We start from the raw sequence: 70,372 nt of genomic DNA, 5'->3' as shown, positions 1-70,372 counted from the left end.
TCTCTGCCCTTGGGGACTGCAGCTTTTGCTCTCCGTGGGGGAACCTCATCCATCATTATGGCACCACCTGCCACCCACTCCAGCATGCCTCTGCTGGGACGCCAAGCCTTGCCACACACGGGCTCCCACCTCTGGGGACCAGGTTTCCATGTGACAAGTCTGCCCTTGGCCCTGGTGCCACATCTGAGGTGCTGCAGCCCAAATGGGCACCAAAGCCCAGAGCGTGGGGCACAGAGAGCAGGAGCCCCGTGTGCCATCACGGAGCTGTGACATCAGTGGAATAAGAGCTGAGGTGGGGAAGGACAGCTCCCATGGCTTTTGTGGTTGCTGGAGATACAGCGTCTTGAGGAGAGACTGAGAGGGGAGATGAGAAGTGGGGGATGCCTTGTGTGATGTGAGGGCAGCTCAGATATATGGAGGGTCTCTATGGGACATGTTACAGGTTAGATGGTGCCTTGTGTGTTGGTCAGCTTCTAAATGGGCCACCCACTCTTCTGCTGTCCTGGGTCTGGTACTCCCAAAAGAGGAAGAGCTGGTCAGGCATGTGAAGACCTGAAGGCTGCAGTGGCCATGAAATTGTGGTCTCCAGGTCCCCAGGGACATGGGGAAGGAGAGGAGCAGAGAGCAGACCCTCCACATCAGGGAATGAGAATTTAGCCTCCTGTGGGCACTGGCAGGTGGGATCCCATGGGGGCGTTGTCAGGGCCCTGAGAGCATCCATAGACCTTCACAGCCCTGACCAGCATTACCTGCGGCTTCCACCCCCACCTCTGTCCAGGGGCCCTGGAGACCATTTATGCCCAGTTTCACCCAGCTGGATCTATGCTGGAGGTGTACGGGTCTCCAGACACAGCCATAGACACAGCCTTGCCTGTCCATGGACTTTGTTGAGTCAGACTTGCAGACTCACTTCCCAGCTTGATTCTTTATGGGGCGTACAAGGGGATGACACCATGGCCCTCCAAGTGCCAGACCCCAGCTGATTCACAGAGGCCTACACTCTTTTGGCTGCCTTTCCTCCCATCACTTGGTCAGGCTTTGGGAGGAGAGGAAGGCAAAGCAGGTGAGGTTTCTGGGTGCCAGTGACTGAAATGGGGGAGCAGATCCCTCACACGTGAAATGATCTAAAGGCTATGCTAGTTGAAAACTGTTATCTTCAGCTCCTTTCTTGGAGGCCTGAAATCTTCTACAGGAACCTGGAAGCTCTGAGATCCCTCCATCTCCCTCTCTTTTAGCAATGAAGTTGATAGTAGCCAAGTCTCCTGTTCTCAGCTGGAATAGAGTTAATTTTCTTCCTAGTAGCTGGCAGAGTGCTGTGTTTTGGATTTACGATGAGAATAATGCTGAGAACACACTGAGGGTTTACTTAAGTAGTATTTCTAATAGTCAAGGAGTTTTCAGCTTCCCATGCTCTGCCAGGTGCACAAGAAGCTGGGAGGGAGCACAGCCAGGACAGCTGAGCCAACCTGGCCAAAAGCCTGTTCCATACCATATGACGTCATGCTCAGTAAAGAAACTGGAGGGAGTCTGCTGGGGGGCGAAGATCGTTGCTGAGGGATGGGATGGGCATCGGTCAGCGGGTGGTGAGCAATTGCATTGTCCATCACTTGTTTTGTATATTCTTTTATTGTTGTTATTGTTGTTGTTATTATTATTATCACCATTATTTTATCTTCCTCTGCTGTCCTATTAAACTGTCTTTGTCTCAACCCACGGTTTTGGTATTTTTTTTCCAAGTTTCTCCTCTGTCCCACTGCAGGGAGGAAAGTGAGCAAACAACTGCATGGTGTTTAGCTGCCTGCCCAGTTAAACCACAACAGCCTTTATTCTGAACCGCTTTAGGTATGTACTTTTGGATTGGGCATCATGCCCTATATTGCAAATACTGATTCAATTGGCATTGCCCAAAGTGGCTACCATGGATGCAGACTGCTCCACTGCAGGTATTTATATTTAGGCAGATCAGTGCTTTTGTTGTTGTTATTGTTGTTATTGTTGTTGTTGTTGTTGCAGATACTGGTATTGTTGGGGAAATCACACAAACACTTGAAGGGTAATGGAAGGATTGCCATCTTAGTGGCCCTCCAGTGAAGTGGCTCCTCTTTGCCCATGTCTCACTGTCATTGCACAGGCTCTAAACCTGGGCAAGGATTCTGGATGTGGTGTAAAAAGTGCCAAGCGGAGGGGGAGAATCACTTCTCCTGGCTGTAGCCCTGCTCATACAGCCCAGGATCCTCTGCTGGCTCATGTTTTGCCTAAGGAAACTCAAGGACCACCAGCGCCTTCTCCACAGAGCTGCTGCCCAGCCACGCAGCCCCTGGCCTCTGTCACTGCAGCCTGTAACTCCCCTGCTCAGCCCTTGGGCCTTTTTAGAAGATGTATGCAAGATTTGCCTTTGGCTTTCTCCGGTCATGATGACCTTCCAAAATGTAGCAGAGCAGCCCTGCTGTGACATCGGCCTGGTCTCTCAGCAGCCTTGGATTCATCCGATCTGGTCCAAGGGACTATGAAGGGCTGACCTTCCTAAGTAAGCCCTGACTTGATCTCCATCCACTGCTGGATTTTGCCTGTGGTTCTGCCTCTTAGGCACACGGAACTGGGAGACCTTGCTGGTGAAGACAAAGGCCAAGAGTGCCTCACACCTATCTAACCTACCTAACTCAATTCAGCAGTGGCCACATGTTGACTTCATTTCTTCTTTAACTGTTCCTGAAGTGGTAACATTGTGCCCTTGAACTCCCTTGCAAGTGTCAACTCTACGGGAGCTCTGGCTTTCCTAAAACCAACCATATTTCTGAATTCCCCCTTTGTTTCAATCCTTGCATCCACCTCTCGTATGCTGCCTTTTTCCTATGCAGCTTCCCCCATGAGTCTGCTGGTTCCCCACGTTTCTCTCTTGAGATCTCTGCTTGTTTTCCTGACTCTTGGTCTGCACACTCTCAGACTTGAAAGACACTGTCCTTGCAGACCAGCTGTACTGAGCTCTGCTGCTCTTCTGTGCCGCTCATAGGGGATCCCCCACTTAAAGTCACAAGACCAGGCCAAAGTCTGCTGCTCTGAGGGCTAGCATCTGCACTCTTCTGTTCTCCTTCCCCCTGGGAGGTGACACCCCACTCTTGCATGGTCACGACAGCCAAGGCTGACACTGGTTTTCACATCCATGGCCAGCTCTGCCTTCTGTGAGACTAACAGATGCAGGTGAGTGTCACCATTTTTGGCCAATCTGGCAGCTGTGCTACAAAGTCCTGTGTCCCAAGCTGTGTCCCAAGCCCCTCCAGAAACCTCCGGGACTGTTTGCATGCTGTTGTGGTCTCCTTCCAGTGAATGCCAGGGTAATGAAAGTCCACAGGGGGACTTCCATGGGTTCTTTGTCTCCCACCACAATGTCACCCTTACCACTCTCTCCTCTGACCCTCACCCACAAGGGCTCACCCAGTTTGTTCATCCCATAGAGGAGCTTCACACATCTAAGCAGCTCCTTCACACTGGGGACACCTCCCTCCTCATCCTTCTGGCCTGTCTCTCCTGATGATCCTCTACCCACCCATCACAGCACCCCAATCATGTCAGCTGTCCCAACACACCTCAGCTGTTATTCCCTCCAAGTGGGATGAAGAGATTGCATGCAGAGCTCCAGCTCCTCCTGCCTGTGCCCCAGGCTGAGGGCATGGGTGCATGGCTGGGCTGCAGCACCTCAGCTGTGGCACCTTTGGGCTGAGAGCAGACTTGCAAGAGGGAAACCTGCTACCAAGTGCCCAAGACCTCAAGTGTGCGAAGGCTTTGCTTCAGAGCAGACACATGCTGGAGTGGAGAGCAGATGGCAGTGTGAAGAAGAAATGAAGGGCCCACAAAGGTGGCAAACCCTGCTCTCTCCAAGGCCAAAGAGAAACAGAGCTGGGCTGTGCAGTCCGAGCAGGAGAGGAGTTTGCTGTCTGTGGTGTCTCTGCAGCCTCTGTGGTGGAGGTGAATCACAGGAAGGAAGAGATGATGTTGAGAGTGCCCTTGGCTGTGGACATGCTGTGATAGAGGCAGAATGAAAATCACCAGCCTGATGCATGTCTGTGACATCAAGGGCATGGTTAAACGATGGGGGGAGAGAAGAACAGCAGAGTTTGAGAGGGAATGCACACGAGTGGGGACCCTGGTGTGATGTGCTTGGTATTCATGCACTGCCCAGCATCTGCTGGAGAGAGAAGGGACAGACCTCACGTCAGTGCAGTGGTGGGATTCAGACATGGGCCCAAAGGCACCGAATCTGTCTGAGATGCCCTGGGTGGTGCCTGTCACACAATGAGTCTGAATGGGGAGGGGGTTCCTGTACAGGCCCTGTGCTGTCCCTGTCAGCTTCATGCAGTTGGGCTGGAGCATCCTGGCATCTCACAGAGCTCTACAGGCCTGTATTTGGCTATTAAATTAAGATTCAGCTGGCCTGAATTAGGTCAGACAATTAGAGTGCAAGGGATGCACTTGACAAAACTGCCCCTATACTTGAAGGACATGTAGAAAATACAGCTGATGGAGAACAGAAAGAGAGAGACTTAGCTCTCCCTATGGCACATGTCTCCATTCAGTCTGCTGAAGACCTCTATAGGCTGCCCAGGACGTAAGGAATATCTACAGGTTCAGTTGTCCTACATGTGGGCATCTGCTGTCATTTCATCTGGCCAATGGAATTTCCCGTCAGCCTCCAAGGTGCTGCCCCCAGATGCTCCATTAGAGCTCACAGTGACGAGCATGCATCTTGGTCACCTCTGGCACCTCAGATGTCACCAGGTGTGTCTGAGCAGCTCACTCATGGCCTTCATCTTCACTAATTACCATGGGAGCTGAGAGAGGCAGCTCACAGGCAGGTGCCTGTTTTGTGCACACCTGAACCGAGGCAAGAGGAATCCCCATCCTGGGGGGTTGTGGCAGGGAGCTGAGTCCCCTTCCAGCCCCAGGTCTACAGAGCCAGGATGAGATGCCTCCATTGACTCAGATGAATGCCTTCCCTCAGGAGGGGTAAAGGAGATCCCTCCTGGTCACTGTCTTGGTTTCCTGTCTAATGACGGGACCTGAAAACTCAGTCTCTGTTGGGAGAAATGACACTACTGGAAAGAAGTGTCTCTCCCCAGCTGAGGGAGGGAACATGAGTGATGACTTCAGCCTGTTGCACAGCAGGTTCCCCTGGAGCCCCAGGAGCACCTCAAGGGAGCCCAGAGGGGCAGAGAAAGTGCTGCCTTGAGCTGGTCCTGGTGTGGGAAGGAGTAAAGAGGTGTTGGTGGAGCTGGCCAGTGTCAACACGAGAACACTCTCAAACATCTCAGAAATGCCAGAGCCATCAGGGAGGTTCCGAGGTCCTCAGAAAAGGCAAATATCAAACCCATCTTCAAGAAGGGCAAGAAGGAGGTCTGGGAGAATTACAGGCTGGTCAGCTTTACCTCAGTCCCTTGGAAGGTGATGGGGCAAGTCCTCCTGCAGCCATCTCCAGGTACTTGAAGGCAAAGAAAAACATTGCTGAACCTATATGGGAGGGGAAATTAGGCAATGATGTTGTGTCCCTGGACTTTGACAAGGCCTTAGACATGGTCTCCCATGATCTCCTTATAGCCAGACTGGTCATACCTGGACTGAAGAAGTAGATGATGATGTGAGTGGGAGTTATGCTGGACGATTAGGCCCCGATGTCATCAGTGGTACGGAGTCCTCCTGGCAGCCCATCACTTTTGGCATTGCTCTGTGACCAGCACGTGGGCCAACACTGCTGAGTTATCTTTGTTATCTCCCTGTATGGTGGGATGGAGCTCACCTTCAGCTCCTTTGTAGATGAGGGCAAGCTGAGGGGAGCCTTTGAGATATCTCATCTAGGTCGCCCCGTCTTGAGCAGAAGAGTCAGACAAGACAATGTTCAGGTCTCTTCCAACATGAGTTATTCGGTCATTCAACGAGTCTTTCCCTTGAAGAGCCCATTGAAGACAGAATAGGCAGAGGAAGGAGAAAAGACAGAGGGGCAGAATTAGAGAGAGAAAATGTGCCAGTATAAACACAGTAGTTCCTCTGAGCAATGTTTCTCCATTTGAACCATCGGGAAGAACATTTATTTTGATAAGTGGCTGCAGAAAACTATTCACATAGTGAAAGAGAGCATAATCAGCTTGCTAGTACATGCCCTTGGTGCTGTTTAAAAAGAAAACCTTTGAAACAAATAATGAAAATTCATTAAAAAACCTAGCAATGCTGGAAAGGAAGACTTTTTCAGCTCTTCCAAAGAGTTCTTTTCTGCGGAGGTTTCAAGTTTGTCCTAAAATCTATGTTCAGCCCTTGCTGCAGTTATCCACACAGAGGTGGTCACTGCCTCCAGGATGCCCTGGGGTAGCTGAAGCACCCGTGTGGGAAATGCGTCCCAGGAGATATGGGAGCCCTTCTGGAGCATGAGCTGGGATGCAGGCAGAGTACCTCAGGGGTGGGGGAGGGCATCACCTGCCGCCAGCACTGCTGGGGTGGCTGAGCAGGGACCTCTCCAGCACAGCAGCACATTGTGTCCCCTTGGCTGCTGGCTCTGAGGGCACTTCTGGCTGGCCAGCAGTGGGCAGACAGATACTTGGAGGTCTTGAAAGCCCTTACATTACTGTCCCCATACAAGATGAAAGCTTTGGGGAGGTCAAGGTAGCTGGGACTGGAAGATGGTAGATTTGGGGGAGGGAAGAGGGGCTTGGCCAAAAGAAATGAAAGATTTTGGAGAGCTAAGATCCATCCAGGTAATTTTGATGCCACTGTGACAGTGACCGCGAAAACATTAATGCTAGGCCTTTACCCTATTTCTAACCAGCAACCTTAAGTCCTAAGCCTGCCCCTAAATGCTACCCCTCACCCTGCAAGGAATCCACTACTCTAATCCCTCATTTCAAAGTTTACCTCGAAACCAAAGTCCAAACACAGAACCCCTTACCCGTACTCTTACCCTATTGATCACCCTAATCCCTTGCCCACACCTCTAGCATTAAAATGTTGGCCTTAACCCTAGCCCTCACCCCAGCCCTAAAGAAAACCTAAACAGGGTAGCCCCTACTCAAAACACTAACCAGACACCCTCAGCAGAACACCAAACCTACCCTATAAACCTTTGCCTAATCCCTAACCATGAAAGGCGAGCTGTAGTCCCTAAACCCTAACGTGAACACTTAACCCCTGAAGCTGTTATTTCCCGTGCTCTAATCCCCTCACCTTCAAGCCTTTCCTAACCCTAACTTAAGCTGTTTGGTCCCTTGGGGCAGGAGGGGGATCGTGAGGTCCCAGAACAGCCGCATGGCACTGGAAGAGGAATCTCAGGTGACCTGTGTCTGATCAGCTCATAGGCCACAAGGAGGAGGTGGGTGGGAATGCTATGGTGAGGTCAGCTGTGCCTCAGGATCTCCTGGGCCAGCAGGAGGCACAAGGCCCTGAAGGTGGCTGTGAGGTCACTTCTGTCTCTGGAGTTGGTAGGGCAGCAGCAGGAACATGGCTGGGAACGGGACTGTGAGGTCACTTCTTTCTGCAGTAGCTGATAGGTCAGCCCTTGACTCATGGCTGGGATACGTGCTTTTAGGCTCACATCTGCCAGGGTCTCTGCCAGACCAGCAGAAGGCACGTGGTTGGCAAGCTGATTGTGGGAATCCCTAAGTACCTGGTAGGCCCATGCAGGAAAAGGGCTTGGATAGGGGCTGTCATGTCCTTTCCACCTGAGTACCCGATGGGACAGCAGTGCCCACATGATTTGGTTGTGCCTACTGGAGAAGCTGAAAGGCCAGCAGCAGGCACGTGGCTTGGAAGATCCCGGTGAGGTTCCTTCTGTCCAGTCAGCTGGTGCAGCAAGTCTTGCAGACCCCATCTGTAGAAGGGTTATCCCATTTTGCTCCTGTGATCTCTTTCAGTGTTTTCTTATAAAGGAAAAATTCAAGTCATCATTTCTAATGCCCCCAAAAGAGGGGCTTCACATGTGAATTTGTTGTTGCAGTTTCAGATAAAAGGAAGGACAAGCAGTTGGCCTAATCACCGGCACCAGGTGGGAGCTTCCTGCAGACTTCTCATTACAATCAAGTTTATCCTGCAACCCAGCAATATGCTCAGCACAACATGGCCTGAAGGCCAAGCTGTACGTGGAGCACAGCACAGGCCTGGGTCTCCTCAGATTTACCATTACATGGATTGCTAACTCCTTGATGTACAGTGGTCTTCTGGTCAGGATCCCTGAACTGCCTGAGGAAGGTCAGGAAGAGGATGAGGTGTCCTCTAGGCAGCTGGAGGAAGGGACACAATTTTAGGCGCTAGTAATCACTGGGGACTTTGAAGACCATGGACCTCTGCTGGAAGGCCTTGCTTAGAGGGAAGGTGGAAGGTGATCCCTGACCCAACATGGGGGGATGCTCTCCTGGACTTGTTTTTCACAAGAAGACGAGGCAGGACTGGTGGAAGATGTGGAGGGCAGCTTTGGCTGCAGTGTGAGTGAGTGGTAGGGTAGAAAACCCTAAAACTCCTAATGCAGCCCAGGATGCCTTTGCTGCAAAGGTGCAAAGCCAGGAGGGGAGGGGAGGGGAGGGGAGGGGAGGGGAGAGGAGGGGAGAGGAGGGGAGAGGAGGGGAGAGGAGAGGAGAGGAAGCTTTGGGGAGACCTAATAACAGCCTTCCCACATTTTCTTGGGTACCAGCAAGAAAATGGAGCCAGGCTCTTCACTGTTGTGCATGATGGGAGGATGAGGGCCACTGGGCATCAGCTGAAACAAGGGAGGAAAATCCTTCTCCCCATCAGGACACTCAAGCACTGAAGCAGATTTCCCAGAGAGCTTGTGTCATCTCCATCCTTGCAGCTTTTCAAGCCCAAAATGAATAAGCTCCTGAGCAACCTGCTCTGAGCCCGTCGCTGACCCTGCTGAGAGCAGGAGGTTGGCCTAGAGATCTCTTGAGGTCCCTTCCAGCAGGAATGATTCTGTGCTTCCATCCACAACAGCTCTTTCCTTTATGGTGGGAGGGAAAGCACTCAGGTTCCCAGTGACCACTGAAGTCAGCTAGAAAGAGGCTTGGTCAGATGATCTGTGCCTTTCTTGTCCCACTCCAGGCACTATTGCTCAGATGCGGGGCTGCTTGGCAGGTACCCCTCAAAGGCCCTGATTATTTCCTTTACTTCAACTTTTCTTTCTTTTTCCCCTCTTTTCCCACTCACAATTTCTTCCCCTTGACCACCCCAGTACCCTCCCATGCAAACAGCACATCTCTGTTTTCCCTTTCCTCCCTGGCCCTACTTTGGCTTCCTGTGTACCCTCATTTGGTGATTCTGAGCTTGTCATCATGGGAATTCCTGCCTTGGTCAGCAATTCCATTAAACCAGTACCTCCTTCTATTAGCTGTAGTGTCCTGCAATTCCTCATGCTGTTATCTTGTCAGAGGCACCACTAAGCTGGTGGGCCATCTGTCCGTACACAGTAACAGCTGTGCCAACAGAGCTTCACTCCAGAGGCACCTTGAGAAACTCTGGGATTTGGCAACAGAAACCTCAGGAAGTTTTACAAGGAGAAGTTGCAAGTGCTCTTTTTTTGGGGCAGAATAAGCCCCAACATGAGGGCAGGCTGGGACCTGAACAGCTGTGGAGTGACCCTGAGAAGAAGGGCCTGGGCACTAAGAGGAATGCCATAGGAGGCAGTGGTACCTGCTCGCCATGAAGAAAGCCAGCTGCATAGAGGGCTGCATTAGTTGGAGCATGGGCACCCAGAGAAGGGAGTTATCATCCCCCTTGTCTCAGCACTGGTGTGGCCACATCTGGACTAGTGTGTCTGGGTGTGGGGCTCCCTGGTCTGGAGGAATGGGGAGGACCTGGAGGGGTTCTAGAGGAGATCTGGCAGGATCAAGGAAAGGTTGAGGATCTGGCAGGTTTCAAGGAAAAGCCAGGGATAGGTGGAGAGGTATCAGCAAAGGTATAGTAATGCCAGGGTGAGAGGTAGGTGGGAAAGCAAGAAGGATGTCAGCAGCCTGAAGGGAAAGAGGTGCAGGCATGGGACAGTGTAGGACAGCCTGCAGCAGAGATGGCCAAGGGCTCTAGCAAGGCTGAAAGGCCGAACAGGACTGGGGTCTTTGTCGTCTTGCTTATAGCAGTTGCCTCTGCCACCAAGGCTGGTGAGATGGAACTTTAATTGGAGGGTCTTGGGATCTGCCTTCCCAGGGCCTGGGGGTCAGGGTTTGGCCTTTCTGCTTCATAAAACAAACCAAAGGGTTTGCTCAGTGTTACAGGCACCTGCACAGAGCCTTTGCCTGCCTGCAATCATGGCCTCCAATTACCTGCTCTAAGGAGTCCCTGGGGAGGCTTTGTCAGTAATGGTCCTCAGTGGGGCCCATTAATACTTCAAGGTACTTTGGGGTTTGCTTCTGACTTTGACTTCTTGAGCAGTTTGGTCAGTCTCCTCTCAGTATCTGAGGTTCATGGAATGAGCCCCAAATGCCCTAACGAGCTATTTATCTTTCTGTAACTTTCTTCAAGTCTTCAAGACTTGTATCTCTAATTGGAGCTGTTTCATAGTGTAGTAAAGGAGGAAGATTTCAAAGTGCACCGAATAATTTTTTTTTTCTTTTAAAGGGAATACTCTATTACTTTTTTTTAGTGTAGAGAGGAGGTTATAGCAGCATTCTCCAGGTGATAATGATCCTGAGTGTCTCCTCAGGAGGTACAGACTAGTAGGAGAATCAGTTCCTTGAGGTCTGACACTGTATGGACAACCTTGCTCCTTCCCTCCCAAACCTCACCATTTCTGACATTGGCCCCCTGGGATTTACATCACTTTTCCTTACATCAGACTTCTGCCCTGAAGTCTGCAGCTGGATGCTACAGGTCCTTTGCACCATCTCCCACCTGCTCTCCTTCGAGAACTGGCTGCACACAGGCACAGAAGAATTTTTCCTATTTGCAAGCAAAGCAAAGAAAAGCATCATTGGGTTTCATAAACAATAAATCACACTCTGCAACCCTATGCTCAATTCAAGTTACCTCTAATGAGGTTGCCTTTCTACAAGGGATAATCTTATGGGAAATGTTTTAGATAGGTAGATACAAAAAGAGAGATATAACTAAAAAGTTGGCTAAAGAGACAATTAGACTACTGAAAGACAGGCCAAATTTACTCCCTGAAGCTCAAAGCAGCAGCATAGGGTAGGTAGGTGGATACAAAAAGATAGACATAAAGACAATTAAAGAGCTGGCTAAGGAGACAATTAGAGTGTTGAAAGAGCAGTAAGCTTTTACTCCCTGAAGCTCAAAGCAGCTGCATAGGTGAGAGGTATCAGAATGAACAAAGAACAAGGTGCAAATATATGAAAGATTAGAGAAACTGAACAGACTGTGTCACAGGCAAAATGGTGGTAATGGAGTTACAGGGGAAGATCAATATTCCTTTTGAATCTCCCTTTTGACTTGGGATGGGCAGAGGTCTCTTGTGAGTGAGCACAAGGCAATGTTGTACCCATCTTTGAAAGGGGCCCAAGGGGCGACCCTGGGAACCCCAGGCTGTACATGCTCACTGTGGTGAGGAGTCTGCCATCAATTAGAGTCCTCTTGGGTGACTTCTCTGGGCACCTAAAAGAGATGAGGGTGCCCAAAAGCAGTCAGCATGGACTTACCAAGGGTAAATCCTACTTCAGCAAGGCAGTGGTGACGGTAAGGAAAGCTCTCAGGTTTCCTGTGACCCTGGAAGAAAGTCACATGTCAGTACAGTCAGAGCAGCTGCAGCTTTCTTGTCCTGCTCCAGGCTGTGTGGCTCAGATGCAGGGCTACTTGACAGGTATCCCCAAACAGCCCTGGTCACTTCCTTTGCTTCACCATTCATTTCCTTTTCATTAATTTCCCACCTCTCAAGTGCTACTCTTGAACCAGCCTTAGCCCCGCCCCTGCAAAAAGCCAGCCCTTTTTCACCATTTCCCCACTGGCGCTGCCTTTCCTCACTTTGTACCCACCTTTGCTGTTTCTGAGATGGTTATCACAGTGCTTTCTACCTTGATTAGCAACTCCATTACACTAGTACTCTTTTCTTATCATCGTTAGTGTCCTGCAGCTGCTTAAGTTATGGTCTTGTTAAAGGCACCGTGCCTCAGGATGGGCATCAGCACATGTACTTTCAGTGCTTGACTGCTGGAGGTTCAGTCCAGAGGGACCTCGACACCTCTGGGGATTTGGCCGACAGAAACCTGAAGGTTTAGAAGGAAAAGCTGGAGAACAACTGCATGCAGCAGCATGGGCAGTGACCATACCAGCTAAGGAGTGCCCTGAGGAGAAGGGCCTGCGAGTCATGATGGCTGCCATAGGAGCCCGTGGGCTTTGCATTTCAAAAGGAAAATGGAGAGACTGGAGAGGGCCCAGAGGAGGTCTGCCAAGATGGAGTGAGGAGCCTAAAGCAGGAGGTGTGAGGAGAGTCTGAGGGAACTGGGACTCTCTAGCCTGCTGAAGTGGAGGCATGGGGCAACCTAACAAGAGCTTACACCCACCTGAAGAGGTGACAGATCCAAGCTCTCTTCTGCAGTGGCCTATGAAAGAGGCAACAGCCACAAAGTGCCTCTTGGCAGGAAAATAGGAAAGATAAAATGGACTAGGAGGAGTGTTGCTGTGATCTCCACCTTTGGAACTCTCCTTTGCTCCACAAAGTCACAGCCAGCCTGGAGGCTGGACTACAGTCCCCCTGCAGGCTCTTTCCCACCAACCCTTCCAGGAGCCTGAGCCTTGACCATGTGCCCTAGGAGAAAAGATTAAGGTGGAGGTGAGGGTCTCTACATCATGTGCTCACAGGACAATTTAGGTTGGAAGGGCGCTCAGGTGGTCTGTAGTCCAATGCCCAGCTCCAAGAAGGGCCAGCTCTGAGGTCAGACCAGGTTCTTCAGTAAATGTCAGCATCCAGAGGGAAGGTTTACACATCTAGGCCACCATTACAGAAATGGAGACGAGATCTTTGGCCAGGTCCCTGAACAGCTCCCATCAGGACGCCATGCCTCCTGAGACTCCTGGGAACATCCACCTTCTTGTCCAGAGGAGTGGGTTCCTTAGGCAAGTGTCCTGGCATAGCTCCAGAGCATGGGGTGCTTTAGGCTGGAAACAGAATTGAAAGCAAGCCTCTGACTTGGGTACTATCAACTTCATGGCTAAAGGAGAGGGAGATGGAGGGATCTCAGCATTTCCAGCTTCCTGCAGATTTAAGGCCTCAGAGAAAGGAGGTGAAGACAACAGTTTTGAACTAGCAGGTAGAGGCCCCAGGTGAGGTTGGTCATGGCCATGAAGGCCTATGGATGCTCTCAGGGCCCTGACATGGGATCCCATGGTATCCCACCTGCCCGTGCCCTCAACAGAACAAGTTCTCACTCCCTGATGTGCAGGGTCTGCTCTCTGCTCCTCTCCTTCCCCATTTCCCTGGGAATCTGGGAGACAACCATTTCTTCATCACTACAGCCAAGGCTGATGTTGGTCTTCACATCCCTGACGAGCCCTTCCTCTTTTGGGAATATGAGGTCCAGGTGAGCATCAGACTGGATGGCTCAGTTAGAAGCAGGAAGGGGGTTTGCAAGAAGGACAAAGTGCTGCTGAGAAAGTCGCTGGGGGAGGACAGCCTGTGACCCAGCCACACTGTGGACATCATGCTGGTGGCGGACCAGCAAGGTACCAGCTCTGCAGAGAAGGACTTTGAGATCCTGGAGGACAACAAGCTGAGCATGAGCTTGCATTGCACCCTTGCAACAAAGGCCAACAGCCTCCTGGGCTGCATTAGGAAAAGCCTTGCTGGCAGATGGAGGGAGGTGACCCTTCCCCTCCAGTCAGCCCTGGGGAGGCCCCATCTGGAGTGCTGTGTCCAGTGCTGGGCTCCTCACTACAATAAAGTTGTTGACCTACGAAAGCAAGTCCAGCAAAGGGTAACAAAGCTGTTTTAAGGGACTGCAGCATCTTTCATAGGAGGAAATGCTGAGAGACGTGGGACTGTTCAGTCTGGAGAAGAAAAGGCGCAGAGGGATCTTGTTAATGCATATAAATACCTGATGGGAGGGCATGAAGACCAGGGAGCCCAACTCTTCTCAGTAGTTCCCAGTGACAAGACAAGGGGTGATGGACATTTTCCGTCTGAAATCAAAAAGCACTTTTAGACTGTGAGGGTGGTCAAACACTGGAACAGGCTGTCGAGTCTCCATTCATGGAGATATTCCAAACCCAGCTAGGGACGGTGCTGGCCAACCTGCTCTGGCTCACCCTGCCTCAGCTGAGGGGTTGGACCAGATGATCTCCAGAGATCCCTTCCAACCTCAGCTATTCTGTAAGTATAAAGGAGAAAAGTAAGACAGAAAGGAACAACACCTAGCCTTGACAACAAATACCTTGGAATCCTATGGAGAGGACCCATGCTGAGAAGGGGAAAACTGTCATCAGGAAGGAGCAGCAGAGATGAACCATTAGGTACTGGCTGTAACCCCCATTTCCCATCCCACTTGTGCCTCTCAGTGCTGGAGTGAGTAGAAGAATTGGGAATTAAGCAGTAATTTGAGCCTGGTGTCATGGTTTAACCCCAGCCAGCAACTAAGCACAACACAGCCACTCGCTCACTCCCCCCCGCAGTGGGATGGGGGAGAGAATCAGAAGAGTAAAAGGGAGAAAACTCATGGGTTGAGATAAAGACAGTTTAATAATTGAAATAAAATAAAATAAAATAAAATAAAATAAAATAAAATAAAATAGTAGTACTAGTAGTAGTAGTAGTAGTAGTAATAATAATAATAATAATAATAATAATAATAATAATAATATACAAAGCATGTGTTGCATGATGCAATTGCTCCCCACCCCATCCCTGAGCAGTGGTCCCCCACCCCTGGCCAACTTCCCCCAGCTTCTGTACTGACCATGATGTCAAATGGTATGGAATAGCCCCTTGGCCAGTCTGGGTCAGCTGTCCTGGCTGTGCCCCCTCCCATCTTCTTGTGCACCTGGCAGAGCATGGGAAGTTGAAAACTCCTTGACTGGTGTAAGCGCTACTTAGCAACACCTAAACCATCAGTGTGTTATCAACATTATTCTCATAGTAAATCCAAAACACAGCACTGTACCAGCTACTAGGAAGAAAATTATCTCTATCCCAGCCAAAACGAGGACACTGGGAAAAAAGAAGTTGGGTAGGGAATGGTCTTCAATGTTTTTATCATAGTTTCTCACTATCCAAATTTATTTTGACAATAAATTGGAAATTGGTAAGTGATCTCTCTGTCTTTATCTGGACCCATGACCTTTTTAATCTTATTTTCCCATGTCCCCCCGCCCCATCATTTTGAGGAGGGTGGGTGAGTGAGTAGCTGGGTGGGTGTCTGGATGCTGGCCAAAGCTAACCCACCACAGGACCGCATCAGGAATGCTGTGTCCAGTATGGGGCTCTCCAGCACCAGAAAGAACCTGAGAGACTGGAGGGAGTCCTGCAGGGGCCAGAAGTGTGGTTGGGGCCTGGAGCCCACTCTGGACAAGGAGAGGCTGAGAGAGTTGGGGATTTTTGAGAAATCCCTCCAAGTCAAACACAGGAGCAAGGACCCAGGCCAGTTGGTGGGATCTCAGTCAATGGAGATCTCAACGTTTGCTGAGACAAGGCCATGAGCACCTGAACCAGCTGGAGCTGTTTGAGAAAGGGCTTGGCTGAGAGACCAGCTGTGGCAAGAGCCCTGGGACTTGTGTGTAATAAGTGTCAGTAGGAAACTGCTTCCCTTTTTCTTAATAAAGGTGGTGGAGCTGGGTAACCACAGAGCCCCGGAGGAGGACAGAGGTGACCATGAAGCAAAGGACCCTTCTCAGGATTGAGGTGTATGGCCAGCAATGGAAATGGCCGGTGTGTGGGAGGATTTCCATGAGAGAGCTTCCCTGGGCTGTCCAGGGACCATGGCAGAGACCAAGCCCCTCTTCTGCACCTTCAGTGCCTTGCTTCCTTCACCGTGATGCCTGGCTCTGCACTGAGAGCACCCCGCTGGGTGCCCCCACCCAGCTTAGCTCTACACTGGTGCTTTCCTCTCCCGGGCACTTCCCAGCCCAGCCCAGCCCCTCCCCAGCTCTCCAGAACCTCCCCTGCCCCCTCCCCAGCCCAGCCCAGTCTGGGCTGACCCCACAGTAGCGTCCACCACAGGGTGCTGCAGAGCTCTGGGCACTCACCCCACAGCCACCCCCCTCTGAAGGGCACAGCAGGTCCTAGGGGGCAGAGAGGGTTCTCAGCCTTCCCCATTAGCCCCAGGGCTGAGGTCCAGCCATAGCCTGAGGAGACAGAGGCCAGTGTCTCCTATTGTCTCCAAGAGAACTTTATTGCCAACTGACAGAAGCCCCTCTAAGACAGCCCCTCTCCCCAGCACAAGACTCCTGGCCCAGGGGCTCCTCAGGCTGCTCCTGCTGCCCCATTAACAGTGCAGCTTGCCCAAGTTGGTGCATGCAGAAATCGGTCTCTCTGCCATTTATCCCCCCCTGGAAGCACGGAGTTGCTCCTTTGCTCTTCCATAGGGACGTCCCTGCACCCAGAGTGCCTTATCCCAGGGAACTGTGCCCATGGAGGACCCAAGCACAGCAGCATGAGCTCGTGGGAGTAATCTCTTCAGCCTCTTCCTGACCTCAGGTTTGGAAGAAGAGCCCAACCTCCAGACATCTGCACTGAGGAAATTCCCTTTTATTGCAGAGATGTGACACAGGAGGCCACCTGTACAGTTGTGCCAGATGCATGTACAAAGGCCTCTAGGTCAGACAGACTGGTGTCTTGTCTCCGGAGAAGTGGAGTGGCTGCAGACTTTCTTGGACAAACATGGTTATCACAGATAAAATGCCCAAAGCACAGGAGGATCCTGATATGAACTGGAAATCTCTTGTGAAGAGACATGGGTAGCTATTGCTGCTGCAAGACTACTGATTGAATCATCTTCTTCAGTGCGTCCTTGAGCGCCTGGTTCCTCAGGCTGTAGATGAGGGGGTTCACTGCTGGAGGCACCACTGAGTAGACAACGGCAACCACCACATCTAGGAATGGGGAGGAGGTGGCAGGGTGTGGGATATCTGAAAAGCCAAGGACATGTAGTGAGCAACCCAGACTCAGACTATGTGGACTTAATCTGCATTTAACGCAAGAGGAATTCAAGGATGCTGCGAAGGTCGACTGTGGTTTGGAAGACATGAAACAAGCAGATTAAGAGGAAGAAACTATTGGCTTGCAATGTTGAAAACAAGATATGGGAGAAGCGGGCGGTGCGTGTGAACTATTGTTATGAACGAATCAGAATATTGCTAGTAGCGCATGAACAGCATATTGCCAAACATAGTTAACCAATTAGCGATAAGTTTATGCATGATTCGGAAGGCAAGAAACTATATTAACTAAGCTGTGTATGTAATAAAGGGACATTTTGCTTGATCATATTGATCGTGTGCTGTGTCCGTGACTTCCGCGTCAGCAGGTGGCGCCCGAAAAGTGACCCCGTGCCTTTGAACGTCCCCGTGGTGTTGGAACACAGCAGAACGTCCCCGTGGCAGTGGCCCTATGCCTTAGAACCTCCCCGTGGTAGTAGAACCCATCAGAACGTCTCTGTGCTGGTGGCCCTGTGACTTTGAATGTCCCCGTGGTTGTAGAATCCATCAGAACATCACCGTCGCTGTTCCTCTGCGCCTTGAGAACCTCCCCGTGGTGGTGGAACCCATCAGAACATCGCCATGTTGGTGGACCCCTGCCTTCGAACCTCCCCGTGGTGGTGGAACCCATCAGAATGTCCCCGTGGTCGTGACCCGTTGCCTTCGAACCTCCCTGTGGTGGTGGAACCAATCAGAAGGTCACAATGGCTGTTCCCCTGTGCCTTACAACATCCCGGTGAAGGTGGAACCCAACAGAACGTCCCCATGGTGGTGGCCCAGTGCCTTCGAACCTCCCCGTGGTGGTGGAACACAGCAGAATGTCCGCGTGGCGGTGGCCCCATTTCTTAGACCATCTCCGTGGTGGTGGAACGCATCAGCACATCACCGTGGCGGTTCCCCTGCACCTTGAGAACCTCCCCGTAGTGGAGGAACCAATCAGAACATCGCCATGGTGGTGGACCCCTTCCTTCGAACCTCCCCGTGTGGTGGAACCCAGCAGAACGTTACCGTAGTGGAGGTCCCACGCTTCAGAACCTCTCCGTGAAGGTGAAACCCAGCAGAACATACCCCCGCTGGTGGCCCGTTGCCTTAGAACATCCCTGTGGCTGTGGAACTCATCCGAACATCACCGTGGCGATTCCTCTGCGCCTTAGTACCTCCCCGTGGTTGTGGAAGCAGCATAACGTCCCCATGGTGCTGGCCCTGTGCCTTAGAACCTCCCCATGGTGGTGGCACCCATCAGAACATGTCCACGATTGTAGCCCCACGCCTTAGAAACTCCCCGTGGTGGTGGAACCCATCAGAATGTCCCCGTCGTGGTGGCCCCGTGCCTTTAAAGCTCCCCGTGGTGGTGGAACCCATCAGAACATCGCCATGGTAGTGGATCCCTGCCTTCGAACCTCCCCGTGGTGGTGGAACACAGCAGAACATCCCCGTGCTAGTGGCCCCACACCTTCGAACCTCCCCGTGGCGGTGGAACACATCAGAACATCTCCACGATTGTAGCCCCACGCCTTGGAAATTCCCCGTGGTGGTGGTGGCCCATCAGAACGTCCCCGTCGCGGTGGACCCATGCCTTTGAACCTCCCCATGGTGGTAGAACCAAAAAGAACATCTGCACAATTGTAGCCCACGCCTTAGAACCTCCCCTTGGTGCTGGACCCATCAGAACGTCCCCATGGTGGTTCCCCTGCATCTTACAACCTCTCGGTGGTGGTGAAAGCCATCAGAACGTCCAAATCGTGGTGGCCCCGTGCCTTTGAACATCCCCGTGGTGGCGGAACACAGCAGAACGTCCCCTTGGCGATGGCCCTACGCCTTAGAACCTCCCCGTGGTGGTAGAACCCATCAGAACGTCTCCGTGTTGGTGGCCCTGTGCCTTTGAACGTCCTCGTGGTGGTGGAACCCATCAAAACATCACCATCGTGGTTCCCCCTCGCCTTGAGAACTTCCCCGTGGTGGTAGAACCCATCAGAACATGGCCATGTATGTGAACCCCTGCCTTCGAACCTCCCCGTGGTGGTGGAACCCATCAGAATGTCCCCGTGGTCGTGACCCGTTGCCTTCGAACCTCCCTGTGGTGGTGGAATCTATCAGAAGGTCACAATGGCGGTTCCCCTGTGCCTTACAACGTCCCGGTGAAGGTGGAACCCAACAGAACGTCCCCATGGTGGTGGCCCACTACCTTCGAACCTCCGCATGGTGGTGGAACCAGTCAGAACATCGCCATGGTGGTGGGCCCCTGCCTTCGAACCTCCCCGTGGTGGTGGAACACAGCAGAATGTCCCCGTGGCGGTGGCCCCATGTCTTAGACCCTCCCCTTGGTGGTGGAACCCATCAGAACGTCCCCATGGTGATGGCTCTACGCCTTAGAACCTCCCTATGGTGGTGGAACCCATGAGAACGTAACCGTAGCGGTTCTCCTGCACCCTAGAACCTGCCAGAGACAGTGGAACCCATCAGAAGGTGACCATGGTGGTGTCCCCGTGACTATAGAACCTCCCAGTGGTGGTGGAACCCATCAGAACGTCACTGTGGTGGTGGTCCCATTCCTTCGAACCTCCCCGTGGTGGTGGAACCAAGCAGAACGTCCCCATGGTGGTGGCCCCGTGCCTTTGAACCTCCCCATGGTGGTGGAACCCATCAGAACGTCCCCGTGCTAGTGGCCCCACACCTTCGAACCTCCCCGTGGCGGTGGAACCCATCAGAACATCTCCACGATTGTAGCCCCACGCCTTGGAAACTCCCCGTGGTGGTGGAACCCATCAGAATGTCCCCGTGGTGGTGGCCCCATGCCTTCGAACCTCCCACTGGCGGTGGAACACAGCAGAAGGTCCCCGTGGCGGTGGCCCTATGCCTTAGAACCTCCCCGTGGTGGTAGAACCCATGAGAACGTCTCCGTGATGGTGACCCCGTTCCTTAGAACGTCCCGGTGGTGGTGGAACCCATCAGAACGTCACAATGGCGGTTCTCCTGCGCCTTTAGAACCTCCCCGTGGTGGTGGAACTGATCAGAACATCGCCATGGTGATGGGCCCCGGCCTTCGAACCTCCCCGTGGTGGTGCAACCCATCAGAATGTCCCCGTGGTTGTGACCCGTTGCCTTCGAACCTCCCCGTGGTGGTGAAACTCATCAGAACATCGCCATGGTGGTGGGCCCCTGCCTTCAAACCTCCCCATGGTGGCGGAACAAAGCAGAATGTCCCCGTGGCGGTGGCCCTACGTCTTAAAACCTCCCCGCGGTGGTAGAACCCATCAGAACGACTCCGTGTTGGTGGCCCTGTGCCTTTGAACGTCCTCATGGTGGTGGAACCCATCAAAACATCACCGTCGCAGTTGCCCTGCGCCTTTAGAACCTCCGCGTGGTGGTGGAACCTATCAGAACATCGCTATGTTTGTGGACCCCTGCCTTCGAACCTCCCCGTGGTGGTGGAACCCATCAGAATGTCCCCGTGGTCGTGACCCGTTGCCTTCGAACCTCCCTGTGGTGGTGGAACCAATCAGAAGGTCACAATGGCGGTTCCCCTGTGCCTTACAACGTCCCGGTGAAGGTGGAACCCAACAGAACGTCCCCATGGTGGTGGCCCAGTGCCTTCGAACCTCCGCGTGGAGGTGGAACCCATCAGAACATCGCCATGGTGGTGGGCCCCTGCCTTCGAACCTCCCCGTGGTGGTGGAACACAGCAGAATGTCCCCGTGGCGGTGGCCCCATGTCTTAGACCCTCCCCGTAGTGGTGGAACCCATCAGAACGTCCCCATGGTGATGGCTCTACGCCTTCGAAAATCCATATGGTGGTGGAACCCATGCGAACGTCACCGTAGAGGTTCTCCTGCACCTTAGAACCGGCCGGAGAAGGTGGAACCCATCAGAACATGACAATGGTAGTGGCCCCGTGACTACAGAACCTCCCCGTGGTGGTGGAACCCATCAGAACGTCCCCGTGGTGGTTCCCCTGCATCTTACAACCTCCCGGTGGTGGTGAAAGCCATCAGAACGTCCCAATCGTGGTAGCCCTGTGCCTTTGAACCTCCCCATGGTGGTGGAACACAGCAGAAGGTCCCCGTGGCGGTGGCCCTACGCCTTAGAACCTCCCCGTGGTGGTAGAACCCATCAGAACGTCTCCGTGTTGGTGGCCCTGTGCCTTTGAACGTCCTCGTGGTGGTGGAACCCATCAAAACATCACCGTCGCGGTTCCCCTGCGCATTGAGAACCTCCGCGTGGTGGTGGAACCCATCAGAACATGGCCATGTATGTGAACCCCTGCCTTCGAACCTCCCCGTGGTGGTGGAACCCATCAGAATGTCCCCGTGGTCGTGACCCGTTGCCTTCGAACCTCCCTGTGGTGGTGGAACCTATCAGAAGGTCACAATGGCGGTTTCCCTGTGCCTTACAACGTCCCGGTGAAGGTGGAACCCATCAGAACATCGCCATGGTGGTGGGCCCCTGCCTTCGAACCTCCCCGTAGTGGTGGAACACAGCAGAATGTCCCCGTGGCAGTGGCCCCATGTCTTAGGCCCTCCCCGTGGTGGTGGAACCCATCAGAACGTCCCCATGGTGATGGCTCTACGCCTTAGAACCTCCCTATGGTGTTGGAACCCATGCGAACATCACCGTAGCGGTTCTCCTGCACTTTAGAACCTGCCAGAGAAGGTGGAACCTATCAGAAGGTGACAATGGTAGTGGCCCCGTGACTATAGAACCTCCCAGTGGTGGTGGAACCCATCAGAACGTCCCCGTGGTGGTTCCCCTGCATCTTATAACCTCCCGGTGGTGGTGAAACCCATCAGAACGTCCCAATCGTGGTGGCCCCGTGCCTTTGAACCTCCCCATGGTGGCGGAACTCAGCAGAATGGCCGTGTGGCGGTGGCCCTACGCCTTAGAACCTCCCCGTGGTGGTAGAACCTATCAGAACGTCTCTGTGCTGGTGGCCCTGTGCCTTTGAACGTCCTCATGGTGGTGGAACCCATCAAAACATCACCGTCGCGGTTCCCCTGCACCTTGAGAACCTCCCCGTGTTGGTGGAACCCAGCAGAACGTCACAGTGGCAGTGGTCCCACGCCTTCAAAACTCCCCATGGTGGTGGAACCCGTCAGAAAGTCACCGTGGTGTTGGCTCTGCACCTTGGAACCTTCCTGTGGCGGTGGAAGCCATCAGAACGACCCCGTGGTGGTGGCCCCGAGCCTTCAAACCTCCCTCGGACTGTGGAACCAGTAAGAATGTCGCGGTAGTGGTGGCTCTGCGCCTTATAAGCTCCCGGTTGTAGTGGAGCCCATCAGAACGTCACCGTGGTGGTGGTCCCCCATCTTCAAACCTACCCGTGGTGGTGTAAACAAGCAGAAGGTCACCGTGGCGGTCCCCCGCGCCTTTCGGACCTTCCCATGGTGTTGGAACCCATCAAAACATCACCGTGGTGGATGCCTCGTGGCTTCGAAGCTCCCCGTGGCGGTGGAAGCCATCAGAACGTCCCAATGGCGGGTCCTCCTCACCTTAAGAACCTCAACGTGTCCGTGGAATGCATCAGAATGTCCCTGTGGCTCCGCGACGTAGATCCTCCCCGTGGTGGTGGAACCCATCAGAACATCCCCACACTGGTGGCCCCACGCCTTCGAACTTCCCCGTGGGGCTAGAAGCCATCAGAAAATCCTGTGGCAGTGGCCCCACGCCTTAGAACCTCCCCGTGGTGGTGGAACCCATCAGAACGACACCGTGGCGGTTTCTCTGTGCCTTAGAACCTCCCCGTGCAGGTGGAACCAGCATAACGTCCCCATGGTTGTGTCCCCACGCCTTTGAACTTCCCGTTGGCAGTGGAACCCATGAGAACGTTCCCATGGTGGTGGCTCCGCACCTTGGAACCTCCCGGTGGCAGTGGATCCCCGTGGTGGTGGCCTAAAGCATTAGAAACTCCCTGTGGCGGTTCAACCATTGAAACATAACTGTGGTGGTGATCACATGCCTTTGAACCTTCCTGTGATGGTGGAACCCAGCAGAACGTCCCCGTGGCAGTGGCCCCACGCCTTCGAAAATCTCCGTGGTTGTGGAACCCATCAGAACGTACCCATGGTGGTGGCCCAATGCCTTAGAACCTCTCTGTGGCGGTGGAACCCATCAAAACATCACCGTGGCGGTGGCCCCATGCCTTCAAAACTTCCCACAGTGGTGGAACCCATCAGAAAGTCCCCGTGGAGGTGGCTCCTTGCCTTAGAACCTCCTAGCGGTGGTGGAACACATCGGAACATCACCGTGGCAGTCCCCCTGCACCTTAGAACCTCCCCGTGACGGTAGAACCAGCTTAATGTTCCCATGGCTGTGGCCCGTGCCTTAGAATATCCCTGTGAGGTGGAACCCATCAGAATGTCCCCGTTGTGGTGGCCCAAAACCTTAGAACCTCACCGTGGCGGTGGAACCCATGAAAACATCACCGTGGCGGTGGTCCCACGCCTTCGAACCTCCCCGTGATAGTGGAATCCAGCAGAATTTCCAAGTGGCGGCAGCCCCACACCTTAGAACCGCCCCGTAGCAGTAGAACCCATCAGAACATCACCGTGGAAGTTTCCCCACCCCTTGGAACCTCCCCATGGTGGTGGAACACATTGGAACGTCTCCACGGTTGTGGCACAACGCCTTAGAACTTCCTGGTTGTGGTGGAACCCATGAGAACGTTACCGTGGTGGTGGTCCCACGCCTTCGAACTTCCCCGTGGTGGTGAAAACAAGCAGAACGTCACCGTGGCGGTGGCCTCATTCCTTCGAAACTTCCCGTGGTTCTGGAACCCATATGAACGTCCCCATGGTGGTTCCCCCGTGCCTTAAGAACCTCCCCGTAGTGGTGGAACCCATCAGAACATCCCCATCGTGGTTCCCCCGCCTCTTGGAACCTCCCCGTGGTGGTGGAACCCATCAGAACGTCACCGTGGTGGTGGCTCCGCGCCTTCGAACCTCCCTGTGGTGGTGGAAGCCATCAGAATGTCCCCGTGGTAAATGTCCCACGCCTTCGAACCTCCCTATGGCGGTGAAACCAACCAGAATGTCCCCATGGCGGTGGCCCAATGCTTTAAGAGATTCCCCGTGGTGGTGGAACCCATCAGAACGTCCCCACAGTGGTGGACCCCTGACTTCGAACCTCCCCGTGATGGCAGAACCCATCAGAATGTGACCATGGTGGAGTCCAAACACCTTAGAATCTCCCCGTGGTTGTGGAAACAAGCAGAACGTCATCGTGTTTGTTGTCCCAGGCCATCTTAACTTCCCGTAGTGGTGGAAGACATTAGAATGTCCCCGTCGCCATGGCCACACGCCTTACGACCTCTCCGTGGTGGTGGAACCCATCAGAACGTCTCTGTGGTGGTGGCCCCATGCCTTTAAAGCCTCCCTGTGGTGGTGGTGCCCATTAGAACATCCCCGTGGTGATTTCCCTGCCCCTTAGAACCTCCCCGTGGTGGTGGAACCCATCAGAACGTCCCTGCGGTGGTGTCCCCGCAACTTATAACCTCCCCATGGTGGTGGAACCTATCAGAACTTCCCTGTGGTGGTGGCCCAGCACCTTAGAACCTCTCCGTGGTGGTGGAAGCCATCAGAACGTCCCCACAGTGGTAGCCCCACGCCTTAGAACCTCCCCGTGGTGGTGGAACACATCAGAACGTCCCCGTGGTTGTGGCCCCACGTCTTAGAACCTCCCCATGGTGGTGGAACCCAGCAGAACGTCCCCGTGGTCGTTGAACACATCAGAATCTCCCCGTGGTGGTGAAACCCATCAGAAGGTCGCCGTGGTCGTGACCCCATGCCTTAGAACCTCCCCGTGGTGGTGGAACCCATCAGAACGGAACCATGGCTGTGATCCCACACCTTCGAACCTCCCCGTGGTGGTGGAACCCATCAGAACGTGACCGTGATGGTGGCCCAGCGCCTTAGAAGTTCCCCATGGTGGTGGAACCAATCAGAACATCTTCGTGGTCATGGCCTTAAAATCTCGCCGTGGTGGTGGAATGTGGCAATGAATCACGGACTCCGCGTATGAGTTTAGGTGAAGACAAGCGAAGACATGTGAAGGCGACGACAATGGCAATGACAATGGCAATGGCAATGGTGATGATAATAACACTTTATTTTTACAATCTATCCCTTTTATAATATGATCTAGTGTTCATGAGGAAGAAAAAGCCATTTCATTGGCTACTGTCTTGCGTCCACGCATCTCTTCAGCATTACTTATTTGTTCTTCAAGCTGGTGCACACGAATTCCTGTTTCAGGGATGTATCCAATGTCATCCTTATTTTTCTGCCTTTGAGTTTCACAGGCTTGTTTGTAAGAAGCCTCAAGGCCACAGCTGCATTCCTGTGAACCTGTTTGTAACAAGCCTGAAGGGCACAGCTGCATCTCGTCTAAGTAAAACACTTTCTCATTTATTCCTACACAACAGCTTTGCTCAAAGCAGGGGCAGCTGGGGCAGGTTGCCAAAAGCCATTGGGTCCAGCTGGGTTGTGAATATTTCCAAGGACGGAGACTCTCTGGGAAACTAGATCCAGTGTTTGACCTCCCTCACATTCAACAAGTGTTGTCTTGTGTTCAGATGGAATTTCATGGGGTTTAATCTTTTTTTCTGTCACTGGGTACCACTGAGAAGAGTCTGGATCCCTCTTCTTCACTCCCTCCCATCAGGTTTATTTTTACACTTTAATGAGATTCCCCCCAAGCCTTCTCTTCTCTAGGCTGAACGGTCCCAGCTCTCTCAGCCTCTCTTCATGTGAAAGATGCTCTGGTCCTCAGTCATCTTCATGGCCCAGAGACAGCCTCGTTTCTGCAAGTTCTCAATTTCGTTGCACTGAGGAGCCCAGAACTGGACCCAGCACTCCAGGTATTGCCTCACCAGTGCTGAGGAGAGGGGGAAGGATCACCTGCCTCTGCCTGCTGCCCCTCCTAATGCAGCCAAGGATGCTGATTGCCTTCTACACCATGAGGGCACATTGCTGTCTGATGTCACACTTCTTGTCCACCGGGACCTGCAGGTCCTATTCTGTAAAGGACCTTGCATTTCCCTTTGTGGAACTTCATGAGGATCTCCTCTGAACCACTTCTCCAGCCTGTTGAGGTCCCTCGGAATCCCAGTGCAACCCTCTGGTTTATCAGCCACTCCTCCCAGTATCCTGTCATCTGTTAACTCCCTGAGGGTGCCCACGCTCTCATCCTCCAGACCAGTAAGAGATTAAACAGTATCGGCCCTAATATTGGACCCTGGGGAACACCATTAGTGACTTGCCTCCCGCTGGAGTTTGTGTTGCAGGTCACAAAAGCTGTGAGCCCAGCAAGTCAGCCAGTTTGCCATTGCCCTCACTTTCCCCTTCTCTAGTCCATTCTTGGTCTAGGAGGGTGTTATGGGAGCCTGGCTGAGCAGCTCCACAGCTCCTCCTGCTCGTCCTCCTTGAAGACAGGACTGACACACGCTTTCTTCCAGTCCTCAGAAGTCTCACCCAAAAGCCATGGGACCTTTCAGAGGTGACCAAGAGTGGCTTCACAATGACATTGGCCACATTGCTAAGCCCTCACGAGCACATCTTGTCAGCTCCCATGGCCTTGTTTATATCTGGTTTCTCTAAAGGTTCCCTAACCTGATCCTCCTCCACCAGACTTGCCCTCTGGTCTCAGGGGCCTGGGATTCCTGAAGGCCGGTCTCACCAAGAAGGCACTGGATGCCTTGGCCCTTTCTGCATCCTCTGTCATTACAGCCCCAGCCCCATTTAGCAGCAGGCCCGTGTTTTGTCCCAGCCTTCCTTCTGCTGCTGATGTCACTGTAGAAGCTGCTCTTGTTCTTCAAATCCCTCCACAGATGCAACTTCAGGTGGGCTTTGGCTTTCCAAGCCCATTCTTGGGAAGTTATCGTTGATGGTCTCCAGAAACCGCCTGGATTGCATGTGTCCTGCCCTGTTGTCCTTCCAGCAAATATCAGGGTGGTTCAAGTCCTCATGAGGACCAGGGCCTGTGAATGTGGGGTTTCTGCCTGTTGCCTGAAGAAGGCCTCCTCTGGTGCTTCCTGCTCAGGTGCTCTGTACCGGGCACCCTCTACAACATCAGTGATGCTGGTCTGCCTGCTAATCCTGACCCATAAGCTCCTAGCTAGCTCATTACCCATCCCAAGGCAGAGCTCCATGCGTTCCTGCTGACCTCTCCGATAAAGGGCAGCTCCCTCTCCTTTCCTTCCCAAAAAGCTTGGATCCTGCCTGCATGTGCTTGAGGTCTTTGTCCCCTTGGCCATGGCAGCTGTTTGTGGTACCGATGTCTACGAGGAGACAGGTTGCTCTCATGGCACTGGGGCCTTATTGTCTCCTTGCAGCCCCTGGGAAGGCCGGCCACTGCCATACTCTTGTCCTTCACTAAGCATTGCACATCCCACATCACCCTGCCCCAGGAAGCGCCCTGTCATGGTTTAACCCCAGCCAGCACCTAAGAACCACACAGCCGCTCGCTCATTCCCCCAAGGTGGGATGGGGTAGAGAATCCGAAGAGTAAAAGGGAGAAAACTCATGGCTTGAGATAAAGACAGTTTAATAGGGAAAGCAAAAGCCGTACGCACAAGCAGAGCAAAGCAAGGAATTCATTCACTACTTCCCATCGGCCAGCAGGAGTTCAGCCATCCCCAGGAAAGCAGGGCTCCATCACGCGTAACGGATACTAGGGAAGACAAACACCATCACACCGAACACCCCCCCCTTCCTTCTTCTTCCCCTAGCTGTATAGGCTGAGCATGACGTCATATGGTATGGAATAGCCCTTTGGCCAGTCTGTGCCCCCTCCCAGCTTCCTGTGCACCTGGCAGAGCGTGGGAAGCTGAAAAGTCCCTGACTGGTGTAAGCACTACTTGGCAACAAGTTAGCAGTACTTTAGCAACAACTAAAACATCAGTGTGTTATCAACATTATTCTCATCCTAAATCCAAAACACAGCACTCTAGGAGCTACTAGGAAGAAAATTAACTCTATCCCAGCTGAAACCAGGACACAAATACAGGGGAAGGTCAATATTTCTTCTCCCTCAATTAATATACTTCCTAGACATTCCCATTTCACGTCATGGCAGAAAGACACCATCATTTTATTAAAAGTTTTCAATCATTTCAGCTGATGAAAGTTTCAAGCAGTTCTTCCCCTTCCCAGGCAGAGCTCAGCTGTCTGCCCGTGGATCTCGAGTGACTCTTGTAGAGGCCCCGGTGTAGCTGAGGCGTTTCCCTGCGACTGGCCACTGTCACACAGGACAGGAGGTCTCCTGCAGGAGACCAGAGCCCCTCGGGAGCTGCTGAGAGAGGCCAGGCAGAGGACACCTGCACTGGCACCAGGCATCTGTGTCCCTGTAACGTAAGACATCCGTATCCCTGCAGCTACATGCCACCCCGGTTCTGAGAATCATTTATTCTTTCAAAATAGTAATTTAAAACAAAAAAGCTCATGAAATCCCCCAAAGACTGGTACATTACAAGAAAACAAAGCTAAACTAGGAGGAAATGAACACAAAGACTTAAAAAAAAAAAAAAAAAAAAAAAGCTGAAAATTGTATTAAAACATTTTCTTTGTTTTAGATCTTTCCTCATTTCTTCTTTGTTTCATTTTTATTGGTATTTTCTAAGCCTTTCTATCCTAATCAGGCCTGCAGCATAAAAGAAGATATTTCTATGACTTGCAGAGATCCAAATGTGTTCAAACTCCACCAAGACCCACCAAGGGCACAGACCAGCCTCCTCTCTCCTGCACCTGCATGTCTCAGTTCCCTGCCAGGAGACAGGGCTCTACACCACACACCCACTGGAGCACGTCCCTGCCGTGCATGGTCACACAGCTCAGCTAACATTGGTGCTGTCCTCTCCCGGGCACCTTCCAGCCCAGCCCAGACCTTTGCCAGCTCTCCCCACCTCCCCTGCCCTCTCCCCAGCCCAGCAGAGCAGCCCAGCCTGGGCTGGCCCCACGGCAGTGCCCACCGCAGGGTGCTGCAGAGCTCTGGGCACTCACCCCACAGCCCCAGCCCCTCTGAAGGGCACAGCAGCTCCTGGGGGGCAGAGAAGGGTCAGCCTCCCCATCAGCCCCAGGGCTGCAGGCTCACCATGGCATGAGGAAATGGAGGTTAGTGAAGCCAAAGAGCTCCTGGTCTGGGGTCCAGGAGCTCCCCAGCACAGACTGCCTCTGCCAGCTCAGTGCCAGCCCTTCTCCCCAGGCCAGAACAAGAGTCCTGGTCAGGGCACAGAGCAGCCTGCCCCGAGTGGGTGCCTGCAGAAAGAGGTTTCTCTTTCTCATGGATTCCTCCCTGCAGGCATGGAAATGCTCCCTTGCTCTTCTCCCTGGACATCCCTTTCCCCAGGTGGGCATGTCCAGGCTGGCCTGGCCAGCCTGTCTTGGTTCCCACCCCGTGCTCTCCACAGCGCCCTGAGCTGGCAGTGCTGCTCTGAAAAGGGCAGATCCTGCTGTGGTCCATGGCCATGGCTCTAGGGAAGCAGCAGCCGTGGTGTGAAAGTGGCAGAAAGAATCTGTCCACTGAGGCAGCAAGGGGCAGCACCGAGATCCACATGTGCCTGCTCCTCCATGTGGCAGCTGGACCTGTGGCTCCTTGGCCCCTCCTGGATGCTGGGGCTGCACCCCCAGCTCCAGAGGAGATGTAAGAGATGGGAGCAGAGACAAATAATTTGCAGCTGCATTCTTTATTGTGTTTACCTGCACAGGGAGGCTGGTTCCATATGCACATGAAGTCTTTCAGGTCAGAAAACACTGGTAGGGGGGTACGAATAATAATATTTACATGGAAGTCCTATAAGAAGTATAATAAAAAAAGAGAAAACAGGACAGATAAGATCAAAAGAACATCCAAGCTTTTCCTGAGGATGATGAACAATTACTGAAGCTGCGGAAGTCTGTGTTCAAATGGTTTCCACAGGGCCTCCTGGATATCTTTGTTCCTCATGCTGTAGATGACAGGGTTCACTGCTGGAGGCACCACAGTGTACAGCACTGCCACCACCAGATCCAGGGATGAGGAGGAGATGGAGGGGGGCTTCAGGTGGGCAAACATTACAGTGCTGAGGAAAAGGGAAACCACAGCCAGGTGGGGGAGGCACGTGGAAAAGGCTTTGTGCTGTCCCTGCTCAGAAGGGATCCTCAGCACGGCCCTGAAGATCTGCACATAGGACACCACAAGGAAAACAAAACAACCAAAGAATAAAAAGGCACTAACCACAATTAGCCCAACTTCCCTGAGGTAGGCATGTGAGCAGGAGAGCTTGAGGATCTGGGGGATTTCACAGAAGAACTGGTCCAGGACATTGCCTTGGCAGAGGGGTAGGGAAAATGTATTGGCAGTGTGCAGGACAGCATTGAGAAACCCAGTGCCCCAGGCAGCTGCTGCCATGTGGACACAAGCTCTGCTGCCCAGGAGGGTCCCGTAGTGCAGGGGTTTGCAGATGGCCACATAGCGGTCATAGGCCATGACAGTGAGAAGACAATATTCTCCTCCAATGAAGAAGACAAAGAAAAAGAGCTGTGCAGCACATCCCAAGTAGGAGATGGCCGTGATGTCCCACAGGGAATTGGCCATGGCTGTGGGGAGAGTGGTGGAGATGGAGGCCAGGTCTATGAGGGAGAGGTTGAGGAGGAAGAAGTACATGGGGGTGTGGAGGCGGTGGTCACAGGCTACGGCGGTGATGATGAGGCCGTTGCCCAGGAGGGCAGCCAGGTAGATGGCCAGGAAGAGCCAGAAGTGCAAGAGCTGCAGCTCCCGTGTGTCTGCCAATGCCAGGAGGAGGAACTGGGTGATGGAGCTGCTGTTGGACATCTGCTGCTTCTGGGCATGGATACTGCCAAAGGACATAAAACAAAAAAATTTAGAGAAGATTCTCTGAGCAAAATTTCATTCGTTCACTGTGAAATACCTAAAGGTGCTTTTCTTGCCCAGGGGACTCTTACACAGCTCCAAAGCTTCAGCTGTGGTTTGTGCTGGCTGAGTGTGCTGTGCAGAGCCGTGGCCTCTCCCCAGGGGCTCCTGAAGGGTCAGCCCTGCTTTCCAGCAATGACCCATGGAGGCAGCAACAGCCCAGGGTGTTTGGAGGGAGGCTTCCTGGGGAGGAGTTCCCTGTGCTGCACTAGAGCGGAGGGCAAAAAGCCCAGAAGGACACTTTCTTCCCCAGAGGAAGGTGGGAGATGAGGTGCAGCAAATGTGTCTCGTTACACTGTGTTTTAGTATTCAGACACCCCCATCCCACTTGGGAAATGTTCTTGGAAGGGGTCACATTCCCCATTGCCCCATTGCCTCAGTGCAAACCTCCGCCAGTGCTCCCATCCAGGAGGGCTGCTCTGTCCATCAGCCTGGTGCCCAGCTGCTCTGGGCTTGCACCGCTCTCAGCTGCAGGACGACTGCACCCAGAGGTTGCTCTGCAAAAGACACTGGCCTGTCCTGGGAGCAGAGGGGCCCTGTGCCAGGTGCAGAGTTCAAAACACCTCTCCTTTCCAGCACAGCTCTGCAGAGTGTGAGGAAGAGGACAGGACAAGGATGCTGATTGGCATGGGCAGATTGGGTGCTCTCAGACATCTCCAGGGTCCTGCAGGAGAGCTGTGCCCTTCTGGAGGGATGCTCACAGCCCCGCAGGACTCCCTGTCCAGCAGAATCCGGTGTCTTAAGGTGGTGTCTGCTAAGGGACGCAGTGCCTCATTGCCCAAGCACTGAGTGCAGTGTCTCGAGCCTGGCAAATGAAGAGAGGGCTTGGGCACCTTGGTCCCATGGAAACACCTCCAGGGCAGCGCCCTCCAGGTCAGGGCCAGAGCAGGCACTCAGCACCCCCACCCCTTGCCCCACACCACCACCGTTCCTGCCAGGGACCCCATGAGCAGGAAGAAGAGCAGCACAAGCAGGTGGAGGACCAAAGCAGAACTCTGTGACTCTCCTCCTAAGGGAAGCAAGGAGAGGAGAGGCGGCCGGGCACTCAGGAAAGCCTTCTCCTTACCCAGCAGAGCACAGCACCTCCCAGTTAGCAAAAGCCCCGGGCAGTCGCTCGCAGCCCCTTTGCCCTGCAGAGGGAAGCGGCCACGTGTCAGGAGAGATGCCCCTCTGCTGTGCCAGAGCTCTGGCTGCACAGGAGGCAACTCCTGCCCTGGACCACACAGCCTTGAGGGCAGAGGCTGTGCTGGGTGGGAGACGAGAGCAGGGGTCTTGCGCAGAGGCAGGTGTCTGCATTGGAGGGGATGACAGGGAGCTTCCCAACTTCTCCCTCCCATGCCATTTGGGGTTGGAGGTTCCTAGAGCTCTCTGCCCATGTCTCTGCTGCCTGGAGCTATCCCTGCCGGGAACTGTTGCTCTGCCCTCCAGTTTTTCCCTGTCAGGGATCACAGACCCCATCACCCACTCCTGTCTGCTCAGCTCTGACCTCAAGAAACCTCCCCGTTCCAGGCACTCTCTAGAGGTACTCCCCGCTTGCAGGCAGTAAGGAGCAGGTCAGAGAAACCCTGCTGAGGCCAGCAAAGGAGATGCTGGTGCTCTCTGGAGGGAGAGGAGTGGATGGAAGCAGTTGCCTTGGCTCCTACCAGACCTCCTGATCTCTCAGGGTGGCAGCTCAGGACTCTCAGGCTCCCTCGCCAAACGCAGAAGTGCCTTTTCCCCTTTGTCTTGAAACAGCAGGAAACTGAAAGCACAGCCTCAGGAAAGCTCTTTAGCTGTAAGGGATCCCCTGCCTTGCTCTTCCTCTGCAAAAGTCCCCTCTGAAATGCCCTGGGCAGCTCTGGCTGCACACCCTGCCTTCACCCCTTCCCCCTGGTCTAACATGAGCCCCTGGGCTGGGAGGCCTCCTGACAGACCCTGCAGGCTGGAGCCTATGAACGCTTTCGGAGACCCTTCCCGCAACGGCAGCTGCATTGCCCTGCACCAAGAGACTTACCGTGGCAAGGGCTGCAAAGGTTTCTTCCCTTGCAGCTCTCCTCTCTCCTCCCACTCCAGCCTGCCTTTAATCGCGCTCTGCCCTACTCCTTTGCCCAGAGCCCTGCTGCGCTTGGCAGAGGAGTTGCTCCTTGGCAGAGCTGTCTCTCTGCCCTGCTGCCTGCTTACCAGGAGCTCCCTCCACCCCAGGAGCCTGTCTCAGCCCCGGAGGAGGGGACCTGCCCAAGACGCAACTTTCTCTGCCCCCACCCCACTGGGCGCTCCCTCCAGGTGTCCCTGGGGCTCTCCAGGAACCTGCTTGGGAAGAGACTGAAGGAATCACCGCTGTTGCCTGTCTCACCTCTGCAGAGATGTTTCTTTGCAGCAGTGGCCTTGCTGCTCTCTGGGACACAGTTAGGTCTGAGAATTCCCCTTCCTTGGCCCATCATGAGACAGGACACCTGGAGACTGCCAGGGAGGCATCTCCTTTAGCCATGCTGAGGGAAGGCAATCAGCTGAGTCAGTGGAGGCATCTCATGCTGGATTTGTAGTGCTGGGGCTGGAAGGGACCTCAGCTGCCTCCCATGCCTGCCACAAACCCCCAGGATGTGGGATTCCTCTTGCTTCTGTCATGGTGTCTGTTAGAAATAGGCACCTGCACTCCTTTCCTACAGTCCCATGGTCATCGCCCTGTCACTCCAGAAACACAGATGGGTTCTGCCCCTTTATAGCTTGATGGCATGAGGGTACACTGTGTACTGGTGTCCATTAGAGCCTTATAATCCTGCGGGTCTCATGTTCCAGGCCATCGAATCCACACAGTCCAGTAAACCCGGTTTTCCCTTTCTTCCACCTGGCTGGAGGCAGGGCCCCCTCTAATCCTGGTCATAGCATTCATAAAATCATAGAATCATAGAATCATAGAATGGTTTGGGTGGGAAGGGACCTTTAAAGGTCATCTAGTTAAACCCCCCTGCAATGGGCAGGGACTTCTACAACTAGATCAGGTTGCTCAGAGCCCCATCTAGCCTGACCTTGAATGTTTCCAAAGATGGAGCATCTACCACCTCTCTGGGAAACCCGTTCAAGTGTTTCACTTCCCTCATTGTGAAAAATTTTTCCTTGTGTTCAATCTAAATCTACCCTCCTACTGCAGCCTTCTCTTCTCCAGGCTGAACACCCCCAGCTCTTTCAGTCTTTCCTCATAGCAGAGGTGTTCCATCCCTCGGATCATTTTTGTGGCCCTCTTCTGGACCCACTCCAACAGGTCCATGTCCTTCCTGTGCTGAGGACTCCAGAGCTGGAGGCAGGGCTCCAGGTGGGGTCTCACCAGAGCAGAGTAGAGGGGCAGAATCCCCTCCCTCGACCTGCTGGCCACGCTTCTTTTGATGCAGCCCAGGATACGGTTGGCTTTCTGGGCTGCGAGAGCACATTGCCGGCTCATGTCCAGCTTTTCATCTACCAGTCCCCCCAAGTCCTTCTCCTCAGGGCTGCTCTCAATCCCTTCATCCCCCAGCCTGTACTGATACTGGGAGTTGCCCCCACCCAGGTGCAGGACCTTGCACTTGGCCTTGTTGAACCTCATGAGGTTCACATGGGCCCACTTCTCAAGCTTGTCCAGGTCCCTCTGGATGGCAACCTGTCCCTCGGGGGTGTTATGTGCACCGCTCAGCTTGGTGGCATCTCAAAACTTGCACTCAGTCGCACTATTCATGTCCTTGATAAAGACATTAAACACTACTGGTCCCAGTATGGACCCCTGAGGGACACCACTCGTGCGTTGGGTATCTCCAGGGGTGGTCTCCACTCTAAGGTGGGCTTTGACTAGATGACCTCCAGCACCTACAACCTCTCTTCTTCCTCTTGGATTTGACCTTGAAGCTATCTCAGGATTTCTGATGTCTCCCACTGGCATGGTTGTCTTCTCAATCAACACCCAAGGTTGAGCTTGAGGCCTTCTAAAGATCTAATGGCCACCTGGCACCACCTGAGGAGGACAAGCCTTGAGCCCACCCAAGCTCAGGTGAAGACCTGGGCAGAGGCTTCCCTCCAAGGAAGGCTGGATGAGGTGAGGGGGAGTCTCAGCCCAGGGCTGAAGGTGCTGGGGGAGGTGGGACTGGCCCACAGCAAGGTGAAGGTCAAGAAGCGGGGCTGCAGCTGGGGCCAGAGGACACATGGGGCATGGCATAGTGGAGGGAAGGGAGGGAGGGGTATGGCCAATGGACGCACTTAGGGGTGCCAAGGTTGCACTTAGGGGTCCAGGGGGGCTCTTAGGGGTCTGGAGGGCAGTTAGGGGTCTGTACAGGGATGAGACCCAGTCTATAAGGTTAGAGAGATCCAGTTTGTACGGGGACAGGGCCCAGTCTCTATGGGGATGGGGCCAGGGGATCCAGTTTGTACTGGGATGGGGCCCAGGCTGTACTGGCAGGAGTTAAAGGGACCCAGGTTGGACTGTGATGGGACACAGCCTGTACTGGGAAGGGATCCTGGGATCCATTTTGTACTAGGACGTGCCCAGTCTGTAATGGAAAAGGATAAAAGGATGCAGTCTGTACTGGGACAGGGCTCAGTCTGAGCTGGGCAATGTTAAAGGGATCCAGTTTGTTCTGGGATGAGGCCCAGTCTGTGCTGGGAAGGGGACCAAGGGATCCAGTTTCTACTGGGACAGGGCAAAGTCTATGCTGGGAGGCGTTAAATGGATCCTGTTTGTACTGGAAGGGGGCTCAGTCTGTACTGGCAGGGGTTAAAAGGAACCAGTTTGTACTGGGACAGGGCCCAGTCTGTACTGGCAGGTATTAAATGTGTCCAGTTTGCACTGGGAGAGGCCCCATTCTGTACTGGGAGGTGTTTGAGGGATCGACTTTGTACTGGGAGGGGGCCCAGTCTGTACTGGGAGAGGTAAAGTGATCAGGTTTGTACTGGGATGGGGCCCAGTCTGTACTGGGAGGGGTTAAAGGGAACCTCTTTGGACTCGGACAGGGTCCATTCTGTACCATGAGGGGTTAACAGGATCCAGTTTATAATGTGACAGGGCCCAGTCTTTACTGGGAGTGGTTAAATGGACGCAGTTTCTGCTTGGAGGGGGGTCAGTCTGTACTGAGAGGGGTTAAAGGGTTCCAGTTTGTACTGGGACTGGTCCCAGTCTGTACTGGAAGGAGTTCAGGGGATTCTCTTTGTACTGGGAGGGGGGGCCCAGTCTGTACTGGGAGGGGATCAGGGCATGCATTTTATAATGGGACAGGGCCCAGTCTCTGCTGCAGGGCATTAAAGGGAACCAGTTTGTACTGGGACAGGGCCCACTCTGTACTGAGAGAGTTTAAAGGGATCCAGTTTGTACTGGGACTGGTCCCAGCCTGTACTGGAAGGAGTTCAGAAAAAGAAATCTATGTAATAGCTGAAAAAGTCTTAATTTCCAGCTTTTCATGACTTTTTAAACAAATTTTGCTGATCCCTGAGGGATGCTGCTAGTATCTGGCTCCTCGGAGGACTTTGTACCACTGACAGATTTGTTCCTGATCGTCCAGCCAACTTCCCACCCACCGCATCATCCACTTCTTCAGTCCAGATGTCAACAATCCGCTCTAGGGAGACCATGGGAAACCACATGCAAGGACTTGCAAAAGTCCAGGTACACAGCATGCCCTTCTTTCCCCTCCCCCATGGGTTCAGCAATCCTTTTCTTGTCCTTCAAGTGATGGAGATAGCTGCAAGAGCATTTGCCCTGCCACCTTCCCAGGGGCTGAGGTGAAGCTGACCAACCTGTAACACTCCCAGTCCTCCTTCTTGCCCTTCTTGAGGATGGCTTTGATATTTGCCTTTTCTGAGGACCTTGCAACCTCCCTGATCTCTCTGCCCCTTCCAAGATGTTTGAGAGAGGTCTCATGATGACACCAGCCAGCTCCACCAGCCAGCTCCACCAGCACCTCTCTGCTCCACCAAAAGCCTTCTTCATATCCCACCCTTGCAGGGGAGTGCCCAGGACACAGCACACGCCAGTCCAGGTCCTCTGGGCTGGCTCAGGAGAGAGCCAGAAGTGATTTCTTCCTGCAGGCCCACAGCTCCAATGGTTTCTCTGCGCAGCTCACAGCTTCCCTGAGCATTTTTCTCAGTGCCCCCCAACCTTTCTAGTCCACAGGCTTAGATGAAGGGATTGAAGAGGGATGTGAGGATGGTGGAGAAAAAGGGCTTTGTCAAACTGTCTCAGGAGGGCTGTTCTGGGCATCACACCCCCAAGGCCGAGGGTGTCATAGAAAACAGTGGCACTAGTGAGGTGAGAGGAGCAGGTGGAGAAGGCTTTCTGCCTGCCCACGCTGGATGGGAGAGCTGCCCCGGGGAGGCATCTCTGATGCACACAGGATGACCATGTGAACAGGAAGGGGAGGATGGGGTCTAAAAAGCAGGTTATGAGAGCAAAGAGCACGAGTGTCACAGTGTCACTGCGTGAGAGCTCCAGCAATGGGGTGAAATCACAGAAGAAGTGGTCCGCTCCCCTGGGACCACACAACTGTATCTGGGACACGACTGAAATTATGACTGTAGATGACAGAAATGCCCCTAGTGAAGGGGCAGCTGCCCTCTGGAGACAGACCTGCTGGTTCATGAGTCTTGTAGAGAGCAGGGGGTGGCACACAGCCCAGTACTGATCGTAGGGTGTGGTCACCAGTACTAAACACTCAGTGCATGCAAAAGGTGCAGGAAACAATACTAGCACCGTGATGAGCAGAGATGGTGCTGTCCCCAGTCATGCAGCTGGCCATCAGCTGGCGCAGGGTGGTGGGTCTGTGGAAGATCTCCAGGGAAGACAAATGGCCCAAGAAGAAGCCCATGGGGGTGTGCAGATGCTGGTTTGCCGCCACGTGCATGATGATGAGGGTTTTCTCAAGCACAAACACTATGCAGGTCATGAGAGAGAGGGAAGAGATTTGCCTATGGGCTGGGAATGTTCCCCATTCCGTAGATATGGGGGAGTGCATGATGGCCCCATTGCCCTTTCTCCACCTATGAGGAAGAATATTTGGTTCAGTTTTAGTTGCTTGGGTCTCAGACAGACAAGTCAATGCAAGTACATTTATTTTGTTTAATTAGAGAAGGAGTATAGCTCCTTATTGACACAGTCGGTGGGTCAGACTAGTGAGGAAGAGAATGAAGTAGAAGTGGGGTGTCCACATTTCTTTGTGGACAACATTATCACAAGTTAAAAAAGCAAGAAAAGAAAAAACTTACCCAACAACAATGATAACAACAAGAATTAATCAAGAAAGGCTGGGCCTGTTATGAGTTACATTATGAGTCATATGTTGAAGACGATGGACACTCTATAGCTCCTGGAGAACATCCAGTCATCAGTTTCCACATTGCTTCCTTGAGCTCCTGGTTCCTCCTGCTGTAGATGAGGGGGTTCACTGCTGGAGGCATCACCGAGTACAGAGCAGCAACCACTCGATTCAGGGATGGGGAGGAGAAGGAGGGGGGCTTCAGGTAGGCAAATGTGGCGGTGCTCAGAAACAGAGAGACCACAGCCAGGTGAGGGAGACACGTGGAAAAGGCTTTGTGCCAACCCTGCTCAGAGGGGATCCTCAGCACAGCCCTGAAGATCTGCACATAGGACACCACAAGGAAAACAAAACACCCCAAAAAGACAAAAGTACTAAACACAAGAAGCCCCACTTCCCTGAGGTAGGCATGTGAGCAGGAGAGCTTGAGGATGTGGGGGATTTCACAGAAGAACTGGTGCAGGACATTGCCTTGGCAGAGGGGTAGGGAAAATGTATTGGCAGTGTGCAGAAGAGCATAGAAGAAGCCACTGCCCCAGGCAGCTGCTGCCATGTGGACACAAGCTCTGCTGCCCAGGAGGGTCCCATAGTGCAGGGGTCTGCAGATGGCCACGTAGCGGTCATAGGCCATGACAGTAAGAAGAAAATACTCTGCTGAAATGAAAAAGACAAATAGAAAGAGCTGTGCAGCACATCCTGCATAGGAAATAGACCTGGTGTCCCACAGGGAATTGGCCATGGACTTGGGGAGAGTGGTGGAGATGGAGGCCAGGTCAAGGAGGGAGAGGTTGAGGAGGAAGAAGTACATGGGGGTGTGGAGGTGGTGGTCACAGGCAATGGCGGTGATGATGAGGCCGTTGCCCAGGAGGGCAGCCAGGTAGATGGCCAGGAAGAGGCAGAAGTGCAAGAGCTGCAATTCCCGTTTGTCTGCCAATGCCAGGAGAAGGAACTGGGTGATGGAGCTGCTGTTGGACGTTTGCTGCCTCTGTGCATGGGGACCTGCCCAAGGAGGTAAAGGCAGTGAGAAGTTAGGGTAGAGTTCTCTGAGCAAAGCCTATTCCAGTTCTCATGGAAACACCCCAGACTGCCTTGCACCTTTCAGGGAGACCTTTGGCAGGTGACTTTCATGAGCTCTGGTTGGTGCTGGCTGAGGGTGCCATGTGGAGCAGGGAGCTCTGCTGTGCGCTCTGGAGGGGTCAGCCCTGTCCTACAGCAATAGGTAATAGCAACATGGGGTGATCTCAGATTAAATCCACTTTTGATATCAATGAGCTTTTCGGCATTGTTGCTCCCATTTCACCCAACTGCAGAGCAGCGCCAAAGGGATTTTGGTTTTTTGTTTTTTTTGGTTTTTTTGTGTTTGCACACACTGCAGTGCCCGGAGCCCCCAGGTAAGGTGGGGACAAAGGCAGCAAGGACAGGAGGGGAAACACAGAGAAATGTCCCAATGCTCCTGCCATGGGAGGAAGGACAGGGACAGACCCACAGGCACTCAGGCGTTTCTCCTCACTGCCAAGAAGAAGACAGCCTGAAACCCCATGACCCTGGGGGCAAAGGCTGTGCTGGGTGGGAGAGGAGAGCAGGAGGGTGCTCCCTGAAGGTGTCTGTGCTGCAGGGGATGGCAGGGAGGTGCCTGAATCCCCACTGCCATGGTGTTCATGGGAGCAGCTCCCTCTCCCTCCCTGCCCATGTCTCTGCTGCCTGGAGCTGTCCCTGCCAGGAGCTGTTTCTCTGTCCCCAAGTCTGCTCCCTGCCAGTGCTCACAGACCCCATCCCACCCGCTCTGTGCTCAGCTCTGCCCTGCAGACATCTCCTGGCAGCAGGGCACTGCCCAGGGGCATCTCTGTATGTGCAGGGGCTCAGGAGAAGCTCAGACAAGTCCCAGTGAGAAGCAGGGTCTCAGTGCCTTCTCCAGAGCAGAGAAATACATTCCCATCTCCCACTGCCCACCCAGCCAACCAAGAGTGGCAAAGAGAAAGCAGAGATTCCTTCCCTTTTAGGTAATCCTCATCTTGACCTTCCTCTTGAAAAGTCCCCTTGGAAATTCCCTGGGGGTAATCTGGAGCTGTAGGCAGCCCTGACCCATGCAGCACCCTCTCAACAGAGGGACCCGGTCTTACCCTGCCCAGGGTCACTGCTTGCACACACAGCTTCTCCCTGCAGCATTGTGGGCAGCTCCCCGGGCAGGCTGAGTGCTGACCCTGGAAGCGGCAGCGTCTGGTGCCCTGGCACACAGCGCCCTGGGGTGCAGGGACACTGCTCTGAAGGACGGCCCTGGGCACCCCTGGCTGCACACCCGGCTTCACGCCCTTGCAGCCATCCCCAGGAGAAGGCAGCCATCATGACCTTTCCTTCAGATGGTGCGGCAGGGAAGCCCTGCTCTGGAGCATGTCCTCCTTCTCCACCCCAGAGAAGCCAAGAAAGACATCCTGATAGGTCCTATCAGTCATGGGATGTGCCAGCTCTGGAAGACCCCTCCAGGATACTCATCTGAATCTCGCTGCTGCCAGAGACTTACTGTGTCAAATGCTGTGAAGATTTCTCTCCGAACAAGCTCAGCTCTCTCCTTCCACCCCACACTGCCTTTAACCTCTCTCTGCCTCACTCCTCTCCCCTCGGTGCCTGCAGGCAGTGCCCTCAGCCCTGCTGCGCTTCGCAGAGGAGCTGCTCCTGGGCAGAGCTGTCTCTCTGCAGGGCTGCCCACTTGCCAGGAGCTCCCTGTGTCCCAGAAGCCCGGCCCACCTGACCAACAGAGGCCCAGCCCAAGGCAGCACTTTCTCTCTTTTTTGAGCTCCCTCCAGGTGTCCCTGGGGCTCCAGGGGAACCTGCTGTGAAACAGGCTGGAGCAATCACTCATGTTCCCTCCCTCAGCTGGGGAGAGAGATTTCTTTCCAGCAGTGTCCTTTCTCCTATCAGAGATGGGCTTAGGTCTAAAAATCGCCCCTTTGTCTTACCATTAAGTAGGACACCCAGACAATGACAGGCAGGGATCTTCTTTAATCCTGATGAGGGACGGGATTCAGCTGGAGGCTGAGACTCAGAGGAGGCATCTCATCCTGTGTTTCTATTGCTAAGCACTGGAAGGGGACTCAGCTCCCTCCCATGCCTGCCACAGTCCCACAGGAGGTGGGATTCCTCTTGCCTCAGTTCAGGTGGGCATTAAATAGGCACCTGCATGTGAGCTCCTTGTCTCAGCTCCTGTGGTCACTGGTGAAGATGTAGGTCGGGACTTGGCTGTTCACATGAAATACCTGCTGACATCTGAGGTGCCAGGGGTTGTCCAAGGCACGTGCAAGGCAACTGCACTTGTCCCTGTTTACTACTTTCTTGGCAGCCTATGCTGCCATCTGACCAAATGATGTCATGTAGCACAGGGAGAACTAAGCTTTGCTCTGTCTTTTCCATCAGCTGGGTTGACTAGATCTCCATTGCCTGTAATGATGGTTTTCATCCCCACATTGCCTAATCAAATTCCAGACTGTTACTCGATTTCATGTCCAAATAGATGTCTGTAGTGTTCTGTGAGATGCCAAGGCTCTCACCCGTACCTACATGTGGCTGGCAGGTACAGCACGGGAAAGCCATCCCCATTCAGAACGAGTGTGTGTCGGACACCCCAGACAGCCTTGCAGACAGGTTCGGTGCCTTTGTGCAAGAAACTCTTTGCCACCACTGCAGTGTGGCAAGGTCCGTCCCTTCTCTACCCAGTAGATGTAAGGCAGGCCAGGAGCACAAGGCACATCACACTGGGGTCTCCACTTGTGTGCCTATGTTCTCAGACTGCTGTTTTATCTCTCCACCAGCCTTTACTCACCCCCTTGATGATACAATCAAGGAACGGACCAAGAGTTTTCACATTGGCCTGACAGCAGCACCTTGTCATTGACGGAGATCACCTTCACGTCCACCAAAGGCCCTAAGAGGCAGCAGAGACACCACTGAAATAAACCTCTTTCTTTCCAGGGCTGCACTTCCCAGCCCCATTTTCCTCTGGCCTTGGGGACAGCAGGGTTTGCTCATTATTGTGGCATCCAATTGCAGCTTTATGTTTCCATCTGATGTCCACTCTGGAACGTCTCTGCTCTGAAGCAAAGCCTTTGCAAACAGGGCTTCTCGGACGCTGGGTACCAGGTTTCCGTAAGACAAGTCAGAGTTTTGCCTGGAGCTACAGCTGAGGAGCTACAGCCCAAATGTGCACTGATGCCCTCAGCCAGGGGCACAGCCAGGATGAGCTGGAGCCTGTGCTTTTTGACATGCATGGAGTAACTGCCAAGGCATGATGGGACAAGTCACACGGCTTGGGGTGCTGCAATGGATGGGTACAGGCTTTTCAGGAGAGACAGGCTGGAAGGATCAGGAGTGGGGCTCCCTCAAAGTGAAGAAATTAACTCCATGGATGGAGCTCCTCTGTGGGGCAAGTGACAAGTTGGGTGAGCCCTTGTGAGCGAGGGCCAGAGGAGGGGCCAGTAAAGGTGACACCGTGGTGGGAGATGAGAAACCCACAGTTGGCCTAGTCTTTTCTAAGCATCCAAATGAAGTCCCTGGATGTAGAAGCCTGGGTCTCACTGGAGACTGCAATGTCCCTGGCATTTAATGGAAGAGGAACACAGCAGGATTGTTGTGGTTTAACCCCAGCTGGCAACCAAGCACCACACAGCCGCTCACTCACCCTCCTCCCAGCCGGTGGGATGAGGGAGAGAATCTGAAGAGCAAAAGTAAGAAAACTCGTGAGTTGGGATAAGAATGGTTTAATAATGGAAAAAAAATAAAATTAAATTTAAAAAAAAAAAAACTGTAATGAAAAGGAAAACAATAAGAGAGAGAGAGGGGAACAAAACCCAGGAAAATCAAGTGATGCAACCGCCTACCAGTCACCGACCAATGCCCCGCCAGTCTCCGAGCAGTGATCACTGCCCTCTGGCCAACTCCCTCCAGTTTATATCCTGACCATGACATCATATGGTATGGAATAGCCCTTTGGCCAGTTGGGGTCAGCTGTCCTGGCTGTGCTCCCTCCCAGCTACTTGTGCACCTCCTGGCTGGCAGAGTATGGGAAGCTGAAAAGTCCTTGTCTTAATATAAGCACTAGAATGACAGAATCATAGAATGTCCTGACTTGGAAGGGACCCACACGGATCATCGAGTCCAACACTACTTAGCAACAACTAAAACACCAGTGTGCTGTCACGTTATTCTCAGGCTAAATCCAAAACACAGCACTCTGCCAGCTACTAGGAAGAAAATGAACTCTGTCCCAGCTGAAACCAGGACAGTATCCACCCCTTATTCTATACCATCTACGTCGTGCCCAGGTCCCATACTTTCCAATACCTTTCAATTAATTGCCACCACTTTTCCTGTCTTTTAATATATACACACAGATATCATTCCCTTGGTCTATGGGCCATGCCTCTAAAATGTCCGTTGGGTTCCTTGAGTCCATGACTTTGGGCTTTATCTGTCATAACAGCCTTTCAGGGCAGGAGAGCTGGTGTGTGGTCTTGGATTGTTGCATGCTGAAGTCAGTTCTGGTTCCATCACTGCTGCACTTCGCTTGGTTTCATCAAAGTTCATTCTTCATTAATCTGGGTGATTCTTACTGTAATACCATTGGTATGGCATATAGCCACCATAGAAGTGATGACATGCACTATCATTTAGCAATTCACATCATACGATTCAGTTCATTGGCTATTTTCACCCAAAATCAAATCCCCCTGAGGTACACATCAGAATTCCCCATCCTTCCACATCACCCACCAAGTGCACCCACGTCCTTGAGCAAAAGCAATCCCACCAATGGGTTTTCCTTTGCCTGAGGCGGGAGTAACCCAGACTGTCTGCCCCAGCATATTTTTTATGTGCACCACATGGACTTTATTCCCTTCTACAGTACGTAAAAGTTTTGATTGGGCAGGGCCAGCTCGATTGGCAGATCCCCTAGTGTTGACTAACCAGGTGGCCTTTGCTAAATGTGTATCCCAGTGTTTGAATGTCCCACCACCCGTTGCTCTCAGTGTAGTCTTTAACAGTCCATTGTACCATTCGATTTTCCCAGAGGCTGGTGCGTGATAGGGGATGTGATATACCCACTCAGTGCCATGCCTTTGGCCCAGGGGTCTATGAGGTTCTTTCAGAAATGAGCCCCATTGTCTGTCTCAACTCTTTCTGGGGTGCCATGTTGCCATAGAATTTGCTTTTCAAGACCCAGGATAGTGTTCCGGGCGGTGGCATGGGGCACAGGACATGTTTCCAGCCGTCTGGTGGTTGCTTCCACCGTTGTAAGCACATGACGCGTGCCTTGGTGGGTTTGTGGGAGTGTGATATCATCAATCTGCCAGACCTCCCCATATTTATCTTTCAGCCATCGTCCTCCAAACCAGAGAGGCTTGAACCTCTTGGCTCGCTTGATTGCAGCGCATGTTTCGCATTCATGGGTAACCAGTGCAATGGTGTCCATGGTTAAGTCCACCCCTCGATCGCAAGCCCATCTATGTGTTGCATCTCTTCCTTGGTGGCCTGAGGTGTCATGGGCCGAGTGAGCTAGAAGTAATTCACCCTTCTGTTGCCAGTCCAGACCCACCTGAGCCACTTCAGTCTTAGCAGCCTGATCCACCTGCTGGTTGTTTTGAGGTTCTTCAGTGGCCCGACTCTTGGGTACGTGAGCATCTACGTGACGTACTTTTACAACCAGGTCCTCTACCCGGGCGGCAATATCTTGCCACAATGCGGCAGCCCAGATGGGTTTGCCTCTGTGCTGCCAGTTGCTCTGCTTCCATTGCTGTAACCATCCCCACAGGGCATTTGCCACCATCCATGAGTCAGTACAGAGATGGAGCATTTGCCACTTTTCTCATTCACCAATATCTAAAGCCAGCTGGATGGCTTTCGCCTCTGCAAACTGGCTCGATTCACCTTCTCCTTCAGCAGTTTCTGCCACCTGTCATACAGGACTCCATACAGCAGCTTCCCACCTCCAATGCTTCCCCACAAGACGACAGGATCCATCAGTGAACAGGGCATATTGCTTCTCATTTTCTGGCAGTTTATTGTACAGTGGGGCCTCCTCAGCACACGTCACCTCCTTCTCTGGTGATATTCCAAAATCTTTGCCTTCTGGCCAGTCCATGATCACTTCCAAGATTCCTGGGCAACTGGGGTTTCCTATTCGAACCCGTTGTGTGATCAGTGCGACCCACTTACTCCATGTAGCGTCAGTTGCATGATGTCTAGAAGGGACTCTCCCTTTGAACATCCAGCCCAACACTGGCTGTCGGGGTGCCAGGAGGAGCTGTGCTTCAGTACCAACCACTTCTGGAGCAGCTCAAACCCCTTCATATGCTGCCAATATCTCTTTTTCAGTTGGAGTGTGGTGGGCCTCAGATCCTCTGTATCCCCGACTCCAAAAGCCCAGGGGTCGACCTCGCTTAATTTGTTCAAAGGCTTGTCGTTGCTCAGGACCCCATTTGAGGTTGTTCTTCTTCTGGGTCACTTGATAGGGAGGGCTTATGATGAGACTGTAATTTGGAATATGAATTCTCCAAAAACCCACAATGCCCAAGAAAGCTTGTGTTTCCTTTTTGCTGGTTGTTGGAGACATAGCCATTATTTTGTTGATCACATCCATTGGGATCATGCCCCACTTCTCATCTCCCCTCTCAGTCTCTCCTCAAGACGCTGTATCTCCATCCAGCACAAAAGCCATGGGAGCTGTCCTTCCCCACCTCACCTCTTATTCCCCTGATGTCACAGCTCCGTGATGGCACACGGGGCTCCTGCTCTCTGTGCCCCAGGCTCTGGGCTTTGGTGCCCATTTGGGCTGCAGCACCTCAGATGTGGCACCAGGGCCAAGGGCAGACTTGTCACATGGAAACCTGGTCCCCAGAGATGGGAGCCCGTGTGTGGCAAGGCTTGGCTTCCCAGCAGAGGCATGCTGGAGTGGGTGGCAGGTGGTGCCATAATGATGGATGAGGTTCCCCCATGGAGAGCAAAAGCTGCAGTCCCCAAGGGCAGAGAGCAAGAGGCCTGGGCTGTGCAGGCCTGGCAGGAGAGGGCTTTGCTGTGCCAGGTGACTCTGCAGCACCGTGGGGCCTGTGCCAGAGGTGGAGCTGATCTGCAAGAAGGACAAGGTGCTGCTGAGAAAGTCCCTGGGGGAGGACAGCCTGTGATCCAGCCACACTGTGGACATCATGCTGAGGGCTGACTGGACAGAAAGCAGCTCTGCAGAGAAGGATCTTGGCATCCCGGAGGAGAAGCAGCTGAGCAGGATCTGAATTGAACCCTTGCGGCAAAGGCCAACAGCCTCCTGGGCTGCATTAGGAAAAGCCTTGCTGGCAGATGGAGGGAGGTGACCCTTCCCCTCCACTCAGCACTGGGGAGGCCCCATCTGGAGTGCTGTGTCCAGTGCTGGGCTCCTCACTACAATAAAGTTCTTGACCTACAAAAGCAAGTCCAGCAAAGGCCATAAAGCTGTTTTAAGGGACTGCAGCATCTTTCATAGGAGGAAATGCTGAGAGATGTGCGATTGTTCAGTCTGGAGAAGAAAAGGCTCAGAGGGATCTTATTCATGGTATAAATACCTGATGGGAGAGCATGAAGACCAGGGAGCCAAGCTCTTCTCAGTAGTTCCCAGAGACAAGACAAGGGGCGATGGACACAGCTAAAAACACATGAAATGCCATCTGAACCCAAGAAAGCACTTTTTGACTGTGAGGGTGGTCCAACACTGTAATAGGTTTCCCAGAGAGGTTGTGGAGTCTCCATCCATAGAGATGGTCCCAACCCAGCTAGACAAGGTGCTCAGCAACCTGCTCTAGCTGACCCTGCCTCGGCTGCGGGGTTGAACTAGATGATCTCCAGAGGTCCCTTCCAATCTCAACATTTCCATGATTGTGTGAGTTTGAAGGAGAAAAGTAAGAGAGAAAGAAAGGAACAACACCTAGCCTTGACCACAAACACGGTGGGATCCCATGGAGAGGACCTAAGCAGGAGCATGGGAGAAGTGTGAGAAGGAAGGAGCAGCAGAGATGTTCTGTAGTGACTGTTAACCCCCTCTGCACCATCCCCCCTGCTCCTCGTGGTGTTGAGGTAGGTAGAAGAACTGGGAACAATGGAGTAATTTGAGCCTGGGAGAAAGTGTGAGGGGAATGGTCTTTAATATTTTTCTCATTGTTTCTCACAATCCAAATCTTTTTATAATTGGCAACAAATGAATTTGATCTTCCCCAAGTCAACGGGTCTTTACCCATGATGGTATTCAGTAACTGATCTCCTTTACTTTATCTTGACCCATGAGTTATTCCATCTTATTTTCTCCCTTTGTCCTGCTGAGGCAGTGGAGTGAGTGAGCAGCTGGGTGGGTGTCTGGCTGCTGGCCAGGCTAACCCTCTACAGGACCACCACATCAGGACTGCTGCATCCAGCATGGGGCTTCCCAGCACAAGAAAGACCCTGACAGACTGGAGCAAGTCCTGCAGAGGCCAGAAGGGTGGCTGGGGCCTGGAGCACATTATGGACAAGGAGAGGCTGAGAGTGCTGAGTTTTTGAGAAATCCCTCCAAGTCAAACACTGGAGGAAGGACCCAAGACAGTTGAGGGATCTCACTCAATGGAGATATTCAGTAGTTGTTGAGACAAGACCATGAGCACCTGTTCAAGCTGCATCTGTCTGAGAAGTGGCTTGGCTGAGAGAGCAGCTGTGGCAAGAGCTGTGGGACTTGTATGTAATAAGTGTCAGTAGGTAACTGGTTCCCTTTTTCTTAATACTGATGGTGGAGTTGGGCATCACGGAGCCCCGGAGGAGGACAGAGCTGACCATGAAGCAAAATTCCCTTCTCTGGGCTGGGATGTCCCAAGAGAGATGGAAATGGCTGGTGTGTGGGACTGATCTGGGACAGTTTTCCCAGGGCAGCTTCCCTAGGATGTCCAGGGAACATGGCACAGACCTGGCCGCTCTCTTCTGCACCTTCGGTGCCTTGCTTCCTTCACCATGATGCCTGACTCTGCACTGTCAGCACCCTGCTGGGTGCCCCCACCCTGCACACTCACACAGCTTAGCTCTACACTGGGGCTTTCTTCTCCCGGGTGCTTCCCAGCCCAGCCCAGCCCCTCCCCAGCTCTCCCCAACACCCCTGCCCTCTCCCCAGCCCAGCCCAGTCTGGGCTGACCCCACAGTAGCGTCCACCACAGGGTGCTGCAGAGCTCTGGGCACTCTCCCCACAGCCCCAGCCCCTCTGAAGGGCACAGCAGCTCCTGGGGGGCAGAGAGGGGGGCTCAGGCTCCCAATCAACCCCAAGGCTGGTGCTGGCCCCAAAGGCCATGAGGAAACAGGCGAGGAACTCTCCGGCTCTCCTGAATTCATATTGTAGGTGATGCCCATACCTGACTGCATTTATCGCCTCCTCTGCTTCCACCAGCCGCACTCCTCAGAACAGCATGGCAGTCCTGGCCCTGGGCCTCCTCAGGCAGCTCCTGCATCTCTCCAGGCTCCCCTCCCTCTGGACTCTGAGTCCTCACTGACTCCCATGGCACTGCAGAGCCATTGTTCGTGGATACATTGATTTAGTGCTTGAATTTTGGAGGACTTCAGCATTGAGTGTGTTTCACCTTCTGAGCCTCCATTCATTCCAGCCCCAGGGCACATGGTGAGTCCCCATCCTCTCCTCTCCTCACCCCTCCAAATTCATTTCCAGAGAGTCTGGTATATGCCATCACTCCTGTCATACATGAAGAAACCTGAGGAGAGAAAGGGAGCTCATGGGCCATCTCCTCTCCCATTGGACACCAAAAAGAGAGCTTATAAATCCAGAGCGCTTGGCTCAGTGTAACCCAATAGTACCATGAGTTAAACTCCCAAAACACTGAGAACAAGAGGAGATCAGACTCTTTAAAACACCAATTCCTTGGACATTTTCTTGGCAGCAGCTTTGGAGGGAGAGCCCAGCCTTCATGTACTGGACCTAGGAGATTCCTTTGTACTGAAGAGCTGCTATCTGACAGGCCACATGTGATACAGTGTGGTACAAGGGTCAGACACAATAAGAGCAAGCCTCAAGACAAGTAGTATAAGCCCAGAAAATTCTCTATAAGCAGGAGTATAATAAGACAAAAAAGCAGACATGCGGCCTAAGATAAACTCTGGGAAATGTGCAAAGAAGGGGAGGCACGTTATTGCTTGTGAAACAGCGTCCATTGGGCCAGTTTCCATAGGGTGTCCTTGAGCTCCTTGTTCCTCATGCTGTAGATGAGGGGGTTCACTGCTGGAGGCATCACTGAGTACAACACTGCCACCACCAGGTCCAGGGATGGAGAGGAGATGGAGGGGGGCTTCAGGTAGGCAAATATACCGGTGCTGACAAACAAGGAGACCACAGCCAGGTGAGGCAGGCACATGGAAAAGGCTTTGTGCCAACCCTGCTCACAGGGGATCCTCAGCACGGCCCTGAAGATCTGCACATAGGACACCACAATGAAAACAAAACACCCAAAGAATAAAAAGGCACTAACCACAAGAAGCCCCACTTCCCTGAGGTAGGCATCTGAGCAGGAGAGCTTGAGGATCTGGGGGATTTCACAGAAGAACTGGTCCAGGACATTGCCTTGGCAGAGAGGTAGGGAATATATATATTGGCAGTGTGCAGCACAGCACTGAGAAACCCAGTGCCCCAGGTAGCTGCTGCCATGTGGACACAAGCTCTGCTGCCCAGGAGGGTCCCATAGTGCAGGGGTTTGCAGATGGCCACGTAGCGGTCGCAGGCCATGACAGTGAGGAGAGAAAACTCTGCTGAGATCAAGAAGGCGAGCATAAAGATCTGGGCAGCACACCCTTGGTAGGAAATGGCCCTGGTGACCCACAGGGAATTGGCCATGGATTTTGGGAGAGTGTTGGAGATGGAGGCCAGGTCGAGGAGGGAGAGGTTGAGGAGGAAGAAGTACATGGGGGTGTGGAGACGGCGGTCACAGGCTACGGCAGTGATGATGAGTCTGTTGCCCAGGAGGGCAGCCAGGTAGACGGCCAGGAAGAGCCAGAAGGTCAGGAGCTGCAGCTCTCGCATGTCTGCCAATGCCAGGAGGCGGAACTGGGTGATGGAGCTGCCGTTGGACATTTTTTCACTTTGGCATGGGGACTGTTCAAGGAGGAAAATACAGTAAGCTAGCAGAGACTTCTCTGAGCAAAATCAAAGCCCTTTCCCATAGACTCTGCTCATGCTGCACACACCCCCTTTTCATTTTCCAGGAGACCTTCCTCAGGTCTGTGGCTGGAGCTCTGGTTGGTGCTGGCAGAATGTTCCATGAGGAGCAGGGCCCTTTCCCGCTGGTTGCTGAGGAGTCAGCCCTGCTCTGCAGCAGTGGGGTCATGGGAATGGTGGGGGCAGGGGCAAGTCCAGGTGTTTGACTTTGCCAGATGAAACCACACCTAACACAGAATGGCCTGTCAGCATCTGCACTGCCAGTGCCAAGGAACTGGCATAGCAGAAGGCAGTTTGAGAGGCTTGGGGTTTCTTACCGTTGCCCCCATCTCTCCAGGGATTGTCCTGGGATGTCAGAAACCCTCTGCATTTCTGCTGCTCTCATGGAGAACAGAGTGAGCTCTGCGAGGCAAGATGATTGCCTGTGGCTCAGTGCAGTGAGGGCATCTGGTCCCTCCCTCTGTCTCGTCCCCAGCTGCCTTGGGCTTGCACCTTCCTGAGATGGAGGGCAAGTACATTCTTATGTTACGCAACCAGACACTGCTGAGAGCAGAGGGATCCAGTGCAGACTACTAAATATGTCAGCCTTGCTCACGGTCTCAGCACCCCACTTCTAGCCCAGGACACTCAGGGCTCCTTTCACCAACCCAACAGCATTTCCTCAGCCACAGAGTCTCTGCATTTCTCCATGGGGCTTCCAGAGAACACAAAGGTGCTATGGGACAGGTTTGCATGCTGGAAGGCAGCTGACAGCTTGGAAGGACACCCTCAGGAGCTGATAGCCAATTGTCTTAATGTTGGCATCTCATGAAGAGAAAAGTGACTCCTTCCCCAGCCCCACAGGCTGCCTTGCCCACAGCCCCACAGATTAGAGGAAAGCTGGGACGCTTGTTCCCATCGACATGCCTGCATGAATGGACAAACAAGATCAGTGTGTGACTCTGCAGCTGAAATTCCCATCCCCTGGGAGTCTGACAGCACTAAAAAGATGACTTTAGAATGGGCAGGTGGAGAAATGAGGAAAAATACAGTGAGGGTCTGGCTGAAAGAAGCAAGGGGGGAGGCAGACGGACCCTCAGGACAGCGTTACCCTTACCCAGCTGTGCACGCCACCTCCCAGACAGTGATAATGCAGGACAGTTGCCCTCAGCCCGATTGCTGGTGAGTGGGAAATGGGGACATGGCACGAGGGATGCCCTTCGCCTCTTCTGCTGCTCTGCTGGACAGAGAGGTGACTCCCACCCGAGACCCCATGGCCGTGAGGGCCGAGGGCTGTGCTGGGTGGGAGAGGAGAGATGAAGGGGTTGCTCAGGGAAGGCATCTGCACTGCAGGGGTGGCCGGGAGGTGCCCAGATCTCCCCTGCAACAGGACGTCCCTTAGCAGGTCCTTCCTTTCCTGCCCATCTCTACTGCCTGCAGCTGTCCCTGCCACGAGCTGTTGCTCTGGCCCCACGTCTCTTCCCTGCCAGTGCTCACAGACCCCATCTCAGCCCCTGTGTGCCCAGCTCTGCCCTGCAGCCTCTCTGTGTGTGCAGGGGCTAAAGAGCAGGTCCCACAAACCCCAATGAGACTGGAAAGGTGATGCTGGTGCTATGTGTAGCCCACCCAGCCAACCAAGAGGAGAAACCTCAAAAGACAGACACCTGCCCTTACAGGAACTCCATCTTGAAAAGTTCCCTCAGAAATGCGTGGGGGTGAGCTGGAGCTGAGAGCAAACCTGACCCACACAGCACCCTCTCAACAGCAGAAGGACCCTGCCCTGCCGAGGATCGCTCCTTCTACCCACAGCTTCTCCCCACAGCGCCATGGGCAGCTCCCTGGGCAGGCTGAGTGCTGACCCTGGCAGGTGACAGAGTCCCTGCCCCAGCACACAGCCCCTGGCGTGCAGGGACCCTGCTCGGAAGGACGGCCCTGGGCACCTCTGGCTGCACACCCACCTTCACACCCCTTCATCCGTTCCTGGAAGAAGGCAGCCGTCATGCCCTGTGCCTCTGACGGTGCGGCAGGGGAGCCCTGCTTTGGAGCATGTCCTCCTCCTCCACACCAGAGAAGTTGTGAGAGTCCTCCTGAAAGATCCCATAGGCTGTGGGATGTGCCAGCTTTTGGAGATCTCTCCAGGAACTGCAGCTTCTTTACCCTGCTGCCAGAGACTTACTGTGTCAAGGGCTGGGAAGATTTCTTCCACAATGATCTCTCACTGTCCTCGCACCCCAGACTGCCTTTACCCTCTCTCTGCCTCGCTCCTGTCCCCATCGGTGCCTGCAGGCCCTCAGCCCTGCTGCGCTTTGCAGAGGAGCTGCTCCTGGGCAGAGCTGTCTCTCTGCAGGGCTGCCCACTTGCCAGGAGCTCCCTCCCTCCCAGGAGCCCAGCCCAGCTCAGCAGCAGAGGCCCAGCCCAAGGCAGCACTTTCTCTGCCTCCTACCCCCAGCCCCTGCCCCCAGAGCCCTCCAGGTGTCCCTGGGGCTCCAGGGCTGACAGCTCCTGAAAGGCAGCAGGGTCTCTCCTGGGGAACAGAACTTGAAGCAGACTGAAGTCACCACCAACTCTCCCTCCCTAAACACTGCACAGACTCATTCCTGCAGTGGGAATTGCTCTGCCAGGGTGTGCGGAGCTACGGGAGGTGTCAACGTTCCCCTCTGGAAACCCCCGTTCCTCTCCCATGGTCAGGCAGGGCATGTGGGCAGTGACAGGCAGGGGATCATTGCCACCTGGGCAGGGCAGGGATTGAGCCAAGTCAACGTCAGCATCTCAGCTCTCATCAGTATTCCTGAGGCCAGAGGGGCATTCAGCTTCTCCAGTGCACCCCACAGACCCACAGGAGGTGGGATGCCTCTTGCCTCAGCTCGGCTGCACAAAAGAGCTGGGAGCTCCTTCTCTAAGCTGCTGTGTTAATGATGGGGATAGAGGCCAGGAGTGAGCTTTTCCGATGCAAACGCCTGGTGACACTGGAGCTGCCAGAGGTGGTTCAGGACATGTGCAGGAAACTCCAAGCTCTAATGGAGCAATTGTGAGAGACAGGGCGGCATCTGCGGGCATTGCCTTGGCGGCTGGTGGGGAATCCCTTTGGCCAACTGAAATGGTAGAAAACGATGACAGGACAACCCAAGCTGTCCCTCCTCAGTATGCTTAGGGCAGCCGACAGAGGTATTCATCTGACCAGACGGAGTCACGTGCCACAGGGGAGCTCAGTCTGTCTTTCTCTTCTCCATCAGCTGTATCTCCACTAAGTGTAACCAAAGGTTTCCAATGGACATCCCTACATTGCCTAAGCTAGTCCAGGGCAGCCGCTCAGCTTAATGGCCAAATGCAGGCCTGTAGTCCTACCTCAGATGCCAAAGCTGCCCAGCACAACCGGAGCGTCCAGCTGGCTGGGCAGTGCAGGACCCACGGGACAGCTGTCCCCATCCCAGGCTGGTACATAACAGACACCCCAGGGCATCTCAGATAGATTTGGGGTGCATGAGCACGTGACTGAATGGCACCGCTGCAGGGAGACAAGGTCTGTCCCATGTCTATCCAGGAGATGCAGGCAGTGCATGAATACGAGGCACATCACAACTCTCATATGCCAACACTGTTATATGCTGCTGATTCTTCTTACCCCCATCCTTTATTCACCTCCTTGATGATACAATCGAGACACAGGTGAATGATTTTCACAGTGTGCCTGGATCACACAATGTCCATAGTCAAGGATATTTTCAGCAGCAACCTGTCCTGCTTGGAGATCAGCTTCACCTCCACCACAGCCTCTCTGGGCTGCAGTGACATTGCAGACAGCAAAGCCCTCTCCTGCCAGGGCCGCCCAGTCCAAACCTGTTTCTCTCTGGCATTGGGGAGCACAGGGTTTGGTCACCTTGAGGGCCCCTCATTTCAGCCTCACATTGCCATCTGCCATCCACGCCAGCATGTCTCCGCTCTGAAGCAAAGCCTTGGCTTGCACAGGATCTTGGGTGCAAGAGCTGTGACAAGTCTGAGGTTGGCCCTGGTGGCACCAAGCTGAGGGGCTGCAGCCCAAATGGGCACCAATGGCCTCAGCCTGGGGCACAGACAGGAGGGGCTGGAGCCCTGTGTGCTGTCACAGAGCTGTGACATTGATGTAAATACCTGCTGAGGTGTGTGGGACAGGTCAGAAAGCTTGAGGTGCTGCGATGGATGGATACAGGCTCTTCAGAAGAGATAGCTGGGGAAGATCAGGAGGGGGATGCCCTCTGCGTAGGAGCTGCCTGGATGTATGGAGGTCCTCTATGGGATGGGAATCAGATTGGGTAAAGCCTTTTGGGTGAGGGTCAGAGGACAGGCCCTTAGGGAGACGTCATGGTAGGAGCTAAATACCTGGAAGCAGGTGAGGAAGAGGGCAAAGTCTTATTCAAGCAATTCCAGTTCAATGACCCCACATCACCCTTGGGGACTTCAGTCACCCTGACACTCATGGGAAGGGGACAGTGCAAGGTGCAAACAGACCCAGAGCTTTCTGTGGGTTCTTGGGGCCAGCTTCTCAGCCCAGCTGCCTGATGGCCCACATAGGTGATGCTCACCTGGATCTCCTACTTGCAATCAGGGAAAAACAAGTCAGGGATATTGCTGATGTGCAGCAGTATTTTCCCCCTTCTTAAATATGTTATCACAGAGGCACTACCACCATCGCTGATTTGCTCAGCTTTGGCCAGCAGCGGGTCCATCTTGGAGCGGGCTGGCACTGGCTCTGTCGGATGTGGGGGAAGCTTCTGGCATCTTCTCACAGAAGCCACCCCTGTAGCCCCACCCGCTATCAAAACCTTGCCATGCAAAACCAATACAGGCACTCCTCTGGCAATTCTCCTCAGGACACTCCTCAGCTGCTCATGTCACAGCCTGTCCTGATGCACGAGGTTATTCTGCCCCCAGGGCAGACCTTGCCCCTTTGCCTTGCAAAACTCCAGGACGTTTCTGTTGGCCAAATCCACAAGAGTGTCAAGGTCCCTCTGCACTGAAACTCTAAGGTGTCAGCACTAAAGGCTTGGGGGCCAGTGCCTGAAGCAAAAGAATATGGGGAATTGCAGGACACTAGAGGTAATGAAGCAGACTTATGCGCTTCATGGAGTTGCTACCCAAGGTGGAAACTATCACAGCAGCCATCTCAGAAATACCAAAAGAGGATGCAAAACAAGAAATGCATGGCCAATGGGGAAAGGATTAACAGGGTAGGCAGTTCTTTTTGGAGTTTATTATGACAGTTACGGAGAAGAACTTTGGCTGGGGGAATGATAGCAAAGGAGAGAGTCAGGGCTGCTTGGGGACATCTGTGAAGCAGCCCAGCACCTGATGTGAGTTACTGCTGTGGCCAGGGAGTCCCATGACCCTCCTGCTTTTGCAGCCTCCCCCAGCACACAGCCCCTGCCCTGCCCCAGCCATGTCCCACGTCAGGCTTCACAGACAGCCCTGCTCTCAGCTGTGCTGGGGTCTGGGCCAGGAGAGGGGCTGGGGAGGGCTCACCATTCCCCCATAAAGGCACTGAGACCAGCAGGAGGATGGAGATGGCCTCGCAGCAAGATTCACCCATAAACCTGGGGTGAGCTGCCAGTGTTGGAAATGGGCGATGAGAGAGGCCAGGGGCTGACAAATGCCCTGGGCCACCTTCCTGGTCTGCCCATGCCACCAAGGGCACAGAGCGACCTCCTCCTCTCTCCTGCACCTGCATGTCTCAGCTCCCATCCACGAGCCCTGCCTCTGCACCACAACCCTCCCTGGTGTGAGTCCCCAGTCTGCGTGGTCACACAGTACAAGCTCTACACTGATGATTTTCTCTCCGGGGCACTTGCCAGCCCAGCCCAGCTCCCCCCAGCCTCTCCTCCTTGCCCTGCCCTCTCTCCCCCTCTCCTGCCCTCTCTCCAGCTCAGCCCAGCCTGCGCTGGCCCCACGGCAGTGCCCACCGCAGGGTGCTGCAGGGCTGTGGGCACTCAGCCCACAACCTCAGCCCTCTGAAGGGCACAGCCGCTCCTGGAGGGCAAAGCGGGGTCAGCCCCAGAAGTGGGGGGTATCAATGGCACAAGGAAAAGGAGGTCACTGGTACCCTTTGCCCCCTGGTCTCCTCTCCAGGAGACCCTGAAAGGTCATCCCGTCTCGCCAGGCCAGCACAAGAGCCTTGGCCCTTGCGGTCCTTGAGAGCTCCTGCTGCTCCAGGGACAGAGCAGCCTGCCCCGGGCTGCTACAGCCAGAAAGGTGGTTTCATTTCCCATTCATTCCTGCTACGCTGAGAGTGAATCTTAGACAAAGATTTTGCTGCAGGTTCATTTATTTTGCTTAAATACAATAAGAGATTGGCTCCCCATTTACACAGAGACTCTGGGTCATACAAGATGGGTGGATACTTAAGTAAAAGGAGGATGAATAATGACATTTCTTTAAAAATAACATCATCAGAAGTGGGAAAAAAAAAATATGAAGAAGGAAAGGTGCTTGGCCTGTCATGACATACAGTGGGAGTCATGTACAGAAAAAGGTAAGCAGTGTACGGCTGCTGAAAAACGTCGTCAGTTTCCTCAGGGCATCCTTGAGCTCCTGGTTCCTCAGGCTGTAGATGAGGGGGTTCAGCGTTGAAGGTACAATCGAGTCAACAACAGCTATCAGCAGATCCAGAGCTGTGGAGGAGATGGAGGGGAGCTTAAGGTAGGCAAACATGCCAGTGCTGACAACCAGGGAGACCACAGCCAGGTGAGGGAAGCACGTGGAAAAGGCTTTGTGCTGTCCAAGCTCAGAGGGGATCCTCAGCACGGCCCTGAAGATCTGCACATAGGACAACACAGTGGAATCAAAACATCGAATGGCATAAATGGCACTAATCGTGACAAGCCCCACTTCCCTGTGGTAGGAATGTGAGCAGGAGAGCTTGAGGATCTGGGGAACTTCAAGAAGAACTGGTCCAAGACAAACCCAAACGCAAACCAATCTATCCCTCCTGCCTCACCACAGGACAAATATTTTGAAAGAAATCTACAGGGATGAGGAGGGCATAAAGAATTTTAAAATATGTAAAGTGCAATAATACATATCTTTTGCTTTATTTTTTTATATTTTGGTTACTTTTCTCTTTGCTTACTTTGCAATTCACCATGTGCCTCCAAGCCACACCAGCCAAACATTTCTTCACCTGTAAACTTATTCAGCCATGCAGAACACACTGTGCTAACTTGGGATCCAAGATGACATGCTAAGGGACACACGCCTCAACCAAAGTGAGGCTAAGGAGCCTTAGTACATCTGGCACCTCAAATGTCACCAGTCATTTGTGTGTGAACTCCTGGTCTCCATCTCTGATCACGGGACCATAGAAAATGAGTACAGGTGCCTATTTTTAACAGATGCCATGACTGAAGCAAGGGCAATCCCACCTCCTGGGGGTTTGTGGCAGGCATGGGAGGCAGCTGAGGTCCCTTCCAGCCCCACCACTACAAATCCAGCATGAGATGCTTCCACTGACTCAGCTGATTGCCTTCCCTCAGCATGGCTAAAGGAGATGCCTCCCTGGCAGTCTCCAGGTGTCCTGTCTCATGATGGAACAAGGAAGGGGGATTCGCAAACCTAACTGTGTCTCAGAGAGCAGCAAGGGCACTGCTGCAAAGGAATGTCTCTGCAGAGGTGAGACAGGCAACAGCGGTGATTCCTTCAGTCTCTTCCCAAGCAGGTTCCTGGAGAGCCCCAGGGACACCTGGAGGGAGCGCCAAGTGGGGTGGGGGGCAGAGAAAGTGGCGTCTTGGGCAGGTCCCCTCCTCCGGGGCTGAGACAGGCTCCTGGGGTGGAGGGAGCTCCTGGTAAGCAGGCAGCAGGGCAGAGAGACAGCTCTGCCAAGGAGCAACTCCTCTGCCAAGCGCAGCAGGGCTCTGGGCAAAGGAGTAGGGCAGGGCGCAATTAAAGGCAGCCCGGAGTGGGAGGAGAGAGGGGAGCTGCAAGGGAAGAAACCTTTGCAGCCCTTGACACGGTAAGTCTCTTGGTGCAGGGCAATGCAGCTGCCGTTGCGGGAAGGGTCTCCGAAAGCGTTCATAGGCTCCAGCCTGCAGGGTCTGTCAGGAGGCCTCCCAGCCCAGGGGCTCATGTTAGACCAGGGGGAAGGGGTGAAGGCAGGGTGTGCAGCCAGAGCTGCCCAGGGCATTTCAGAGGGGACTTTTGCAGAGGAAGAGCAAGGCAGGGGATCCCTTACAGCTAAAGAGCTTTCCTGAGGCTGTGCTTTCAGTTTCCTGCTGTCTCAGGACAAAGGGAAAAGGCGCTGCTGCGTTTGGAGGGGGAGCCTGAGAGTCCTGAGCTGCCACCCTGAGAGATCAGGAGGTCTGGTAGGAGCCAAGGCAACTGCTTGCATCCACTCCTCTCCCTCCAGAGAGCACCAGCACCACCTTTGCTGGCCTCAGCAGGGTTTCTCTGACCTGCTCCTTCCTGCCTGCAAGGGGGGAGTACCTCTGGAGAGTGCCTGGAACGGGGAGGTTTCTTGAGGTCAGAGCTGAGCAGACAGGAGTGGGTGTTGGGGTCTGTGATCCCTGACAGGGAAAAACTGGAGGGCAGAGCAACAGTTCCCGGCAGGGATAGCTCCAGGCAGCAGAGACATGGGCAGAGAGCTCTAGGAACCTCCAACCCCAAATGGCATGGGAGGGAGAAGTTGGGAAGCTCCCTGCCATCCCCTCCAATGCAGACACCTGCCTCTGCGCAAGACCGCTGCTCTCGTCTCCCACCCAGCACAGCCTCTGCCCTCAAGGCTGTGTGGTCCAGGGCAGGAGTTGCCTCCTGTGCAGCCAGAGCTCTGGCACAGCAGAGGGGCATCTCTCCTGACACGTGGCCGCTTCCCTCTTCAGGGCAAAGGGGCTGCGAGCGACTGCCCTGGGCTTTTGCTAACTGGGAGTTGCTGTGCTCTGCTGGGTAAGGAGAAGGCTTTCCTGAGTGCCCGGCCGCCTCTCCTCTCCTTGCTTCCCTTAGGAGGAGAGTCACAGAGTTCTGCTTTGGTCCTCCACCTGCTTGTGCTGCTCTTCCTGCTCGTGGGGTCCCTGGCAGGAACGGTGGTGGTGTGGGGCAAGGGGTCAGGGTGTGGAGTGCCTGCTCTGGCCCTGGCCTGGAGGGCGCTGCCCTGGAGGTGTTTCCATGGGACCAAAGTGCCCAAGGCCTCTCTTCATTTGCCAAGCTCGAGACACTGCACTCAGTGCTTGGGCAATGAGACACTGCTTCCCTTAGCAGACAGCACCTTAAGACACCGGATTCTGCTGGACAGGGCGTCCTGCGGGGCTGTCAGCATCCCTCCAGAAGGGCACAGCTCTCCTGTAGGACCTTGGAGATGTCTGAGAGCACCCAATCTGCCCATGCCAATCAGCATCCTTGCCCTGTCCTCTTCCTCATACTCTGCAGAGCTGTGCTGGAAATGAGAGGTGTTTTGAACTCTGCACCTGGCACAGCACCCCTCTGCTCCCAGGACTGGCCTGTGTCTTTTCCAGAGCAACCTCTGTGACGAGACACATTTGCTGCACCTCATCTCTCACCTTCCTCTGGGGAAGAAAGCCTCCTTCTGGGCTTTTTGCCCTCCGCTCTAGTGCAGCACAGGGAACTCCTCCCCAGGAAGCCTCCCTCCAAACACCCTGGGCTGTTGCTGCCTCCATGGGTCATTGCTGGAAAGCAGGGCTGACCCTTCAGCAGCCCCTGGGGAGAGGGCACGGCTCTGCACAGCACACTCAGCCAGCACAAACCAGAGCTGAAGCCTCGGAGCTGCGTAACAGTCCACCGGGAAAGAAAAGCGCCCTTAGGTATCGCACAATGAATGAATCAAATTTTGCTCAGAGAAGCTTGTCTGAATCTTTCTCTTTTCTCTCCTTTGGCAGTTTCCATGCCCAGAAGCAGCAGATGTCCAATGGCAGCTCCACGAACGAGTTTCTTCTCCTGGCTTTCGCAGACACATGGGAGCTGCAGCTCCTGCACTTCTGGCTCTTCCTGGCCATCTACCTGGCTGCCCTCCTGGGCAATGGCCTCATCATCACCGCCATAGCCTGTGACCACCGCCTCCACACCCCCATGTACTTCTTCCTCCTCAACCTGTCCTTCCTCGACCTTGCCTCCATCTCCACCACTCTCCCCAACTCCATGGCCAATTCCCTGTGGGACACCAGGGCCATCTCCTACCTGGGATGTGCTGTACAGATCTTTTTCTTTCTCTTCTTCATTGTAGGAGAATACTGTCTTCTCACTGTCATGGCCTACGACCGCTACATGGCCATCTGCAAACCCCTGCACTACGGGACCCTGCTGGGCAGCAGAGCTTGTGTCCACATGGCAGCAGCTGCCTGGGGCACTGGGTTTCTCAATGCCCTCTTGCACACTGCCAATACATTTTCCCTACCCCTCTGCCAAGGCAATGTCCTGGACCAGTTCTTCTGTGAAATCCCCCAGATCCTCAAGCTCTCCTGCTCAAATGCCTATATCAGGGAGGTTGGGGTTCTTGTGGTTAGTGCGTGTTTAACATTTGGGTGTTTAGTTTTCCTTGTGGTGTCCTATGTGCAGTTCTTCAGGGCCGTGCTGAGGATCCCCTCTGAGCAGGGACGCCACAAAGCCTTCTCCACGTGCCTCCCTCACCTGGCCGTGGTCTCCCTGTTTGTCAGCACTGCCATGTTTGCTTACCTGAAGCCTCCCTCCATCTCCTCCCCAGCACTGGACCTAGTGGTGACAGTGCTGTACACAGTGGTGCCTCCAGCAGTGAACCCCCTCATCTACAGCATGAGGAACCAGGAGCTCAAGGATGTCCTATGGAAACTGGCCCAATGGATGCTGTTTCACAGACAATAACCTGCCTTCCCTTCTCTGCACATTTCCCAGAGTCTTTCTTAGGCCAGGAGTCTGTTTTCTTCTCTCATGATAATCCTGCTTATAGATAATTTTCTGGGCTTATACTACTTGTCTTGAGGCATGATCTTATTGTGTCTGACTCTTGCACAACACTGTGTGATATGTGGCATGCCCAATAGCAGCTCTTCAATAAAACGGAATCTCCCAGGTCCAGTGCCTGAAGGCTGGGCTCTTCCTCCAAAGGTATTTCCAAGAAAATGTCCAAGGAATTGTTTTTTTGAAGAGTCTGATCTCCTTTTGTTCTCAGTGTTTTGGGAGTTAAGATCATGGTACTATTGGGTTCCACTGGACCTAGTATTCTGGATTTAAAAGCTCTCTTCTTGGTGTCCAGGTGCAGGGGAGATGGTCCATGAGCTCCCTTTCTCTCCTCAGGTTTCTTCATGTATGACAGGAGTGATGGCATATACCAGACTCTCTGGAAATGAATCTGGAGGGGTGAGGAGAGGAGAGGATGGGGACTCCCCACATGCCCTGGGGTTGCAATGAATGGAGGCTCAGAAGGTGAATGGCCCTCAGATGTGAACTCCCCCAAAAGCAAAACATGAAGCTATTGAAGCTGTTGAAGTGTCTAGAGGAGAAGTCTTACGAGGAGCAGCTGAGGGAGCTGGGGTGGTTTAGTCTGGAGAAGAGGAGGCTGAGGGGAGACCTTATTGCTCTCTACAACTACCTGAAAGGAGGCTGTAGTGAGGTGGGGGTCGGTCTCTTCTCCCAGGTAACAAGTGATAGGACAAGAAGAAATGGGCTCAAGTTGTGCCAGGGGAGATTTAGATTAGATATTAGGAAAAATTTCTTCCCAGAGAGAGTGGGTAGGCATTGGAACAGACTGCCCAGGGAAGTGGTCCAATCATGGTCCCTGGAAGTATTCAAAAATCGTGTGGATGTGGTGCTTGGGGACAGGGCTTAGAGGTGGACCAGGCAGTTGGGTTATGAGGTTGGACTCGATGATCTCTGAGGTCCTTTCCCACCTTCACGATTCTATGATTCTATGATTAAATTGAGGTATGCAAAACAAGGACTCTGCCATGGGAGTCAGTAGGAGCCCAGCAGGCAGAAGAAAGGGAGAGTGGAGAGATGCAGGAGCTGCCTGAGAAGCCCCAGGACTCTCATGCCGTCCTGGGGAGTGGGGCTGGTGGGAGCAGAGGACGGGGAAATTCAGTCAGCACTGAGCATCACCTACAATATGAATTCAGGAGAGCCAGAGAGTACATGGCCTCTGCTTCCTTGTGCCCTTGGAGCCAGCACCAGCCCTGGGGCTGATGGGGAGCCTGAACCCCCTCCGCTCTGCCCCCAGGAGCTGCTGTGCCCTTCAGAGGGGCTGGGGCTGTGGGGTGAGTGCCCAGAGCTCTGCAGCACCCTGCGGTGGGCACTGCCGTGGGGCCAGCCCAGGCTGGGCTGCTCTGCTGGGCTGGGGAGAGGGCAGGGGAGGTGGGGAGAGCTGGGGAGGGGCTGGGCTGAGCTGGGAAGTGCCTGGGAGAGGAAAGCCCCAGTGTAGAGCTAAGCTGTGTGAGTGTGCAGGGTGGGGGCCCCCAGCAGGGTGCTGACAGTGCAGAGTCAGGCATCATGGTGAAGGAAGCACAGCTCCAAAGGTGCAGAAGAGAGGGGCTTGGTCTGTGCCATGTTCCCTGGACATCCTCAGGAAGCTGCCCTGGGAAAACTGTCCCAGATCAGTCCCACACACCGGACATTTCCATCTCTGTCCGTACACCCCAGCCCTGAGAAGAGGGACGTTTCCTGCATGGTCAGCCCCATCCTCCTCCGGGGCTCAGTGATACCCAACTCCACCACCAGTATTAAGAAAAAGGGAGCCAGTTTCCTACTGACATTTATTGCACGCAAGCCCCATAGCTCTTGCCACAGCTGCTCTCTCAGCCAAGCCAGATCCCGGACAGATGCAGCTTGAACAGGTGCTCATGGCCTTGTCTCAACAAATACTGAATATCTCCACTGAGTGAGATCCCACCAACTGGCCTGGGTTCTTGCTCCTGTGTTTTGTTCTGAACGATTTCTAAAGAACCCATCTCTCTCAGCTTCTCCTTGTCCAGAATGTGCTCCAGGTCCCAGCCACCCTTCTGGCCTCTGCAGGACTTGCTCCAGTCTGTCAGGCTCTTTCTTGTGCTGGGAAGCCCCATGCTGGATGCAGCAGTCCTGATGTGGTGGTCCTGTAGAGGGTTAGCCTGGCCAGCAGCCAGACACCCACCCAGCTGCTCACTCACTCCCCTGCCTCAACAAGACAAAGGGAGAAAATAAGATGGAATAACTCATGGGTCAAGATAAAGTAAAGGAGATCAGTTACCGAATACCATCATGGGTAAAGACCCATTGACTTGGGGAAGATCAAATTCACTTTTGCCAATTATGAAGATATTTGGATTGTGAGAAGCAATGACAAAAATATTAAAGACCATTCCCCTCACACTTTCTCCCAGGCTCAAATTACTCCATTGTTCCCAGTTCTTCTACCTTCCCCAACACCACAAGGAGCAGGGCGGATGGTGCGGAGGGCGCTAACAGTCACTACAGAACATCTCTGCTGCTCCTTCCTTCTCACACTTCTCCCATGCTCCTGCTTAGGTCCTCTCCATGGGATCCCACTGTATTTGTGGTCAAGGCTAGGTGTTGCTCCTTTCTTTCTCTCTTACTTTTCTCCTTCGTAATCACAGAATCATGGAAATGTTGAGTTTGGTAGGGACCTCAGGAGATTCTGTAGTTCAACCCTCCAAGTGAGGCAGGGTCAGCTAGAGCAGGTTGCTGAGCACCTTGTCTAGCTGGGTTGGGAATATCTCCATGGATGGAGACTCCACAACCTCTCTGGGATACCTATTACAGTGTTGGACCACCCTCACAGTCAAAATGTGCTTTCTTGGGGTCAGATTTCGCATTTCATGTGTTTTTAGCTGTGTCCATCGCCCCTTGTCTTGTCACTGGGAACTACTGAGAAGAGTTTGGCTCCCTGGTCTTCATGCCCTCCCATCAGGTATTTATACACATTAACAAGATCCCTCCGAGCGTTTTCTTCTCAAGACTGAACAGTCCCACATCTCTCAGCATTTCCTCCTATGAAAGATGCTGCAGTCCCTTAAAACAGCTTTATGGCCCTTTGCTGGACTTGTGTTTGTAGGTCAACAACTTTATTGTAGTGAGGAGCCCAGCACTGGACACAGCACTCCAGATGGGGCCTCCCCAGTTACTGAGAAGAGGCGAAGGGTCACCTCCCTCCATCTGCCAGCAAGGCTTTTCCTAATGCAGCCCAGGAGGCTGTTGGCCTTTGCCGCAAGGGTGCAATTCACATCCTGCTCAGCTGCTTCTCCTCTGGGACGCCAAGGTCCTTCTCTGCAGAGCTGCTATCATCTGGCCAGTTGGCCCCCAACATGATGTCCACAGTGTGGCTGGGTCACAGGCTGTCCTCCCCCAGGGACTTTCTCAGCAGCACCTTGTCCTTCTTGCAGATCAGCTCCACCTCTGGCACAGGCCCCACGGTGCTGCAGAGTCACCTGGCACAGCAAAGCCCTCTCCTGCCAGGCCTGCACGGCCCAGGCCTCTTGCTCTCTGCCCTTGGGGACTGCAGCTTTTGCTCTCCGTGGGGGAACCTCATCCATCATTATGGCACCACCTGCCACCCACTCCAGCATGCCTCTGCTGGGAAGCCAAGCCTTGCCACACACGGGCTCCCATCTCTGGGGACCAGGTTTCCATGTGACAAGTCTGCCCTTGGCCCTGGTGCCACATCTGAGGTGCTGCAGCCCAAATGGGCACCAAAGCCCAGAGCGTGGGGCACAGAGAGCAGGAGCCCCGTGTGCCATCACGGAGCTGCCACATCAGTGGAATAAGAGGTGAGGTGGGGAAGGACAGCTCCCATGGCTTTTGTGGTTGCTGGAGATACAGCGTCTTGAGGAGAGACCTACAGGGATGATAAGAAGTGGAACATGCACTGTGGGATTTCAAGTTAGCTAAGATAAATGGAGGTTCTCTATGGGACAGGCAACAGGTTAGACGGCAGCCTGTGTGTGGCTCAGCTTCTGAGCCACCCAGTCTTCTGCTAACCTGGACCTGATACTTCCAAAAGAGGAAGGGCTCATCAGGAATGTGAAGAGCAGTGTCAGCCTTGGCTGTAGTGACCAAGAAATGGTTGTCTCACAGATTCCCAGGGAAATGGGGAAGGAGAGGTGCAGAGAGCAGACCCTGCACATCAGGGAGTGAGAACTGTTGAGGGCATGGGCAGGTGGGATCCCATGGGATCCCATGTCAGGGCCCTGAGAGCATCCATAGGCCTTCATGGCCCTGACCAGCCCCACCTGGGGCCTCTGCCTGCATCTCTGTCCATGGGCCCAGGAGCTCATCGAATCCAGGCCTGAGTTTCAGCCCCAGCTGGATCTATGCTGGAGGTGTACGGGTCTCCAGACACACCCATAGACACAGCCTTGCCTGTCCATGGACCTTACTGATACAGAATTGCAGACTCACTTCCCTGCTTGATTCTCTATGAGGTGTACAATGGAATGGCACCATAGCCCTCCAAGTGCCAGACCCCAGCTGATTCACAGAGGCCTAAGGGCCTTTCTGCTGCCTTACCTCCTGTCGTTTGGTCAGGTTTTGGGAGGAGAGAAAGGCAAAGCAGGTGAGGTTTCTGGGTGCCAACGATTGAAGCAGAGCCTTCACAAGTGAAATGATCTAGAGGCTATGCTAGTCCAAAACTGTTGTCTTCACCTTCTTTCTCTGAGGCCTTAAATCTTCTGCAGGAAGCTGGAAATGCTGAGATCCCTCCATCTCCCTCTCCTTTAGCCATGAAGTTGATAGTACCCAGGTCAGAGGCTTTCAGTTCTGTTTCCAGCTAAAGCACCCCATGCTCTGGAGATATGCCAGGACACTTGCCTAAGGAAGCCACTCTTCTGGACAAGAAGGTGGATGTTCCCAGGAATCTCAGGAGGCATGGTATACTGACAGCTGTGTTCAGGGAGCTGGCCAAAGATCTCGTCTCCATTTCTGTAATGGTGGCCTAGATGCCAGCTTCATGTCTACACTCTCCCTCTGGATGCTATTTACTGAGGAACCTGGTCTGACCTCAGAGCTGGCCCTGCTTGGAGCTGGGCATTGGACTACAGATCACCTGAGCGCCCTTCCAACCTGAATTGTCCTGTGAGCACATGATGTAGAGACCCTCACCTCCACCTTAAGCTTTTCTCCTGGGGCACATGGTCAAGGCTCAGGCTCCTGAAATGGTTGGTGGGAAAGAGACTGCAGGGGGACTCTAGTCCAGCCTCCAGGCTGGCTGTCACTTTGTGGAGCAAAGGAGAGTTCCAAAGGTGGAGATCACAGAAATGCTCATCCTAGTCCATTTTATCTTTCCTATTTTCCTGCCAAGAGGCAGTTTGTGGCCGTTGCCTCTTTCACTGGCCACTGCAAAAAGAGAGCTTGGATCTGTCACCTCTCCAGGTAGGTTTAGGCTCTTATTAGGTTGCCCCATGCCTCCACTTCAGCAGGCTAGAGAGGCCCAGCTCCCTCAGACTCTCCTCACACCTCCTGCTTTAGGCTCCTCACCCCATCTTGGCAGACCTCCTCTGGACCCCCTCCAGTCTCTCCACTTTCCTTTTGAAATGCAAAGCCCACGGGCTCCTATGGCAGCCATCATGACTCGCAGGCCCTTCTCCTCAGGACACTCCCTAGCTAGTATGGTCACTGCCCATGCTGCTGCATGCAGTTGTTCTGCAGCTTTTCCTTCCAAACCTTCAGGTTTCTGTTGGCTGAATCCCCAGAGGTGTCGAGGTCCCTCTGGACTGAACCTCCAGCAGTCAAGCACTGAAAGTACATGTGCTGATGCCCATCCTGAGGCACGGTGCCTTTAACAAGACCATAACTTAAGCAGCTGCAGGACACTAATGATGATAAGAAAAGAGTACTAGTGTAATGGAGTTGCTAATCAAGGGAGAAAGCACTGTGATAACCATCTCAGAAACAGCAAAGGTGGGTACAAAGTGAGGAAAGGCAGCGCCAGGGGGCAAATGGTGAAAAGGGGTTGGCTTTTTGCAGGGGAGGGGCTAAGGCTGGTTCAAGAGTAGCACTTGAGAGGTGGGAAATTAATGAAAAGGAAATGAATGGTGAAGCAAAGGAAGTGACCAGGGCTGTTTGGGGATACCTGTCAAGTAGCCCTGCATCTGAGCCACACAGCCTGGAGCAGGACAAGCAAGCTGCAGCTGCTCTGACTGTATTGACATGTGACTTTCTTCCAGGGTCACAGGAAACCTGAGAGCTTTCCTTACCGTCACCACTGCCTTGCTGAAGTAGGATTTACCCTTGGTAAGTCCATGCTGACTGCTTTTGGGCACCCTCATCTCTTTTAGGTGCCCAGAGAAGTCACCCAAGAGGACTCTAATTGATGGCAGACTCCTCACCACAGTGAGCGTGTACAGCCTGGGGTTCCCAGGGTCGCACCTTGGGCCCCTTTCAAAGATGGGTGCAACATTGCCTTGTGCTCACTCACAAGAGACCTCTGCCCATCCCAAGTCAAAAGGGATATTCAAAAGAAACATCAAAAGAAACAACATTCCCCTGCAACTTCATTACCACCATTTTGCCTGTGACACAGTCTATTCAGTTTCTCCAATCTTTCATATATTTGCACCTGTCCTGATACAATGGCCATTTCTGAAGTCATCTTTGCAGATGCCGACTGCCTCGGCAAAGGCCCTTGCCATTTTTCTCCAGTTTTCTCCTCCCCCTGTTCTTTGTTCATTCTGATACCTCTCACCTCTGCAGTTGCTTTGAGCTCCAGGGAGTAAAAGCTTACTTCTCTTTCAACAGTTTAATTGTCTCCCTAGCCAGCTCTTTAATTGTCTTTATGTCTATCTTTTTGTATCTACCTACCTACCCTATGCTGCTGCTTTGAGCTTCAGGGAGTAAATTTGGCCTGTCTTTCAGTAGTCTAATTGTCTCTTCAGCCAACTTTTTAGTTATATCTCTTTTTGTATCTACCTATGGAAAACATTTCTCATATTATCTCTTGTAGAAAGGCAACCTCATTAGAGGTAACTTGAATTGAGCATATGGTTACAGAGTGTGTTTTATTGTTTATGAAACATTATCATGCTTTGCTTTTCTTTAATTGCAAATAGGAAAAATTCTTCTGTGCCGGTGTGCAGCCAGTTCTCGAAGGAGAGCAGGTGGGAGATGCTGCAAAGGACCTGTAGCATCCAGCTGCAGACTTCAGGGCAGAAGTCTGATGTAAGGAACAGTGATGCAAGTCCCAGGGGGCCAATGTCAGAAATGGTGAGGTTTGGGAGTGAAGGAGCAAGGCTGTCCATACAGTGTCAGACCTCAAGGGGCTGCTTTTCCTACCTGTCCAGACCTCCTGAGCGGACACTCTGGATCATCAACTCCTGGAGAATGCTGCTATAACCTCCTCTCTAAACTAAAAGGTAATACAGTATTCCTTTTAAAAGAAAAAATAATTCTTATTAGGTGCACTTTGAAATCTTCCTCCTTAACTACACTATGAAACAGCTCCAATTAGCGATACAAGTCTTGAAGACTTGAAGAAAATCACAGGAAGATAAAGAGCTCGTTAGGGCATTTGGGGCTCATTCCATGAACCTCAGATACTGAGAGAAGACTGAACAAACTGCTCAAGAAGTCAAAGTCAGAAGCAAACCCCAAAGTACCTTGCAGTATTAATGGGCCCCACTGAGGACCATTACTGACAAAGCCTCCCCAGGGACTCGTTAGAGCAGATAATTGGAGGCCATGATTGCAGATAGGCAAAGGCACTGTGCAGGTGCCTGTAACGCTGAGGAAACCCTTTGGCTTGTTTTATGAAGCAGAAAGGGCAAACCCTGACCCCCAGGCCCTGGGAAGACAGATCCCAAGACCCTCAAATTAAAGTTCCATCTGACCAGCCTTGGTGGCAGAGGCAACTGCTATAGGCAAGATGACAAAGACCGCAGTCCTGTTGGGCCTTTCAGCCTTGCTAGAGCCCTTGGCCACATCTCCTGCAGGCTGTCCTACACTCTCCCATGCCTGCACCTCTTTCCCTTCAGGCTGCTGACATCCTTCTTGCTTTCCCACCTACCTCTCACCCTGGCATTTCTATACCTTCACTGATGGCTCTTTACTCTCACAGGCCATTCCTTGAAACACAAAGCCATGGGCTCATCCAGACTCCCTCTAGGTATCCTCTTGTACCACAAGGCTACCCTTTCAGTGACATTTTTTTTTTTCTCACATCCAGTCTGAACCTTCCAAGCTGCTGTTTGTGGAGGTTTCCTTCTCTTGCCACTACCAAGCAAAAGCTCCATCATCTCTGAAAACACCCTTCAAGCAGTTACAGGCTACTACTGTAGTGCCCTGAGCCTCCACTTCACCAGGCTAAAGAAGCCCCAGTCCCTCAGCCTCTCCACACAGGCCCCAAACCCCATCCTGCCAGATCTCCTCTAGAACCCCTCCAGGTCCTCCCCATTCCTCCAGACCAGGGAGCCCCACACCCAGACACACTGGTCCAGATGTGGCCACACCAGTGCTGAGACAAGGGGGATGATGATAACTCCCTTCTCTGGGTGCCCATGCTCCAACTAATGCAGCCCTCTATGCGGCTGGCTTTCTTCATGGTGAGCAGGTACCACTGCCTCCTATGGCATTCCTCTTAGTGCCCAGGCCCTTCTTCTCAGGGGCACTCCGCAGCTGTGCAGGTCCCAGCCTGCCCTCATGTTGGGGCTTATTCTGCCCCCCAAAAAGCACTTGCAACTTCTCCTTGTAAAACTTCCTGAGGTTTCTGTTGCCATATCCCAGAGTTTCTCAAGGTGCCTCTGGAGTGAAGCTCTGTTGGCACAGCTGTTACTGTGTACGGACAGATGGCCCACCAGCTTAGTGGTGCCTCTGACAAGATAACAGCATGAGGAATTGCAGGACACTACAGCTAATAGAAGGAGGTACTGGTTTAATGGCATTGCTGACCAAGGCAGGAGTTCCCATGATGACAAGCTCAGAATCACCAAATGAGGGTACACAGGAAGCCAAAGTAGGGCCAGGGAGGAAAGGGTAAAGAGAGATGTGCTGCTTGCATGGGAGGGTACTGGGACGAAATTGTGAGTGAGAAAAGAGGGGAAAA

The 70,372-nt window shown here is 53.3% G+C and overlaps 2 protein-coding genes and 1 pseudogene across 3 annotated transcripts; all 3 read right to left on the bottom strand.

The window, feature by feature from the left end:
* Positions 1-16,864: 16,864 nt before the first annotated feature.
* LOC309603314 (olfactory receptor 14C36-like) lies at positions 16,865-45,451 on the bottom strand (the record flags this gene model as incomplete). The annotated part of the gene is made up of 4 exons (XM_082338193.1): positions 16,865-16,995; positions 38,415-39,242; positions 39,730-39,752; positions 45,447-45,451. The coding sequence occupies 4 exons, from the start codon at positions 45,449-45,451 to the stop codon at positions 16,865-16,867; spliced, it is 987 nt and encodes a 328-aa protein (XP_082194319.1).
* On the bottom strand, positions 29,965-30,909 carry LOC309603335 (olfactory receptor 14A16-like; the record flags this gene model as incomplete). The annotated part of the gene is made up of 1 exon (XM_082338207.1): positions 29,965-30,909. The coding sequence occupies exon 1, from the start codon at positions 30,898-30,900 to the stop codon at positions 29,965-29,967; it is 936 nt and encodes a 311-aa protein (XP_082194333.1). The 5' UTR covers positions 30,901-30,909.
* Positions 45,452-49,408: 3,957 nt separating the features above from the next.
* On the bottom strand, positions 49,409-50,346 carry LOC309603313 (olfactory receptor 14A16-like; annotated as a pseudogene). The gene has a single exon. The product of its transcript is annotated as an olfactory receptor 14A16-like (transcript).
* Positions 50,347-70,372: the final 20,026 nt, after the last annotated feature.

The sequence above is a fragment of the Platalea leucorodia genome (assembly GCF_965183815.1).
Source record: "Platalea leucorodia genome assembly, contig: HAP1_HAP1_SCAFFOLD_54, whole genome shotgun sequence".
Classification (NCBI taxonomy): domain Eukaryota; kingdom Metazoa; phylum Chordata; class Aves; order Pelecaniformes; family Threskiornithidae; genus Platalea; species Platalea leucorodia.
Note: the sequence above shows the minus strand (reverse complement) of the source record. Positions and strands in the feature narration are given on the sequence as shown.